At 42.3% G+C, this 71,125-nt stretch overlaps 10 protein-coding genes and 2 pseudogenes across 10 annotated transcripts in view; all 12 read left to right on the plus strand.

Moving 5' to 3' along the window:
• Nucleotides 1-15,279: 15,279 nt before the first annotated feature.
• LOC128455488 (olfactory receptor 6N1-like) lies at nt 15,280-16,242 on the plus strand. Its single transcript, XM_053439160.1, has one exon. The coding sequence runs from the start codon at nt 15,280-15,282 to the stop codon at nt 16,240-16,242; it is 963 nt and encodes a 320-aa protein (XP_053295135.1).
• A 1,469-nt stretch (nt 16,243-17,711) lies between these two features.
• LOC128455489 (olfactory receptor 142-like) lies at nt 17,712-18,632 on the plus strand. The gene has a single exon (XM_053439162.1). The coding sequence runs from the start codon at nt 17,712-17,714 to the stop codon at nt 18,630-18,632; it is 921 nt and encodes a 306-aa protein (XP_053295137.1).
• Nucleotides 18,633-20,061: 1,429 nt separating this feature from the next.
• LOC128455490 (olfactory receptor 52E8-like) lies at nt 20,062-21,273 on the plus strand (annotated as a pseudogene).
• Nucleotides 21,274-21,304: 31 nt separating this feature from the next.
• Nucleotides 21,305-22,266, plus strand: LOC128455491 (olfactory receptor 142-like; annotated as a pseudogene).
• A 1,469-nt stretch (nt 22,267-23,735) lies between these two features.
• LOC128455492 (olfactory receptor 142-like) lies at nt 23,736-24,656 on the plus strand. The gene has a single exon (XM_053439163.1). The coding sequence runs from the start codon at nt 23,736-23,738 to the stop codon at nt 24,654-24,656; it is 921 nt and encodes a 306-aa protein (XP_053295138.1).
• A 1,670-nt stretch (nt 24,657-26,326) lies between these two features.
• On the plus strand, nt 26,327-29,662 carry LOC128455493 (olfactory receptor 142-like). Its single transcript, XM_053439164.1, has 2 exons — nt 26,327-26,691; nt 29,101-29,662. The coding sequence occupies exons 1-2, from the start codon at nt 26,327-26,329 to the stop codon at nt 29,660-29,662; spliced, it is 927 nt and encodes a 308-aa protein (XP_053295139.1).
• A 1,424-nt stretch (nt 29,663-31,086) lies between these two features.
• Nucleotides 31,087-32,007, plus strand: LOC128455494 (olfactory receptor 52E8-like). Its single transcript, XM_053439165.1, has one exon. It carries the CDS (start codon nt 31,087-31,089, stop codon nt 32,005-32,007), a length of 921 nt encoding a protein of 306 aa, XP_053295140.1.
• Nucleotides 32,008-41,206: 9,199 nt separating this feature from the next.
• LOC128455495 (olfactory receptor 52E8-like) lies at nt 41,207-42,127 on the plus strand. The gene has a single exon (XM_053439166.1). The coding sequence runs from the start codon at nt 41,207-41,209 to the stop codon at nt 42,125-42,127; it is 921 nt and encodes a 306-aa protein (XP_053295141.1).
• A 2,190-nt stretch (nt 42,128-44,317) lies between these two features.
• Nucleotides 44,318-45,028, plus strand: LOC128455497 (putative olfactory receptor 13C6). The gene has a single exon (XM_053439167.1). It carries the CDS (start codon nt 44,318-44,320, stop codon nt 45,026-45,028), a length of 711 nt encoding a protein of 236 aa, XP_053295142.1.
• Nucleotides 45,029-56,073: 11,045 nt separating this feature from the next.
• LOC128455498 (olfactory receptor 1030-like) lies at nt 56,074-64,499 on the plus strand. The gene is made up of 2 exons (XM_053439168.1): nt 56,074-56,467; nt 63,958-64,499. The coding sequence occupies exons 1-2, from the start codon at nt 56,080-56,082 to the stop codon at nt 64,497-64,499; spliced, it is 930 nt and encodes a 309-aa protein (XP_053295143.1). The 5' UTR covers nt 56,074-56,079.
• A 2,804-nt stretch (nt 64,500-67,303) lies between these two features.
• On the plus strand, nt 67,304-68,239 carry LOC128456117 (olfactory receptor 8I2-like). The gene has a single exon (XM_053440176.1). It carries the CDS (start codon nt 67,310-67,312, stop codon nt 68,237-68,239), a length of 930 nt encoding a protein of 309 aa, XP_053296151.1. The 5' UTR covers nt 67,304-67,309.
• Nucleotides 68,240-71,043: 2,804 nt separating this feature from the next.
• Nucleotides 71,044-71,125, plus strand: part of LOC128455499 (olfactory receptor 142-like) — a 948-nt gene continuing 866 nt past the window's right edge. Inside the window, exon 1 of the mRNA XM_053439169.1 lies at nt 71,044-71,125. This exon is cut by the window's right edge and continues 866 nt beyond it. Within this exon, the coding sequence (XP_053295144.1) occupies nt 71,050-71,125 (76 nt within the window). The 5' untranslated portion in view covers nt 71,044-71,049.

Here is a 71,125-nt window from a genome sequence, read left to right on the forward strand (position 1 = left end):
TCACCTGCTTCTTGTCTGTCAATACAGCCTGTATATACAGTATCTGTTTATAATGTATATATATTGTACCAGTTTCCATCCCTTTGTCTTTTTTCTAATCATTACAGTTGTGTGTATGATTTCCTTCCTTATTGCAAAGAGTTATAGACTGTGACAGAGTAATGGTCACATTCTTAATGGTCTCAAAATATTGAATGAAATTAATTAAAATGCTCAAATGGACATTATGTGGTGTGGACGTGCTTGGACTGGATTAAACTACGATAACCTGAATGCTGGATTCTTGCTACAATCAGAGAAACACATTTTACAGCAGTTTCCAAGCTCTAACCTCTAGATTACGACATTGTAGTGACAACACAAAGAGTCTGGCCTATTTGTTTTAACTTGGCTCATACCTTTAATTTGAATTAAAGAGTCGACAGAAGCAGAGCTGATATCAGAGCGACAGATGTTCATTCTGACAACTGGCTTTAGATGTTATTTTTGGTTGTCATTCACACATGATAATATCTGAATGATTCTTCTTTCAAACACTGTTTCAATTCCATTCACCTCATTTATATTGAAGTTTCATACAGTGATATGCCAATAGAGCAACTGCACCACTAAGTTACAATTCAATATTATGTGGATTTATTATTAGAGGTTCAATGTGTAAGATTTAGGTGAGAGGGATTTATTGGCAAATATTGAATATAAAATAATCAGAGTGATGTTTTCACTTGTGATCATCTAAATTGTACAAATTATTTTCTTTACCCTTGAATTGGCCCTTTGTATTTAAATACTATATATATACATCTATAGCGGGTCCTCTCTACAGACGCTGTCGGGTTCCAAACTGGACAAACTTAACACCGTTTGAGTTTTTATGACATCAGAAGGCTATTTATCACGATACTTTACATTCAATAATGTCAGAAATGTTTAGTCATATCGTACAGCCCTAGTTTGTGTGTGTGTGTGTGTGTGTGTGTGTGTGTGTGACTCTGATGTTTTCTAATCACTCACAGTTAGAACTGATCTTAATAAAAAACCTTCTGAACTCATATTTATGTTACTGGAAACAATGACGATAAAACACTGATAATCTGCAGGATGAACTTCTCTTCTTTCTGCAGGAGTATATGTGTGTGTGTCTGTTTGTGCTCTTGTACTGCTCACTTTGTGAGGACCAGTTTAAAGGGGACATATTATGAAAAATCCACTTTTGTAGTGCTTCTACACGTAAATGTGGGTATCTGGCATGTCTACCGTCCCCAAAACACTGGAAAAAAACAACTCCCGCGATTTGTTGTGGTTCCTCTATGTAAGAAACTATACGATAGAGTGTCGAATGGGAATACGACCAGAATTGACGTCACATCTGGTGGAGGAGGAGACCGGGTTACGTTACGAGCCACAGCACCCTCCTCAGCTCGAGGCGGCGGGTGTTAGCTGGGAAGCTAGCCGAGGGGGGACACTAACCAGCTGGTGAGCGAGGTGAGAGGCAGAGATCTGGCCGAGAAGCAGAGCCTGCGGTAGGGGTAAGTCACGAGCCCAAGCCCCCTCCTCAGCTCGGGCTCACTGGGTGATGTCGTCGGAATGCTGGCTCCATGTCAGCAGCTCGCTTCTGCTGGACCTGTCGGTGTTTGTTTACGGTTAGCAGCAGGGAGCTAACGCTAGCTTGCTGTTAGTTTGTGTTTAAAGTTGCTTCAAATGGCTGCTTGTGCACGTTTTCACAGCAGTATTGCATGTTGCAGCCCTAGCGGGAAGCAGCAGAGATCTGGCCGAGAAGCAGAGCCTGCGGTCGGGGTAGGTCACATGCCAAAGCCCCCTCCTCAGCTCGGGCTCGTTAGGTGATGTCGGGCTGCTGGACCCATGTCTGCGGCTCGCTTCTGGTGGACCTATCGCTGTTTGTTTACGGTTAGCAGCAGCCGCCTGACTGATCCCCCACGGACAGGGGAGCATTGACAGTGCATGTCTCTTGTCGCAGTGAGTGTCGGCGGCAGTGGCAGCCAGCTGCTCTGTGGTGGGTTGGATCCCGGCTGTACCCGGGCAGCTCACTGCGAGGTTGGCGATGGTCCCGCTGACTTCACACACCTGAGAGCCGGACACGTCTCACCGGTTCAGGGTTCCCCACGTCTGCAGGGAATGTATGTCTCATTTTCATCATTGATCATTATCGATCTGTGACAAATCTACAGCCTGTGTGATCCCTGTGTGTGTCCCGCTACGGTTAGCAGCAGCGGGCTAATGCTAGTTGGCTGTTAGTTTGTGTTTAAAGTTGCATCACTTCCTGGAATGGCTGCTTGTGAACGTATTTACAGCAGTATTGTATGTGGAACCCCGGCCGGGAGGCTAACCCGAGTCGTTGCTTCTGTGTGTGTCGCCCGGTTGAAACAGCAGGTATAACTTAAAAAAGCTGTTTGTGGAGCTTTGTTCGAAAATAGCACCGGAACGTGTTCCAGCCCCCCCGGTCTCCGGCTGCAGCCGACAGCCTCTCCTGTGATGCCGGGGGTGGCGAAGCGGAGGAGGAGGAGGGCTGGGGGAGAGAGCTGCGCCTTATAACCTTTGTGGCCCCTACAGATTTGATCCACGCACCCCGAGCTGCACGAACCGGTGCCGGTCACCAGTTGCTCGTTGCCGCCTGCGTCGCTCGCTTTAAAATAGACTCATATCCGGGGTTTTAAGTGCATTTCGCCGCAAAGTTGCAGCAGTGTTAGCCTCCAAAGCTGTAGCCCCTCCACGATCCCTTTGTCTGTGTGTGTGTGTGTGTGTGTGTGTGTGTGTGTGTGTGTGTGTGTGTGTGTGTGTCTGTGTGTATGTTCATCGATGAAAACTATTTCATGTTCGCTATGTTGCAGGAGGTCGGGATATCCGAGTTACCCTGAACGCAGCACAGCGATGTTGTTAGCAGCCCGGAGCCAGTGTTGTGCATGAATGAACGCAAAAGAACGCGTTCATTGAACACGTTCACTTTTGTGAGAACGATGAACTGAACGCACCTCAATGACAAATAATGTATTGGAACGGTGAACACGTTCATATTGTAGCGTCCTCGCATATAGACGACAGGAAACTTCTCTCTTTATGTGTAACTTTAAGTCCAGCGAACACTTCTTGTTCGTAACTCCGACACTCCTGTCATCCACTACTGTGTTCTTCACTCCCCTTCCTCATTCACCCTTCACATGCCAACTCATCAGCCAATGAGAGCCTGTCATGCCAGGTAACTCTCAAGCCATTGGTCTAGAACTGTCACTTGCCCCACCCCGACTGGTTCACTGACCCTCTGGAAATCCCAATACTTATTGACATGGTGTAGTTAGCTGAACATAAGTCATAACAAACACATAGCAGTCAAACAGAACATAAACCTAACTACCAGTCCGTTACAATATTATCTGAGGTCTAGCTAAAACGTTACGGAATGTTTTCCTTCTCCTGAGGAGAGACGCTGTCTAAATCGAATGCTTGCACCATGTCGTTGCTCAGTGCCCGTGAAATGTCCGTGATGTAGCCTAACCTGAACCAAGTAACTCGACTTCGCACTACGTTACCCATGATTCATCGCACATGCACATGCACACCAAACAAGCAACGTATTCCAAGTGTTTTCTTCTCTGGCCAGGGTCTCGGCTCCGAGCCGTAGTCTGGAGCTCGGCTCACGGGTTATCTTGGCTCGCTGTCCGGACCGCTCTGTGAAGAAGGAGGAGGAGATGTTTCTTAACTTGGAATGCGGCCACTTTATTTCTCGAATATACAGCAGGAGCAACACTCGCATCACGTCTAGGTGTTCTGTCACTTCTCGTTATTCACACACTTTTAGCGTCTTTTCCCACAATACCCAGGTGCACTACGTCACACGCTACAAACTTTCCTTAAAGGGGCAGGCCATACCTGCAACACAACAGCTCTCGGTCTCATATACAGATGGCAAGAGAAAGCAGAGAGGGATTTTTACACACTGTCTGATAAAGATTCCGACAGTAAATGCAAGGGGTAGTGATGGATAAGGTTTTCTTCATTCTCACTTTCCACCTTAAAACTATGAAATGAACTGAACTATGAACTCGTTCAGAATTTAAATGGTGATCTATGAACGTGAACTATTCATCTTACTTGTATGAACTGAACTTTGAACTAGTTCATGAGAGGTGTGAACTTGCACAACACTGCCCGGAGCTAAGCCTCCGCTATTTGCTCGGCTTCATGTCCGCACACGGACCGTCAGTCCACGCGGAGGGGAACCCGGACAGACCCGGGTCTGGGTGAGGGGTTCCGGGAGTGAGGGCGTGACAACAACCGGACTGAGACGTTGAGAACCGTCAAATCGAACTAGCTCTCAGCGGCTAGCTGGTCTCTCATCGGGGCTTGAGAGTACAGCAGCGCATATTTTAAGTGTAGATAATGCATGCATTTAAATAATGTACATCTTTATCAGAAGATGTAGTACTTTGAAAATTGTAGCTTCAATGAAGAAACGCAACAAACGGATACAGAAATATATGTGTAGGACAGTGACTTAAAATGATTTTAACAACCTTAAATATGCTAAGGGAAGATTTAAGATGTGTGTGCGTGTGTGTCTGTGTGTGTGTGTGTGCGTGTCGGGGGCGGGGCGTCGAAAGGGGGGGTGGGTTGTTGGTGAGGGCGGGGGGGGGGGGCGGGGCGGTGAGAGGGCGGGGGGGGGGGCGGGGCACTCAAAACAGGTAAATCTGAGGAAGGCTGTTTTAGACAGGGTAAAAAGGGTGCTGTTTTAAATGATCCTTGTGGTATTTTGACCAAAACATGTTACAGACATTTCATTAAGACCCCAAGGAGCCATATCAACTGTGGTGAAATGGGCATAATATGTCCCCTTTAAGTCTACAACCTACGGAGTGAGGACATTTCGGGCGATCCTCATTTTCTGAACATCCTTTTTAGGACTGTTTGGGGGTTAAGACTTAGTTTAAGGGTTAGAACTAGTATTTAGTTTGGATGGTTAACTTAAGGTTAATTTTGGTTTTGTGTTGCCCAGTAAAAAAATAGGTATGATGCATGTACGACTTTAAACAATACTTGACTTTGATGAATTTGTAGATGAGTGATTGTCTGACGTTAGCATGCTGTCATTAAAAGGGTAATAGTCTTTTTGATCCAAGGGAGAAAATGAATGAATCTGTTCATGAACCAGTATTAACTCCAGGTGCAGTACTTCACACCAAATTAACATTCTGGTCGTTTTCACTTGTCATTATATCCTCAAAGACAAGTAGCCTGCATGCCAGGCCCACTTCTTCTTCTTCTTCTATTGTTTAATGCTGTCTCAATTTCGATTATTGCTCCAAAAGCCCAAACTATCTGACATTTTGGTCCGTTGGTCTGGCTCGTGTTCCAAGGCTCCTTTCACTTCTGCTATTGTGGTCTTGGCCTAACTGGAAAGTCTGATGGTCTGCACTAGAGATGAGCCGGATACTCGGCTGAAACGAGTATCCGGTACGGATAAAGCACTTTTGCCGAGCACGAGTATTATACGAGTAATACGAGTCAATATCTGTGCTCGGACTGAATGAAAATCCTCACACAGCGTCACAGCGCTCCTCCCCTTCACACACCGCTCTGCTCACTCACTCACAGAACAGCTCTCTGTCTCTCAGTCACTCCGGTTCGCGGGTCTTTTCCGTTAACGTTTAGAGTTTCTTCAGCTTGAAGTTTGTTTTTATTTCAGTTTGTACTTACTTATTAACCAGTAGAGTTCTGTTAAACGTGGGTTCGTTCAGACGTGGTGCTGGTAGAAAGCGACTCGCGTTGCGTCTCTGCCTGTCGGAGATTTTTTTTTTTTTAAACAGTTTTTTTTTTTTACTTCACGCATTGAGTGTCTGACTACTCTCTAGCGTCTGGCTACTCTCTCTCTCTCTCTCCCTCTCTCTGCCGGTCGTAGGAGTTTTTTTTTTTTTTTAAACTGTCAGTTGGCTCTAACCAGTTTTATTTTACTTCACGCAGTGTCTGACAATTTCTAGGTAATAGTGGTATAAAAAATATTACAAATTAAGCTACACACACACATTATATATTATATATATTATATTATATTACATTTCACTTCATAATTGCAACAGCATGTGTTGTATTCATTGTTGCAAAACTTTTTCTGTAAATAGTTCGTTTGCTATTGTGATCAAAATCATTGATCTGAAGCTCAATGCTGATGCTGTCCTGTAATAGTTTTCTAATCAGCAATAAATATAACAATTTCTGATCAACCCATATCAATTGCCTGCTTTCAAGACAACCCGGCCTACTTCCGGGTTAAATCACACCCACTTCCGGGTTAGGCCCCGCCCACTCCGAGTACGGATACGGATACAGATAATTCATATGGTTAACAGATACAGATACAGATAATGCTGTACTCGCTCATCCCTAGTCTGCACCAAACAAGGCAGGTGTGAAAACTTTAGGTTACTTTCGTAACCCCGGTTCTCTGAGTAGCATGAGTGAGATGTCTCACTATGGGATACGCCCCTCGCGCGTATTCACAGAAGCACTTATTCCAATTCGCCAGCCCTGATAGGCTGGCAGTCGTGACGTCCGCGTCAAGGTGCCGCACCTTACATACGGTGGACGCGGCGTCACACGTCATTCAAAACAAGCACACCTCTTCTCGCTTCACCCCAGTAGCAAGAAGGGCGGTCTGGTGAGACATCTCACTCATGCTACTCAGAGAACCGGGGTTACGAAAGTAACCTAAAGTTCTCTTTCTTAGCATTCGTTTCGATGTCTCACTATGGGATATGGAGACTCCCGTATTGCCAGACAAGCTTATCTCGGTGACTGACCGCCAGCCCCCCCCTCACTTAAAAAGTGAGATCCACATTGGAGCCCACGCTCAAGACAGCGTGGGTCAGGCCAGGGGATGTAACATCCAACCTGTAGTACCTCGCAAATGTGAGGGGAGAAGACCAGCTAGCTGCAGCGCAGATGTCTTGGATAGAGACTCCCTTGAACAGGGCCCAAGAGGTCGCAAGACCTCTAGTAGAATGTGCCCGTAAACCAGTCGGAACTTGAAGGCCTGAGCTGGAGTAGGCCAATGCAATGGCATCCACTATCCAGTGAGAGAGTCTTTGTTTGGTGACAGGTTTGCCCCAGTGGGGCTTAGCCCAGGACACAAACAACTGATCCCCTTTCCTAAAGCTCCTCGTCCTTTCCACATATGTGTGTAAGGCACGGACAGGGCACAGCATGTGTAACCACTGCTGTTCTGCAGAACCATAGGGAGGTGGCTGAAAAGCTGACAGTTCCACTGGGGAGCATGGTTTAAGCACCTTTGGAACAAATGCAGGATTCGGCCTCAGCGTCACCCCAAGGTTCCCCGGGGTGAACCGCATACATGCTGGATGTACAGATAAAGCGTGAATATCACTTACACGTTTAGCTGTAGCCAAAGCCAATAACAGAGCCACCTTCAAGGATAACGTTTTCATGTCCACGTTATCCAATGGTTCAAAAGGATGACTAGAGAGGGCTCTAAGCACCACTGCTAGATCCCATGATGGTGACATAGTCTTAGAGATGGGCAACAACCTCCGTGCACCCTTCATAAAACGACAAACCAGGGGGTGTTGGCCCACTGGTTTTCCATCAAATCCAACATGGCAAGCCGAAATAGCTGCCAAGTAAACTTTGACAGTAGAAAATGCCCTCTTTTGATCAATCAAGTCCTGCAGGAAGGACAGGATTGTACCAACTGGACATTGAAAAGGGATTTCCTGTGCCTTAGCACACCAATCCTCAAACAATCTCCACTTACAGTCATAAAGAGACCTAGTGGATGATGCTCTGGCATTCTGAATTGTGTTAACAACATTCTGTGATAATCCAGTCAGGCTCAAATTAAACCACTCACGGGCCAAGCCCACAGGGCGAGGCGCTCCGGATGAGGGTGAAATATCTGTCCGCACGCCTGGGAGAGCAGGTCCCTGCGTAGCGGGAGAGGCCATGGGTGACCGTGGAGGAGCTGTCTCACTTCCGCCAGCCAGTGCATGGATGGCCAGTGAGGAGCGATCAAAATTAGTGACAGACGATTCTCCCGCACCCTGAGCAGTGTCGGGGGAATCAGAGCCAGAGGTGGAAAAGCGTAAAGCGGGACGCGCGGCCACTCGTGAGCGAACGCATCCAGCCCCAGCGGTGCGCTCTGGTCGTGCAGGGAGAAGAACAGTGGGCACTGTGTGTTCCCCCTCGACGCAAACAGATCCACTGTTGCGCGGCCGAAATGTGACCAAATCTGAGCTACTACAGCCGGGTGAAGTTTCCACTCCGCATAGAGAGGATTTCCCCTGGACAAAAGGTCCGCACCCACATTCTGAATTCCGGGAACGTGGGTCGCTCTCACTGAGAGGAGACGCTCCTCGCCCCATAATATCAGTCTGCGTGCAAGAGTGTGTAACTGTAGAGAACGTAGACCCCCCTGACGATTGATATACGCCACCGTGGTCGTATTGTCCGTCCTCACTAACACATGATGTCCCCGGAGGAACGGCAGAAATGGTTTCAGCGTCAGAAACACTGCCATCAACTCCAGATAATTTATATGGGCATGTTTGAGATCCGTGCTCCACATCCCATTCGCGGATCTGCCCTCGAACACACCGCCCCAGCCTGACAGGCTGGCGTCCGTTGTGACCACTTTTCTGGCAGATATTGCGCCCATGCGCACCCCCGCTGTCAACATAGACGGACGTTGCCATGGTAGCAGCGCGAGGGCGCAGGACGCGCAAGCCGTTACACTGCGGCGTCTGTGGCGCACAGGATCCAGTCTGAGAGAAGCCACCCAGCGCTGAAAATCTCTCATGTACAGCCTGCCCAGCCTCACCACCAATATTCTTGAGGCCATCAAACCCAATAACCTGAGGCACAGTCCGTACGTGACCCGACGTGTTTTGGCAAAATGAGAGAGAGTGGACCTGAAAGTGTGCACTCTCTCGGCTGACAGGCGAGCCGTGTAGGTCAGTGAATTTAACGTGAGACCCAGAAAGGCAATTTCCTGTCTCGGTGTTAACACGCTCTTTTCCCTGTTCACCACAAAACCGAGATCGGCCAGGTGTGTCAGTACAATGCTCGTGTGCGCCGCAGCCTCTTGCTCTGAGCGCGCCAGCAGCAGCCAGTCGTCCAGATAAGGGGCCACGCGTATACCCCGCTCCCTGAGGGGAGCTATAGCGGCGTCGACACATTTCACAAAGACCCTCGGGCTCAGTGACAGGCCAAATGAGAGTACCAGGTACTCGTACACTGTGCCCTGAAAAGCGAACCTCAGATATTTCCTGTGCAGAGGATAAATGGGAATGTGAAAATACGCGTCTTTCAGATCGATTGATGTGAACCAGTCCCCCGGCCGGATCAAACGTATCAGCGTTGAGTGTGTCAGCATGCGAAACTTGTATCTCCTGAGATACGAGTTCAAAATGCGAAGGTCCAGGATGGGACGTAATGAGGTCCCCCCTTTCTTTGGGACCAGGAAATACCTCGAATAGAAACCCTCCAGTCCCTCCCTGTGTGGCACTATTCGTATGGCTCTTTTGTTTAATAGAGCTGATATTTCTTCCCGTAACACCCGGACCGACTCTCCCTGCGCACGGGAAGCGATGAGGCCGGGAAAACGGGGGGGCATTGTGGCGAATTGAAGCCTGTAGCCTTTGGCCAGTGTTCTCAATACCCATTCTGAAGCTGTGTATGCTTTCCAGCTCTCTAGCCTCAAAGTTAGGGGGGAGTGAAGCTCTGTCTGACACAGACGATCTTTGGGGGCCCGTACCAGCTGCACACTTCCGAGTATCCCTGCGCATGCGCGGTCTGATAGGCGCGGAGCGAGCGGAGCGGGATGTTTCACCACAGGTGGGACGCTGCTTCCCCCTTGTGGTGTTATGGGGAACAACAGTGTGCTCTGCACCCCTGTGTTTTGTTGGTTTTGTTTTTGTGTTTTCGTGATTTTGCAACCCTGCGCCCTCGGCTGTGAGCCTGGATACGTCAGTGGAAAACTTTTTATTAACAAAAACTCTGTGTGCGTGCTTGTGAGACATTGATGTGGCGTTGAACGATCCCACATCTGAAACATGTCTCTTCGCCTCTTTACTGGGACGCACGAACTGAGCTCTGGGCCCACGCGTCGCCGAGAGGGATGGGTGGCACTGGGTAATTTCTCCCCTAACACACGGGATAGCTGGGCTGCCAGTGAACAGGGAACTGGTGGCAGCTCTGCTCGTGGTGGGGTTGACCACTAAGTCGCCTTCTTCTTCCGCCTGGCCTGCTGACTGGGTGACGGGCCCGGTTGAGCAGCCTGGGTTGACGGGGAATAGAAGGGCTTTCTCGGCCAAGCGGGCTTCGTGTCCGGGGGGCCGTTGGTGTTCGCACCCGGTTGAGCCCTGGGGCGCTTCGGGATGCGGAAAGCAGGAGCGGCGCTCCTAGAGGCAACCTGAGCGAAAGTCTGCCGGGGGGCGCAGGCGCCGCGGCAGGTGTTTTCCTCGGAAGGCAGAGCTGTAGCGCCTCATCCTCCTTTTTCTTCGCCTCGCAGCGCTTTTGCATTGAGGCGAGGGCGGAGCCGAAAACACCCTCTGGGACAATAGGCATGTCCAGGATGTCCTCCTTCTCTCTATCAGACAGATTGGTCAGATTCAGCCATCTCGTCCTCTCTTGTAGCACCAACATCGACATGCACTTCCCTGCCGCCTGTACAGCGCATCGCTGGACGCGTAGGCAGATATCCGCAATTGTGGTGATCTCGTCCCACGCAGAACTTTCGGGCACGTCGGCTATGTCGTCAAAAAGCTCCGCTTGGTAAGCTGACAGCATGGAGGTGACGTTGAGAGCCCTCACCGTCAAAGCCGCTGCTTTGTAAGCTCGCTCAGTCATGGCAGATTGGAAGCGATCGGCTTTCGTGGGAAGTGTGGGGGCCCTGGATGAGGCAGCTGACAGCCGTGGATGAAGGTGTGCTGCCACCAGGGGCTCCATTGGAGGCATGCGGGCCATGGCATGCTTATCCATCCCCTCAATATCCAAGGAAGACGCACCTTGAATGGTGGTTTTGCTGGAGTAAGGGTTTTGCTTCCATGAGGCAGTAACCTCCTCCAGGAGTTCCGGGAACACCGGGAGAAGTTGTCTCGCAGCCCTCTTTGCTTGGGGTAATTTCTTCCCCTCGTAGCGGGACCTTGAGGCCTCCGCCACGACCGCGGGCCATGGAATCTTAAGTCTCTCTGCGGCGCGTTTACACACATCGTGCATATCGCCGCTGGGCTGGGGCGTAATTGTCCCAACCGAGCCCTTTGCAGGGCTTGGAGAGCCGAGAGCCTGTGAAGGTGGGACAAAGCAGGATTCATAATCCTCGTCGTCGCCGTCCGACACCAGACAATCTTCGCCGTCGGACTCATCCTCCTCCTCATAATCCAACATGAGGGGTGGCTCCGTTAGCGGGTCCAGCAAATCCAGCGTGGAGCCCCAGTGCCGAATCTCTGGTTCGGGAGCGTCCTCCTCGTCCACACCGGGTTGGGGTTCCTCGGTAGTGGCACTGGAAAGGATCGGGTCCCTCTCAGAGACGCTAGCGTGGCGTGCTAGTCGTCGGCGGAGACTCTTCGCTGTGAAGCGGGCGCAGTCGGCGCACGAGCTCGCGTTGCTGACAGCGGCGCGGGCATGTTCCAGCCCGAGACACGCGGAGCAGACCTGGTGAGTGTCCATTAGGGATGAGCGAGTACAGCATTATCTGTATCTGTATCTGTATCTGTTAACCATATCAATTATCTGTATCCGTATCCGTACTCGGAGTGGGCGGGGCCTAACCCGGAAGTGGGTGTGATTTAACCCGGAAGTGGGCCGGTTTGTCTTGAAATGGGCGGGGCTTTAACCAGTATGTTATTTTAAGCATGCAATTGATATGGGTTGATCAGAAATTGTTATATTTATTGCTGATTAGAAAACTATTACAGGACAGCATCAGCATTGAGCTTCAGATCAATGATTTTGATCACAATAGCAAACAAACTATTTACAGAACAAGTTTTGTAACAATGAATACAACACATGCTGTTGCAATTATGAAGTGAAATGTAATAACAAGTGTTTTCATACTCAACATAACTTTCTTTTTTAACTTTGAATTTTTTTTAATTTATTTCCACACCAGGTGTGTGTGTGTGTGTATGTGTGTGTGTGTGTGTGTGTGTGTGTGTGTGTAAGTGAGTAAGAGAGAGACAGAGAGAGAGAGGGGGAGTGTGTGTGTGTGTGTGTAGCTTAATTTGTAATATTTTTTATACCACTACTACCTAGAACTTGTCAGACACTCAGTGCGTGAAGTAAAATAAAACTGGTTAGAGCCAACTGACGGTTTAAAAAAAGTTTAAACCGTTAAAGTAAAAAAAAAAAAACTGTTTAAAAAAAAAAAAAAAAAAATCTCCGACAGGCAGAGACGCAACGCGAGTCGCTTTCTACCAGCACCACGTCTGAACGAACCCACGTTTAACAGAACTCTACTGGTTAATAAGTAAGTACAAACTGAAATAAAAACAAACTTCAAGCTGAAGAAACCCTAAACGTTAACGGAAAAGACCCGCGAACCTGAGTGACTGAGAGACAGAGAGCTGTTCTTTGAGTGAGTGAGCAGAGCGGTGTGTGAAGGGGAGGAGCGCTGTGACGCTGTGTGAGGATTTTCATTCTGTCCGAGCACAGATATTGACTCGTATTACTGGTATAATACTCGTGCTCGGCAAAAGTGCTTTATCCGTACCGGATACTCGTTTCAGCCGAGTATCCGGCTCATCTCTAGTGTCCATGCTCGATATTTTGTTTCCACAGTTGCACAGGCGATGAGCATCGCCTGGTTGCGAGGTGGAAAGAAGCTTTGCAGCTTGATCCATTTAGCTTGGTGTGCTAAAGGGGAGCGAATTATCTGGTATGATAGTCGCCGTTAGCTAGCTCCGGTGGCAGGCAGTGTGGTGACCGCAGGCTCCCGGTGCCGTTTAGCTATTCAAATAGAAGCAACTACCTATGGTGAAGGCAGTCGGATCGGCGTTTATTCAACTAGCGTCCGGCGACGGAGGTGTTAGCTCCGGTCTGTGGACAGCAGCTAGTTAGCATCAACGCCGATTAGAAAAATGCTTGTTCGTGAAGCGAGAAGAGGTGTTTGAATGACGTGTGACGCCGCGTCCACCGTATTTAAGGTGCGGCACCTTGACGCGGACGCCACGACTGCCAGCCTATCAGGGCTGGCGAATTGGAATTAGTGCTTCTGTGAATACGCGCGAGGGGCGTATCCCATAGTGAGACATCGAAACGAATGCTAAGAAAGAGAACCCTTACATGCTGGTTTAAAGTGAAGGTGAACCAGAATCAGCACAGATTATAGCATCGTTTTGACAAGTGGTGCATTCATGGCCCATAGAAATTTGAAGATGCATTAAGTCGAGTAATACATTTATATATTACAATGATGATCGTCCCGCTTAGTGTCAGCTAGAATTGGCACCAGCCCCCACAACCCTCAAAGGGTTAGCAGTAAAGATAATGGATAGATGGATGGATAACAATCTCACCATCAGAATTCTCTTGAGGAAAAAGCTGTGACGATAGAGTCCCTTAAAATTCTCCTGTCTCGTCCTTATCAGCCACACTCGTGTGTGTCAACAGATCTAGCCCAGTGTTGGGACATGGTTTTTGTGCAAACCACAGGCCTCCCTTCAGTCAAACTTGAAACAAGGGAGCCGCATGTTCTGGAGTGAACTCAGTCTCCCAGAGTGCCACATGTTCCCTTTGTCTTAAGACAGTCAAGGAACTCAGTCTCCCAGAGGATGTAACAGGATGCTGCATGTCCTGGGATTTGGGCAATAGCACACAAAGGTGTCAAGAACCTGGGGGATCACTCCTATTGGTCACTCTGGTCCAAGACCTGTGAGGTCACCGGGGCCAATATAAGGAGAGGTCTGCCTAAAATCTCTCTCTTCTTCCATCACGCCGAGGGCGGAAGGCTGTCTCCCATCCTTCGAAGGCCAGCAGGCTGTCCAGCCTCTCTTCTCCAATCCTTCGAGGGCCTGGCTGATCCAGCTTCCTTCTCTATCCAACCCACAACCGGAGGTCAGAGGTGCAGCTCCCAGCTCACCCCTCTCAAGGAAATCTCCTCGCCCTTCAAGCTCTACAAAACTCCTCGTAGCGACGCGATGTCCTGCAGGAGAACTTCAACCAGCATCTGAGCACACGGCTCGACAGAATCGCGAATGCAGAACTCTACGACCACCAACCCAGGAGACGTCACAGAACTGCAACTGGACTGCAACTTCTTTTCCCCTTTCCCTCGGACTGGTAACATAATCTGGGCTTAATAATTATACTACGCTAAGCAAGACTGTTTATTTGATCGGTGTGTGTTTATAAGTTTGATATGTGTTGTGATATTGTGGCAACAAGTTATTTGAAAGTAATTGTTAGTTAGGCCCTTCATAGGCCTACTTTGTAGGTCTCTCTGACTCTTGCATTATCTGATTAACATCTACACAGACACACGCATAGTCTCCACCTAATTAAACCTACCCCCATAAAGCAACCTCAGAAAAAGGGGGGGGGGGCTCCTATCTTAGGGACCATTTTTAAAGCATGCTAATTTACATTCACACACACACACACACACATCCTTATTAGTTAGTTTGATTGTTTAGTAATTTGTGTTTTTATACTTTATTATGTTCACAAATGTTCTGTCATTAATATTGCATAAGTGAATCTTGCCAACTGTTACACTGTTAAGAACTCCATAAACCTTCATTGTTCTTTATATAATCTTTAATGGTAAATTATTGAGATTTCTAATTGAACTAGATCTAAATGAGACTGATCTTAATCAATAAATTGGCTATCTTTTCCCTTCTATGAAGGGTGGTGCCCCGCGAGAACTTTAACCAATTAAAGTTATGATTTAATATTAATATTTTAAATATTAATGTTTTACATTTTATTTTGATAACCAAATTTATTGAGTGCCTAAAGGCACACCATTCTATGGTAACACTTTTTAAGCACTATTGCACAACACCAGAGTAAAATGTAGAGCAGACCTCCAGGTGATCGAGGTTAGTAAATGACTGAAACTATTGTATGTATGACCACAGCTGTGTGACATTGTGTTTCAATTAGTCTCTTTATGTATTTACCACTTCATCATCACAACTGCTTAAACCCTAACAGATGCTGTCTTTGCTTTCTAGAAGGAGGAACCAGAGTTCGTCAAACAGCGAAGACGAATCTACTGAATTCTTTGTTGCTGATATACTGTGGGTGAAAATGGAAAACTGCACGGATTCCTTTTACTTCAAGTTTACCATGTTTGTGAACATCGGAAGCTACTACTATGTTGCCTTTGTCTTTTCCCTCCTTCTCTACAGCTTCATTGTCTCTGCAAATCTGGTCATAATACTGGTGATCTCACGGGAGAGGTCACTGCACGAGCCCATGTACATGTTCATTGCCTTGTTGTCTGTAAACTCTCTGTACGGCTCCACTGGTTTCTTCCCCAGATTCCTCATGGACCTCGTGTCTGATTCTCACTTGATCTCACGTCCAGCCTGTTTCACTCAGATCTATGTTATTTACACCTACGGTTGCTGTGAGATGACTATTCTGGGCATCATGGCTTATGATAGATACGTTGCTGTGTGTCAGCCTTTGCATTATCACAGACAAATGACTTCTAGAACAGTTTTTAACTTGATGGTAATTGCTTGTTTTTTTCCGAATTTGTTCGTCACAGCGGTCATCTCTCTGTCCGCTAAGCTCCCTCTCTGTGGTAATGAGATACAAAGAGTGCATTGTGCCAACTGGAATGTTGTGAAATTATCATGTGTCCCCACCTCAGTCAACAACACTGTAGGTATGATTTTAACCATAAGCATAGTTTTCCTTCCTCTTTTATTTATGCTCTATACCTATTTACGAATTGTGGTGGTTTGCTGGAATAAATCTGCAGAATTCAAAGGGAAAGTATTACAGAGCTGTCTGCCACACATAGTTTCGATCGTGATTTACTCCATTGTGGGGTTTTGTGACATCGCCTTGAGCCGGTATGATCCCGATGAGCTCAACCCATTCTTGGCTGTGATCCTGTCGCTGGAATTTGTCGTCATTCCTCCAGTTCTGAATCCTCTCGTGTACGGGCTGAAGTTACCAGAGATCAGACGAAACATTGTACGGATGATACCATGGTATAAGCGAAAATCAGTTAAAACCACATCAGGGCTTGTTTCATGACTGTGATTTTATCAACACAGATGACGGGACATATTATTGTACAGAACCTCGGGCTGATGCCATAAAATCTCCTGTCATCTGAATTAACCCTAAAAATGTAACTAAAGGAAAATAGAATACAATTACAACACACTACATGTCACATATCACCTGCTTCTTGTCTGTCAATACAGCCTGTATATACAGTATCTGTTTATAATGTATATATTGTAACAGTTTACTTTCCCCATTTTCTAATCATTACTGTTGTGTGTATGATCTCCTTCCTTATTGCTAAGTGTTACAGACTGTGAGAGAGTAGTGGTCACGTGCTTAATGGTCTCAAAATATTTAAAGAAATTAATTCAAATATTCAAATGGACATTATGTGGCGTAGACATCCTTGGACTGGATTAAATACGATCTCCTGAATGCTTTTTCACGATCTTTTTCAAGCACCACAAAGCTCATACTCACATATAAAATACGCTTCTCCCTACAATGAAAACTACAAGGTTTTAAAACGGACATTAATAAAAAAACGTAACAATGCAATGTTTGTGTTCTGTCTTTTTAGACACAAATTGGTATCTGTAGCATGTATAATGTACAATGCGTGTATGTTAGTATCAATAAATAATTATCTCATCTGACAAACAGACAATGGATTTAAACTTGTGCCTTACCACCCACACTGAATTCAGCACACAGAACTAGTCTATATACAATTAATGGGCTGTTTCTCTCTGGGAGTCAATATGACAAAATGCATTGCACCAACTCTGGTAGACATTCATCCTGCCCAAAGGCATCTGTTGTTGGACCAAATAAAATGTGTACAATGTTTTATTTTAACTTAGTTAAATAGTGTTTTAGGTCAGTTCATCCAATAATGTAAAATAATTTGCTTTGCTCCTGTAAAATTTGTAAAGTGTCTTTGAGCACTATGAAAAGTGCTCTATAAATAAAAAGTTTTCTTATAATTATTATTAAGATAAACTGCTGAGCCAAAACTGTTGGTTGCTGGTAGCGTGCAGTATAATTGTCTTTTTGTGCGTATATGTATAGAAAAAACCTTGGAGGAATGAACTTTTGTATAAAACTCAACATGAGTTTATTCTAAATCAAGTGCAGGTAATTTAAACTAGTGATAATACAGCATGTAACATGGAGTATAAACCATACAACAAAATGCAGAACAACATAAGATTGAATTGGGGTGACGGGGTTCTCACAGGGTTCAACAGTTTTTTTTCTTTATTTTTAAGTATTGCGTAATCTTTACATGTGTGGAAAACTGGGCGTCTCCAGTTTAGTCCAGCTCACTAATTGGACTGTTTGAATTCCCATGTTCACATACAAACTATCTGTTGCCGCCAGTAAATGATATAAACCCATGAAAGGAAGACAGTTCAGGTAAGTCAGCGATGGACACGTGAGATAGTGGATGTCTTTGTTTTCTAATAATGTGAGAGAGAACCTTCATCCTGATGGATAACGTTTCAGTAGTTTCTATGTTAACTCTGTCGGGGTTGAGTGGCACAGCGCACTACAGAGTCACCCTCTTCATCCTCACTTTGTTGTGTTACTGTGTGATCTGGCTGGTAAACGTGACCATCATCGTGACCATCATCGTGGATAGAAACCTTCACGAGCCCATGTACATCTTCCTCTGTAATCTGTGCATCAACGCACTGTATGGGACTGCAGGCTTTTATCCAAAGTTCCTCAGCGACCTCCTGTCTGCCTCTCATGTCATTTCTTACAGTGGATGCCTCCTGCAGGGTTTTGTGTTGCACTCCTCAGTCATTGCAGATATCTCTATTCTCTTATTAATGGCCTATGACAGATATGTGGCTATCTGTCAGCCTCTGATTTACCACTCAGTGATGACGAAGGGAAAAATAGGGATGTATGTGTTTTTTGCTTGGCTTATACCCCACTATCTGATGATAGTGAGCACTATAACAACAGCAATAACAAAAATATGCGGCTCACATATTCCCAAAATCTACTGTATTAATTATTTGGTGAATAGACTTGCTTGTACTCCTCCATTAGCAAGTGTCATTGTTCCAGCTTTTAATTACGCTGTTTCTTTAATCTATGCAGCCTTTATTTTTTGGTCCTATTTGTGTCTGATCAAAAATTGCCTTCACTCCGGTGAGAACAGAAGCAAGTTCATGCAAACCTGTCTGCCGCATTTACTATGTTTGAATACCTTTCTCATTAGTATTCTTTTTGATTTGATGTACGTGAGATTTGGCACGAGTACGATACCACAAAGTCTCAAGAATTTTATGGCAATGGAATTCCTGGTCGTTCCTCCGATCCTCAATCCTCTCATATACGGTCTCAAACTGACGAAAATAAGAAACAGAATCGTGCAGCTTTTTTTAAGGAAGAACTGACATGTGATCTGTAGAAAGAAAGTTGATAAATATTATCATCTGTCTTGTTATTTTTTTTTTTAGGAAAGTGTTACAATCTGAGAAACATATTACAGCGCAGTTACGAGGCTCTAACCTCTGGATTATCAATCTGTAATGACACAAAGAGACTGTGGCTTATTTGTTTTTAACTTGGTTTATACCTTTAATTTTGATGTTAATGTGAACAATAACAGAATCAGGATAATGGTTATGTGCCTCACATATACTGTTTCTGATCCAGTATATTCTGCCTCCATGGAAAAGAAAGCTATTCCAGCTTTTTTAAATTATCCTTCGTGTTTTGACCCCCTTATTAACATTTGCTCTTATATTCTGTATCTTCATTACGATAAAAACATGTCTGACTTCCACAGAAAACAGGAGTAAGCTAATGCAAATGTGTCTGCTTCATTTATTTTGAAATTATTTTGTATGTTTGCTCCCTACTTTTTTCTACACAATAAAAAATGTAACACTGCAATGTTTGTGTCAGTTTTTTTTAAAGAAACAAATTGTGTAGCATGATGTTTAATGCATGTATGTCCGTATCAATAAATAATTATCTCATCTGACAAACCTGTGACATAAATCTAAAACATAAACCAGAGAGCAACATTGATAAGAATCCAGCGTTGTACAGTAAATGAGTGTGTTAAGCATTGAGGCAGGATCACATGCAATTCTGTTGACTTTCACAAATATACTTTATCCCACTATTCATTTCTAAAATAATCAATAGCTTAATTTGCACAAAAGTTGATTTAAACTTGTGCCTCTGTCTTTTAACTCTGACACCCTCACCACGCACACTGAATGAACCACACAGAACTAATCTATATACAATAATGGACTGTTTCTCTCTTGGAGTCAATATGACAAAATGCATTGCACCAACTCCAGTAGACATTCATCCTACACAAAAGCATCTGTTGTTGGACCAAATAAAAAGTGTACGATGTTTTTTTATAACTCAGTTAAAGAGTGTTTTAAGTCAGTTTATCACTAACTCAACTTCAGGTAATTTAAACTAGTAATAATACAGCACTTAACATTGAGTATAAAACCATACAACAAAATGCAGTATAACATAAGATTGAATGGGGGGGGGGGGCTAGAGCCTCTCACAGAGTTCATCAGTTTGTTTTTCTTTACTATATTATAATGAGGCTAGGTTTACTGTGAAAAATATTGCGTAATCTTTTCGTGTGTGGTAAACTGGTCGTCTCAAATTTATTCCAGCTCACTAATTGGACTGTGTCTATTCCCATGTTCACAAACAAACTTTCTGTTGCCGCCAGTAAAAGATATAAACCGATGAAAGAAAGACAGTTCAGGTAAGTCAGCGATGGACACGTGAGATAGTGGATGTCTTTGTTTTCTAATAATGTGAGAGAGAACCTTCATCCTGATGGATAACGTTTCAGTAGTTTCTATGTTCACTCTGCCAGGGTTGAGTGGCACAGCGCACTACAGAGTCACCCTCTTCATCCTCACTTTGTTGTGTTACTGTGTGATCTGGATGTAAACGTGACCATTATCGTGGATAGAAACCTTCACGAGCCCATGTACATCTTCCTCTGTAATCTGTGCATCAACGCACTGTATGGGACTGCAGGCTTTTATCCAAAGTTCCTCAGCGACCTCCTGTCTGCCTCTCATGTCATTTCTTACAAAGGATGCCTCCTGCAGGGTTTTGTGTTGCACGCTTCAGTCTCTGCAGATTTCTCGATTCTCTTATTAATGGCCTATGACAGATATGTGGCTATCTGTCAGCCTCTGATTTACCACTCAGTGATGACGAAGGGAAAAATAGGGATGTATGTGTTTTTTGCTTGGCTTGTACCCCACTATCTGATGATAGTGAGCACTATAACAACAGCAATAACAAAAATATGCGGCTCACATATTCCAAAAATCTACTGTATACATTATTTGGTGAAAAGACTTGCTTGTACTCCTCCATTAGCAAGTGAAATTTTTCCAGCTTTTAATTACACTGTTTGTTTAATCAATGTAGTCTTTATTTTTTGGTCTTATATGTGTCTGATAAAAAATTGCCTTCACTCCGGTGAGAACAGACGCAAGTTCATGCAAACCTGTCTGCCGCATTTACTATGTTTGAATACCTTTCTCATTAGTATGTTTTTTGATTTGATGTACGTGAGATTTGGCACGAGTACGATACCGCAAAGTCTCAAGAATTTTATGGGAATGGAATTCCTGGTTGTTCCTCTGATCCTCAATCCTCTCATATACGGTCTCAAACTGACAAAAATAAGAAACAGAATCGTGCAGCTTTTTTTAAGGAAGAACCAACATGTGATCTGTAGAAAGAAAGTTGATAAATATTATCATCTACCTTGTTATTTGTGGTTTTTAGAAAAGTGTCACAATCTGAGAAACATATTACATCTCAGTTACCAGGCTCTAACCTCTGGATTATCAATCTGTAATGACACAAAGAGACTGTGGCTTATTTGTTTTTAACTTGGCTTATACTTTTAAGATTGATGTTAATGTTCACTTCATCATCACAACTGCTTAAACCCTAACAGATACTGTCTTTGCTTTCTAGAAGGAGGAACCAGAGTTCGTCAAACAGCGAAGACAAATCTACTGAATTCTTTGTTGCTGATATACTGTGGGTGAAAATGGAAAACGGCACGGATTCCTTTTACTTCAAGTTTACCATGTTTGTGAACATCGGAAGCTACTACTATGTTGCCTTTGTCTTTTCCCTCCTTCTCTACAGCTTCATTGTCTCTGCAAATCTGGTCATAATACTGGTGATCTCACGGGAGAGGTCACTGCACGAGCCCATGTACATGTTCATTGCCTTGTTGTCTGTCAACTCTCTGTACGGCTCCACTGGTTTCTTCCCCAGATTCCTAATGGACCTCGTGTCTGATTCTCACTTGATCTCACGTCCAGCCTGTTTCACTCAGATCTATGTTATTTACACCTACGGTTGCTGTGAGATGACTATTCTGGGCATCATGGCTTATGATAGATACGTTGCTGTGTGTGAGCCTTTGCATTATCACAGACAAATGACTTCTAGAACAGTTTTTAACTTGATGGTAATTGCTTGTTTTTTCCGAATTTGTTCGTCACAGCGATCATCTCTCTGTCCGCTAAGCTCCCTCTTTGTGGTAATGAGATACAAAGAGTGCATTGTGCCAACTGGAATGTTGTGAAATTATCATGTGTCCCCACCTCAGTCAACAACACTGTAGGTATGATTTTAACCATAAGCATAGTTTTCCTTCCTCTTTTATTTATGCTCTATACCTATTTACGAATTGTGGTGGTTTGCTGGAATAAATCTGCAGAATTCAAAGGGAAAGTATTACAGAGCTGTCTGCCACACATAGTTTCGATCGTGATTTACTCCATTGTGGGGTTTTGTGACATCGCCTTGAGCCGGTATGATCCCGATGAGCTCAACCCATTCTTGGCTGTGATCCTGTCGCTGGAATTTGTCGTCATTCCTCCAGTTCTGAATCCTCTCGTGTACGGGCTGAAGTTACCAGAGATCAGACGAAACATTGTACGGATGATACCATGGTATAAGCGAAAATCAGTTAAAACCACATCAGGGCTTGTTTCATGACTGTGATTTTATCAACACAGATGACGGGACATATTATTGTACAGAACCTCGGGCTGATGCCATAAAATCTCCTGTCGTCTGAATTAACCCTAAAAATGTAACTAAAGGAAAATAGAATACAATTACAACACACTACATGTCACATATCACCTGCTTCTTGTCTGTCAATACAGCCTGTATATACAGTATCTGTTTATAATGTATATATTGTAACAGTTTACTTTCCCCATTTTCTAATCATTACTGTTGTGTGTATGATCTCCTTCCTTATTGCTAAGTGTTACAGACTGTGAGAGAGTAGTGGTCACGTGCTTAATGGTCTCAAAATATTTAAAGAAATTAATTCAAATATTCAAATGGACATTATGTGGCGTAGACATCCTTGGACTGGATTAAATACGATCTCCTGAATGCTTTTTCACGATCTTTTTCAAGCACCACAAAGCTCATACTCACATATAAAATACGCTTCTCCCTACAATGAAAACTACAAGGTTTTAAAACCGACATTAATAAAAAAACGTAACAATGCAATGTTTGTGTTCTGTCTTTTTAGACACAAATTGGTATCTGTAGCATGTATAATGTATAATGCGTGTATGTTAGTATCAATAAAAAATTATCTCATCTGACAAACAGACAATGGATTTAAACTTGTGCCTTACCACCCACACTGAATTCAGCACACAGAACTAGTCTATATACAATTAATGGGCTGTTTCTCTCTGGGAGTCAATATGACAAAATGCATTGCACCAACTCTGGTAGACATTCATCCTGCCCAAAGGCATCTGTTGTTGGACCAAATAAAATGTGTACAATGTTTTATTTTAACTTAGTTAAATAGTGTTTTAGGTCAGTTCATCCAATAATGTAAAATAATTTGCTTTGCTCCTGTAAAATTTGTAAAGTGTCTTTGAGCACTATGAAAAGTGCTCTATAAATAAAAAGTTTTCTTATAATTATTATTAAGATAAACTGCTGAGCCAAAACTGTTGGTTGCTGGTAGCGTGCAGTATAATTGTCTTTTTGTGCGTATATGTATAGAAAAAACCTTGGAGGAATGAACTTTTGTATAAAACTCAACATGAGTTTATTCTAAATCAAGTGCAGGTAATTTAAACTAGTGATAATACAGCATGTAACATGGAGTATAAACCACACAACAAAATGCAGAACAACATAAGATTGAATTGGGGTGACGGGGTTCTCACAGGGTTCAACAGTTTTTTTTCTTTATTTTTAAGTATTGCGTAATCTTTACATGTGTGGAAAACTGGGCGTCTCCAGTTTAGTCCAGCTCACTAATTGGACTGTTTGAATTCCCATGTTCACATACAAACTATCTGTTGCCGCCAGTAAATGATATAAACCCATGAAAGGAAGACAGTTCAGGTAAGTCAGCGATGGACACGTGAGATAGTGGATGTCTTTGTTTTCTAATAATGTGAGAGAGAACCTTCATCCTGATGGATAACGTTTCAGTAGTTTCTATGTTCACTCTGTCAGGGTTGAGTGGCACAGCGCACTACAGAGTCACCCTCTTCATCCTCACTTTGTTGTGTTACTGTGTGATCTGGCTGGTAAACGTGACCATCATCGTGACCATCATCGTGGATAAAAACCTTCACGAGCCCATGTACATCTTCCTCTGTAATCTGTGCATCAACGCACTGTATGGAACTGCAGGCTTTTATCCAAAGTTCCTCAGCGACCTCCTGTCTGCCTCTCATGTCATTTCTTACAGTGGATGCCTCCTGCAGGGTTTTGTGTTGCACTCCTCAGTCATTGCAGATATCTCTATTCTCTTATTAATGGCCTATGACAGATATGTGGCTATCTGTCAGCCTCTGATTTACCACTCAGTGATGACGAAGGGAAAAATAGGGATGTATGTGTTTTTTGCTTGGCTTGTACCCCACTATCTGATGATAGTGAGCACTATAACAACAGCAATTACCAAAATATGCGGCTCACATATTCCCAAAATCTACTGTATTAATTATTTGGTGAATAGACTTGCTTGTACTCCTCCATTAGCAAGTGTCATTGTTCCAGCTTTTAATTACACTGTTTGGTTAATCTATGCAGCCTTTATTTTTTGGTCTTATATGTGTCTGATCAAAAATTGCCTTCACTCCGGTGAGAACAGAAGCAAGTTCATGCAAACCTGTCTGCCGCATTTGCTATGTTTGAATACCGTTGTCATTAGTATGTTTTTTGATTTGATGTACGTGAGATTTGGCACGAGTACGATACCACAAAGTCTCAAGAATTTTATGGGAATGGAATTCCTGGTCGTTCCTCCGATCCTCAATCCTCTCATATACGGTCTCAAACTGACGAAAATAAGAAACAGAATCGTGCAGTTTTTTTTAAGGAAGAACTGACATGTGATCTGTAGAAAGAAAGCTGATGAATATTATCATCTGCCTTGTTATTTGTTTTGTTTTAGGAAAGTGTTACAATCTGAGAAACATATTACAGCGCAGTTACCAGGGTCTAACCTCAGGATTATCAATCTGTAATGACACAAAGAGACTGTGGCTTATTTGTTTTTAACTTGGCTTATACCTTTAATTTTGATGTTAATGTGAACAATAACAGCATCAGGATCATGGTTATGTGCCTCACATATACTGTTTCTGATACAGTATATTCTGCCTCCATAGAAAACAAAGCTATTCCAGCTTTTTTAAATTATCCTTCGTGTTTTGACCCTTTTATTAACATTTGCTCTTATATTCTGCATTTTCATTACGATAAAAACATGTCTGACTTCCACAGAAAACAGGAGTAAGCTAATGCAAATATGTCTGCTTCATTTATTTTGTTTTGAACTTATTTTGTATGTTTGCTCCCTACTTTTTTCTACACAATAAAACATGTAACACTGCAATGTTTGTGTCAGTTTCTTTTTAAAGACACAAATTGTGTAGCATGATGTATAATCCATGTATGTCCGTATCAATAAATAATGATCTCATCTGACAAACCTGTAACATAAATCTAAAACATAAACCAGAGAGCAACATTGATAAGAATCCAGTGTTGTACAGTAAATTAGTGTGTTAAGCATCGAGGCAGGATCACATGCAATTCTGTTGACTTTCACAAATATACTTTATCCCACTATGCATTTCTGAAATAATCAATAGCTTAATTTGCACGAAAGTTGATTTAAACTTGTGCCTCTGTCTTTTAACTGTGACATCCTCACCACGCACACAGAATTAATCTATATACAATTAATGGGCTGTTTCTCTCTGGGAGTAAATACGACAAAATGAATTGGACCAACTCCAGTAGACATTCATCCTACACAAAGGCATCTGTTGTGGACCAAATGAAATGTGTACAATGTTTTTTTAAATCAGTTTAATAGGGTTTTAAGTCAGTTTATCCAAATAATGTCAAATAATTTGCTTTGCTCCTGTAAACTTTGTAAAGTGTCTTTAAGCACTTTGAAATGTGCTCTATAAATAAAATGTATTCCTATAATTATTATTAAGATATACTGCGGATCCAAAACTGTTTTGCGCTGGTAGCACGCAGTATAATTACATTTTTGTGCTTTATACTTTATGTATAGAAAAGACCTCGGAGGAATGAACTTGTCTATAAAACTCGACATGAGTTTATTCTAACTCAACTTCAGGTGATTTAAACTAGTATTAAGTAAGCACTTAACATGGAGTATAAACCCATTCAACAAAATGCAGTATAACATAGGATTGAATGGGGGGGGGGGGGGGGGGGGGGGGCTAGAGCCTCTCACAGAGTTCATCATATTTTTCTCTTTATTATTTTGTAACGAGGTTAGATTTACTGTGAAAAATATTGCGTAATCTTTTCATGTATTGTAAACTGGTCGTCTCGAGTTTAGTCCAGCTCACTAATTGGACTGTTTCAATTCCCATGTTCACAAACGCAGTATCTGTTGCAGCCAGTAAATGATATAAACCCATGAAAGGAAGACAGTTCAGGTAAGTCAGCGATGGATAGGTGAGATAGTGGATGTCTTTGTTTTCTAATAATGTGAGAGAGAACCTTCATCCTGATGGATAACGTTTCAGTAGTTTCTATGTTCACTCTGTCAGGGTTGAGTGGCACAGTGCACTACAGAGTCACCCTCTTCATCCTCACTTTGTTGTGTTACTGTGTGATCTGGCTGGTAAACGTGACCATCATCGTGACCATCATCGTTGATAGAAACCTTCACGAGCCCATGTACATCTTCCTCTGTAATCTGTGCATCAACGCACTGTATGGGACTGCAGGCTTTTATCCAAAGTTCCTCAGCGACCTCCTGTCTGCCTCTCATGTCATTTCTTACAGTGGATGCCTCCTGCAGGGTTTTGTGTTGCACTCCTCAGTCATTGCAGATATCTCTATTCTCTTATTAATGGCCTATGACCAGGGGCGGTTCTGGCTAATTGGAGGCCCTGGGCAAAGAACAATTTTGAGGCCCCCCCCCCCCCAAAAAACAAAACTATTCTGACTATGTGTGTGTGTATGTGTGTGAGAGAGAGAGAGAAAGAGAAAGAAAGTGATTAAATAAGTGTGTGTGAAATGGAGACTTGTGTGTGTGAGAAAGGGAGACATGTGAGTGAGTGAGTTAGTGTTTGTGTCATACTAACTCAGGGGTAGTCAACCTTTACTATTGAAAGAGCCATTTTGCCCCCTCTTCCCCCAAATTAAATCTGCCTGGAGCCAAACAAATATTTGATAACACAGGTTATAAAGTCATATATATAGTTATACAATATATATAAAAACTATAGTTTGTTGCATTTATTAAATTATAGAACGACAATAAAAAAACTGTTTAACTGATATTTTAACCTGTTACAAAAAAGGAAAACACCAAACTCTTATGAAGAGGAGAACATAATACATGTGTAGGCCTACTTTGAATTAAATGAAACACAGAACTCTGCTTTTTTTGCTCATCTCCAGCTTGGTACTTTTCAGCAGATGCTGTGTGCTCGCTCTGAAAATGTCTTTCAACATGACATTTCTTATTGTTTGCTAATTCCTCGCCACATATCAAGCATACAGGTGTATGACAATGTATGGTGAATTGTCATACACCTGCATCTTTGCATCGTTGGCAGTGAAAGCAAATTAATCTGTCCACGCAGAGTTAAACTCTCTATTTACCTCATCTTCCATCCAGTCTGCATCTGAGAGCTCTGGGCTGTCCTTGCCTTTCTTTTCACAAAACTCTTAAATCTCTGCTCTCAGGTCCCATACTGTTTTAAGCACTTTGTCCAGACTGAGCCATCTGACAGCTGTGTGGTAGCCTATGTCCCCATGTTCAGTCTCATGCTCCTCCAAAAGTGCAACAAACTGTCTGTGAATCAGCTCCTGCCCTGATAAAGTTAACTAATTTAGTTACAACATCAGTAACATGATTCATCTTTAGCCCTGACTTACACAACACCTCCTGATGTATAATACACAGGGTTCATACACATTTTTAACCCATGGATTTCCATGACTTTTCCATGACTTTCAATATCTTTAAACCAACTTTCCATGACCAAACATTTTGTGAGATCTTAGTGTATACATGCAAAAGAGACTAAATTTAGTATTTAAGCTAACAATGACAATTTCAAAGCATACAGTAAACCTTGAATTACACAAATGAGTGAGACAATAGTTTGATTGACGTCTGTTGTGACACATGGCATGTACTTTTCCATTTGTAGCCAAGCATGGTTAAATCTACACTTCCCTGGCGTAGTGCATTATCTCACCTGCTTCCCCACCGAACATTTCAATTAGTATGAGATAGTATGCCTACTTATATTTTGAGCGTATTTCTTTTAAAAGCATTTGAATTAATTATAACTCAGCGTAAATGAACGACATGAAAATATGAATATAATAAATCTCCATGACTTCTCCAAAACATTTGGGATTTTTTTCAAGCACTTTTCCAGGACTGGAAAATAAACATTTAACAATTCCATGACTTTTCCAGGTTTTTCATGACCGATGTCCTCGATCCTTCTCGTTACGTTTCGTCCGTAAAAGTCTCTCCGTGCTTTGTCTCGTAATGGCGGTTCAAATTGCAATCCTTAAAAACAGCGATCTTTTCTCCACAAACTAAGCACACGGCTTTCCCTTTGACTTCAGTAAATAAATACTTAGCACTCCATGTCTCGTTAAAAACTCTATCTTTCTTCTCTTAACGTGGGCTGACATTTTTGCGGACTTTAACAGCTAACTCACATCTCTTCTTAACTCCGTTCGCCAACACATCATCCGCTCGCGGCATTCAGGATGTACGTCAGGTAAATGTTAAAAAAAAGGCACCTTCAAAATAAAAGAAATGTTGTTGTATTCTCTGCATGATGTTCACTTATTTACATGTGATTCCTAATATTCCGTTGACCTCACGCGGGCCGGTCACAGACAGCCAAAGGGCCGGATGCGGCCCGGGGCCGTACAATGCCCAGGTCTGCTGTACAGTGTTGTGCGAGCGAGTGTGTGCGTGTGTGTCCCCAGACATCACACAAACACAGGCCCCGGGGCTCCGCCCTCTCACATTCGCTCAGAGACACAGAGTGAGATCAGAGCTCGTTCCTGTTAAGCAGCCGGTCAGTGACAAACAAGACACAGTGTTCAAAAACCAAGTTGAAAAGAAAGTACGATGAAGCCTGTCTTGCTATTGGGTTCATATTGAATGAAGGAGGACATTAGGAGTGATTTATTTGAAAAATAAAGAAAAAAATCATAAATACGACGAGGCCCCCTGGTGGCCGAGGCCCTGGGCAACTGCCCGACTTGCCCAATGGGACGCGCCGCGCCTGCCTATGACAGATATGTGGCTATCTGTCAGCGTCTGATTTACCACTCAGTGATGACGAAGGGAAAAATAGGGATGTATGTGTTTTTTGCTTGGCTTGTACCCCACTATCTGATGATAGTGAGCACTATAACAACAGCAATAACAAAAATATGCGGCTCACATATTCCCAAAATCTACTGTATTAATTATTTGGTGAATAGACTTGCTTGTACTCCTCCATTAGCAAGTGTCATTGTTCCAGCTTTTAATTACGCTGTTTGTTTAATCTATGCAGCCTTTATTTTTTGGTCCTATTTGTGTCTGATCAAAAATTGCCTTCACTCCGGTGAGAACAGAAGCAAGTTCATGCAAACCTGTCTGCCGCATTTACTATGTTTGAATACCTTTCTCATTAGTATTCTTTTTGATTTGATGTACGTGAGATTTGGCACGAGTACGATACCACAAAGTCTCAAGAATTTTATGGCAATGGAATTCCTGGTCGTTCCTCCGATCCTCAATCCTCTGATATACGGTCTCAAACTGACGAAAATAAGAAACAGAATCGTGCAGTTTTTTTTAAGGAAGAACTGACATGTGATCTGTAGAAAGAAAGTTGATAAATATTATCATCTGCCTTGTTATTTTTTTTTTTAGGAAAGTGTTACAATCTGAGAAACATATTACAGCACAGTTACCAGGCTCTAACCTCTGGATTATCGATCTGTAATGACACAAAGAGACTGTGGCTTATTTGTTTTTAACTTGGTTTATACCTTTAATTTTGATGTTAATGTGAACAATAACAGAATCAGGATAATGGTTATGTGCCTCACATATACTGTTTCTGATCCAGTATATTCTGCCTCCATAGAAAAGAAAGCTATTCCAGCTTTTTTAAATTATCCTTCGTGTTTTGACCCCCTTATTAACATTTGCTCTTATATTCTGTATCTTCATTACGATAAAAACATGTCTGACTTCCACAGAAAACAGGAGTAAGCTAATGCAAATGTGTCTGCTTCATTTATTTTGAACTTATTTTGTATGTTTGCTCCCTACTTTTTTCGACACAATAAAAAATGTAACACTGCAATGTTTGTGTCAGTTTTTTTTAAAGAAACAAATTGTGTAGCATGATGTTTAATGCATGTATGTCCGTATCAATAAATAATTATCTCATCTGACAAACCTGTGACATAAATCTAAAACATAAACCAGAGAGCAACATTGATAAGAATCCAGTGTTGTACAGTAAATGAGTGTGTTAAGCATTGAGGCAGGATCACATGCAATTCTGTTGACTTTCACAAATATACTTTATCCCACTATGCATTTCTGAAATAATCAATAGCTTAATTTGCACGAAAGTTGATTTAAACTTGTGCCTCTGTCTTTTAACTTTGACACCCTCACCACGCACACTGAATGAACCACACAGAACTAATCTATATACAATAATGGACTGTTTCTCTCTTGGAGTCAATATGACAAAATGCATTGCACCAACTCCAGTAGACATTCATCCTACACAAAAGCATCTGTTATTGGACCAAATAAAAAGTGTACGATGTTTTTTTATAACTCAGTTAAAGAGTGTTTTAAGTCAGTTTATCACTAACTCAACTTCAGGTAATTTAAACTAGTAATAATACAGCACTTAACATTGAGTATAAAACCATACAACAAAATGCAGTATAACATAAGATTGAATGGGGGGGGGGGGCTAGAGCCTCTCACAGAGTTCATCAGTTTGTTTTTCTTTACTATAATGAGGCTAGGTTTACTGTGAAAAATATTGCGTAATCTTTTTGTGTGTGGTAAACTGGTCGTCTCAAGTTTATTCCAGCTCACTAATTAGACTGTGTCTATTCCCATGTTCACAAACAAACTTTCTGTTGCCGCCAGTAAAAGATATAAACCGATGAAAGAAAGACAGTTTAGGTAAGTCAGCGATGGACACGTGAGATAGTGGATGTCTTTGTTTTCTAATAATGTGAGAGAGAACCTTCATCCTGATGGATAACGTTTCAGTAGTTTCTATGTTCACTCTGTCAGGGTTGAGTGGCACAGCGCACTACAGAGTCACCCTCTTCATCCTCACTTTGTTGTGTTACTGTGTGATCTGGATGGTAAACGTGACCATCATTGTGACCATCATCGTGGATAGAAACCTTCACGAGCCCATGTACATCTTCCTCTGTAATCTGTGCATCAACGCACTGTATGGGACTGCAGGCTTTTATCCAAAGTTCCTCAGCGACCTCCTGTCTGCCTCTCATGTCATTTCTTACAAAGGATGCCTCCTGCAGGGTTTTGTGTTGCACGCTTCAGTCTCTGCAGATTTCTCGATTCTCTTATTAATGGCCTATGACAGATATGTGGCTATCTGTCAGCCTCTGATTTACCACTCAGTGATGACGAAGGGAAAAATAGGGATGTATGTGTTTTTTGCTTGGCTTGTACCCCACTATATGATGATAGCGGGCACTATAACAACATCAATAACCAAAATATGCGGCTCACATATTCCCAAAATCTACTGTATACATTATTTGGTGAATAGACTTGCTTGTACTCCTCCATTAGCAAGTGAAATTGTTCCAGCTTTGAATTACACTGTTTGTTTAATCAATGTAGTCTTTATTTTTTGGTCTTATATGTGTCTGATAAAAAATTGCCTTCACTCCAGTGAGAACAGACGCAAGTTCATGCAAACCTGTCTGCCGCATTTACTATGTTTGAATACCTTTCTCATTAGTATGTTTTTTGATTTGATGTACGTGAGATTTGGCACGAGTACGATACCGCAAAGTCTCAAGAATTTTATGGGAATGGAATTCCTGGTTGTTCCTCCGATCCTCAATCCTCTCATATACGGTCTCAAACTGACAAAAATAAGAAACAGAATCGTGCAGCTTTTTTTAAGGAAGAACTGACATGTGATCTGTAGAAAGAAAGTTGATAAATATTATCATCTACCTTGTTATTTGTGGTTTTTAGAAAAGTGTCACAATCTGAGAAACATATTACATCTCAGTTACCAGGCTCTAACCTCTGGATTATCAATCTGTAATGACACAAAGAGACTGTGGTTTATTTGTTTTTAACTTGGTTTATACTTTTAAGATTGATGTTAATGTGAGCAATAACAGCATCAGGATAATGGTTATGTGCCTCACATATACTGTTTCTGATCCAGCTTATTCTGCCTCCACAGAAAATAAAGCTATTATATCTTTTTCTAAATTATCCTTTGTGTTTTGACCCTTTCATTAACATTTGCTCTTATATTCAGAATTTTCAGTATGATCATAACATGTCTGACTTCCACAGAAAACAGGAGCAAGCTTATGCAAATGTGCCTGCCTCTTTTATTTGGTTTTGAACATATTTATGTTTGCTTTCTACTTTTTTCTACACAATAAAAGATGTAACACTGAAATGTTTGTGTCTGTTTTTTTTAAAGAAACAAATTGTGTAGCATGATGTATAATGCATGTATGTCCGTATCAATAAATAATTATCTCATCTGACAAACCTGTGACATAAATCTAAATCATAAACCAGAAAGCAACATTGATAAGAATCAAGTGTTGTACAGTAAATGAGTGTGTTGAGCATTGAGGCAGGATCACATGTAATTCTGTTGACCTTCACAAATAAACTTTATCCCACTATGCATTTCTGAAATAATCAATAGCTTAATTTGAACGAAAGTTGATTGAAACTTGTGCCTCCGTCTTTTAACTTTGACACCCTCACCACGCACACTGAATGCACCACACAGAACTAATCTACATACGATTAATGGTCTGTTTCTCTCTGGGAGTCAATACGACAAAATGAATTGGACCAACTCCATTAGACATTCATTCTACACAAAGGCATCTGTTGTGGACCAAATAAAATGTGTACAATGTTTTTTTAAATTAGTTTAATAGGGTTTTAAGTCAGTTTATCCAAATAATGTCAAATAATTTGCTTTGCTCCTGTAAAATTTGTAAAGGGTCTTTGAGCACTTTGAAAAGTTCTCTATAAATAATATGTATTATTATAACTAGGGCTACGTTGTAGCACTGGCAGGCCCGAGCACCACACATTGAAGCCTGTTGCGGTCGGTGGAGAGAGCGATCGATGACCAAGCGCATGTCTCCGCGTTGCATGCGTTTTGCGCACTGCAGCAAGGATAAACACTTCACTTCCTGCGTCCGTCACGCGATTTCGATCCTTGCCTGCTAATTTCTCATTACGGTCCACGCTATCAATTGCACATCACACTGGGACATTTTAGGTAAATCGAATGATAGTTGTAAAACAAAGCTTACTTCCTGTTGCCAGTAGGTGGCGCCATCACTATTATTACATACAGACATATAGCGATGTCCAAATATGTCCGTGATACATAACCTAGTGTTTTGATGGCGTTTAATCAAACTTTGACGCTACACACCAAGGTCACACGGTGTGACGAAAAATCAATCTCTAAATATGGTGACGCCTGCGAGCTAGTTCTGGCAGACAACTCGAGCTGCGCTGCACCAATCATATTACATACATCATGTGACATACCTCAATCTCCACAACCATCTATAATACACACCCACCTTATCAGGTGGTCTATTTAACCAGAGAGACATTTCCCATCAACCCCTCTTGCTCGCACTGCTGCTGCAGTATTGCTACCTGTTGCTTCAGCGTCTCAGCCGTTGACCAAGTGACCGTCGTTCCTCCGTGGGTCGTTGTCTCTCTCAATCCGAGTGATTCCTCCTCCGAGGAAGTTTCGCTTTATTTCCGAAATTTCGGCTCGGTCCTTCGAGATCCACTACGTGTGAATCGGACGTCAAGCGTCTGCGCCACAACTCCCGCGGGCCTCTCGGCGCGCACAACATCCTGGAGGAGCTGCGCACCCGAAGCGTTTAATTCATCGGAACTGAGCCGCGAGTAAGTTTCAACTACTTCTTGACTAAAGGCGGCTCCGCGAGGCCGAACAAACGCTGGTGGCAGAGTCGCTGACGGCAGCGTCGCTGCTTCTTCCCGGGACATCTCTGCTCGACCAACTGCTCCCTCACCTTGGGATGTTGTCCCTCGGAGGCAGAGGAAGCGCGCCTGGATCCGCTGGGGCTTTCATCCTGTCTCCTCTGCTGAATGAAGTCTGCACTGAACGTTATGAATGAAACAATTCAGTCTCGAATAACACGCCATCTTCCCTGCACGTGATGTAAACAAACATCGTGCAAACTCGTGTTATAGTACTTTCTGGTACGTCACTCCAGCAGGATTATTGGAGTTGTAGTCCAGTCTCCAGCCATGGGTTCGAGGCTCCTGTCTCCTGACAACAGTACCTTTCCCAAAGGAATCAAATGCTAGCAGGTAATCTGTTTTGTTATTCCGGAAACATTCAATTATATAATATAATATATATATGTGGGTAGAGTGGTCTTCCTCCAACCAAAGGTTGGTGGTTCAATCTTCAGTCTTCCCATCTGCATGCCAAAGTGTCCTTGGGCAAGATACTGAACCCCTCAAATGGGCCCTCATAGATGTTGAATGCACTACTTGTAAATAACTTGTATGACTTTCTTTTATAACTTCTGGCATGCAAGGGTTTCGCAACGGACGCGCCATGTGCTAAATTTGTCGCATTGCACATGCCCGAGTTTGGGGGATAGGAAGGGAGCAAGATGGCTCACTCCTCAGCTACTTCCATCAGCACCTCCGGTAAAACAAAGTTTATTACAGCTGCACAAATAAACACACGCTATGAGGTAACTAAAGAATGATCGACTATCAAATTCGCGGGCAACTATTTTGTCTTCGCTTTGTCGACTACGATCTGGTCCACTTTGAGGAAATAAATATGTCAGAATCTACTTGTGGTGTGAGAAACTGTTAACAGACACACTGAGCAGAAAATGGTTTAGTCAACTTTGCAATTGGAACTTTTCTAATATTTTAAATGATTAAAGTAACACTATTTTGCAGCATAAATAATACAAATTAGGTCAACATTGTCACCAATATAATGCTACAACTTTCTCAAAAAACCCTTTTTTTTTTACCATCGGCCAGTATCGAACGTGGACATCGGGTTGTTATTCTTTGTGGATTGAGGCTCTCATCCAACAACAGCACAAACTGCCCAGCCTTGTTGACGTCATCAACAAGCTGTAGCTCTATGTATGGTGCTATTCCGAATTTGGTTATGTACCCGGGTTTTCCTTTCAGCAGATGAACGTCTTGGCGATGTCCGATTCGGGAAACCTTCTTTGAAAATTTCTGAACATCCTTCATTGGATGTGAGAGAGTGGTGGTTTAATGTTGTGTCTAGACACCACAACACTTCTGCACGCAGCGTTGGTGTAAGGCCTGCACGATTGTGGCCAAAATCATAATCACGATTATTTAGATCAATATTAAGATCATGATTATTCCTAAATTCTTTTTATTGCATTTTCATGTTTAAATGCACAAGAATACTGCTTTCACTTCCATGTTGTGCTACATTCCAGCTAATGTACACATCTTTGATCAGTTCCTGGGCTATCGACTCTCCTGTGGGTTCTTATGGGAAAAAATGACGTCTGTAAGCATCAACTCTTTATTGCAAATTACAATCGATGCAGTGTATTGTCAGGGACATGTACGGCTCCATTGTTGTGCTTGACCATTGGTCAGTCGTAGTCGCGAAAATACTCGACAGCTGTGACATCCCTTTGTATTTACCCCAACGTTTATTTTTATTTTTAGTGCAGGTAAGGCCTGTTGGGAGAAATAATTGCGCCTTCATTGCTCAAAGTATTTATTGGAAACATGTCTTTGGCCAAATGAAATGCGATCGCATCCGTTATTTCAGTGTATCTTCGGGAGGTGGATGGATACGCTGTCGCGCTATGCATGGTCGTTTATGGTTTTCTCTGTTGACGTTGGACATGGACGGAGATTCAGTGAGGTAACGTTAGCTTTAGCCTTAATGCACTCGTTGTACTATGGTTTGTGGGGATTTTTCAGGTGGTTAAACAAGGTAGTTGTATTGCTATGCGGCCCGGACACAACTCTAAACGCACTATGTGCATGATTTGTTCTTGGTTATCATCACTTGCCCTAAATTCCAAAACTTCCAAACAACGGATGATGATCCTTTTTGAAGGACTAGCTCCTCGCCTTCTGCTCCTGATATTTGATTTACCTTTCACACGATACCGTGACTGTCTACTCTCTGTATCTCTACTCTTCTAATAAATACCGGAATCGGCTGCAGACAGAACTTTTGTTCAGGCTACCACTGAAGGAGCGTGCATGACACCTCCCATCTTGTTCTCCCTCTGGTGGTTAGCGAATGTTAGTTTAGAAAACGCTTGATTTGATATGTATTAAAGCACGCATTTTAAATGTCAATATCGCTGACGATCATGCAATTCGATTAATTGTGCAGCCCTAGTTGGTGTGGCTCCCATTGTCACTCTGAGGTCTGTAGAAGTTGAAGCAGCAGCAAATGAGTTAACGTTAGCAACGCTAGCAGTAACGTTAACGTTACAAGCTACAGGTGTCGCACTCGAACTTGGTGGTGTAACAACGTAGCCGAGGAAGGTGTTACCCAATGCTCGATGGACATCCGCTGTCTGAGTGCCGTAACGGATTTGTGGCTTGTGCCTTGCACATGTGACCGGAGCGCATTGATCCCCATTGAAGCTACACTCATTTTTTTTTACAGACTGAACTGTAAGCCTTCCGGTCATTCCCAGCGACGGGCTTCAACCAGGGCTTGCACTGCTCGTCTTCCAACAATGACTCTGCGAATTTACACTTCCCCATTGCCTATTCCTTTACAGCCATATAAAGAATTAATAGTGCAATATTTGCAGCTAACCGTCCTCTACAAGGAAGATTCGATAACGACAAGCGCTATTCGTGTCGCGGTCTCTTGCTCGGGGACAAACATTGCCTAGCTACGCCGCTCAGGTCCCGTCCCCGCTTGAATGCCAGATATTTTGTTGCGCTGTCGTGAGGACTACAATAAATGTATTCACATAAACTTTAAACAATCTTTGGACAAATATGCTATTCACATTGAAAAAACAAAACAAAAAGGGGGAACGTAACAGTTTCACTATGTAGTATATTCTCGTGCAGGCCAAGGCGCCTATGGAGAATGGCCACACCGCGGCGGTGAATGGCGCACATAACAGGTTCACTAGTTAGCATATTCTCCTGCAGGCAATGCGCCTATGGAGAATGGCCACACAGCGGCGGCGAATGGCTCACATAACAGTTTCACTAGGTAGCATATTCTCCTTCAGGCTAATGCCCCTACGGAGAATGGCCACGCCGCGGCGGCGAATGGCGCACACATAGCAGATTCACTAGGTAGCATATTCTCCTGCAGGCAATGCGCCTATGGAGAATGGCCACACCGCGGCGGTGAATGGCGCACATAACAGTTCCACTAGGTAGTATATTCTCTCGCAGGCCAATGCGCCTACAGAGAATTGCCACGCCGCGGCGGCGAATGGCGCACACATAACAGATCTTGACCACTCTTTGGTCTGTAGAGGTCTAAATGGATTTATCCACTTTTAATACTCTTCAAGACCACGTGGATACCCTGATATAAATAAATTTAATTAATCACAATATAAATAAATTAAATCTCTGCCCATAGAGAGGAAGTTTAGACCACAGCCGTTTTGGGGGACTCTTCATTAATGTCTGTCCAACCAAACCCGAGCATCTTGACCCCATGGTATTCATCCAATTCCTACAGAGCAGTGAATAGATCAATAACCAATAACTTTATCATGCGTCAATGCTAATACAATAGAAAATCTATGAAGCCTCAATGATGACAGTCTTAACTAACATTTACCTTGGCTTTATATTTCCATATTACTGAATTGTTGTCAAGGTGAGTCAGAGTCTACGATAACCGAAGCAGTCTAATAGGAAATTTGCCAAAGACGCTCATTTAATCCTCTACATGACCTTATCCTCTCTAGTCTTAGAAGAACATATGTTCACGACAAGTCTGATAGATCTTGTCAAGACTTCTGAATTATCATTGCTAAGAATAATATTGCTTTCTGTTCTTTCTCCTCTATGATCAAACGCTTGCATCCCTCTTCAACCCATCTGACGACACCCTTGCCTACCAACAATGGTTGAAAATGCATGACGAGATCTCCTCAAAGCTTCGCCATCCCTGCCAGAGCTGAGGCCTAACACCTGGATGCTGTTCTCCGCACTCCCTAAGATGTGGCACCGCTATGACTGCAACACTCCATCATCAATGTTACACATGCTATGTTGGACACCACAAGAAGGGATATTGACTCTCAAACATCATCTGCAGCCTTGATGTTTTAAAATGTAATCTCCGCTGCATAATTCCTTTGTTGCATGTCAGATCTCGGGATCCATCACGTCTCCGCGTCCGGGGTAGTCACAGGCATGTTTTGGCGCGCCTTCATCCCCTCAAATGGTGACAACACAATGCGAACGATGCCAAAGGATTCATTGCACCCTTGTCGTGGCATACATCCGTTCCTGTCCATCCTGGGTGAGGGATCCCTCACATGTGGCTCTCTCTGAGGTTTCTACATTTTCCCACAAAACATGTGAGTGAATAATTTGTATTTGCTTTGCAGACTGATTTCGATATTGCATTTCAGGTGGTTTGCTGGGCTTAAAGTGGGAAATTCCGGTGCATATGTTGCCATGTGCCACGTTCACTATATTCCCGTATAGGGAACCTCACTAGGTAGTATATTCCCCCGCAGACAATGTGCCTACAGCGAATGACCACACCGCGGCGGTGAAAGGCACACATAACAGTTTCACTAGGTAGCATATTCTCCTGCAGGCCAATGCGCCTACGGAGAATGGCCACGCCGCGGCGGCGAATGGCTCACATAACAGTTTCACTAGGTAGCATATTCTCCTGCAGGCCAATGCGCCTATGGAGAATGGCCACGCCGCGGCGGCGAATGGCTCACATAACAGTTTCACTAGGTAGCATATTCTCCTGCAGGCAATGCGCCTATGGAGAATGGCCACACCGCGGCGGTGAATGGCGCACACATAGCAGATACCGATCCGTACGTCAGGCTCCGAATATGTGCAGTTTTGGGGGGTTACAAGTATTTGCTCATCACTCCCATCATTCCTGTGTAATCATATGGGGGAGTGATTAAGTTGGAGCCTAGACGCCAAACACTAAATCTGTTGTAATAAATATATTACATGATCGAACGTGAGTTGTCTGACTGAAATATGGCAACGCCTGCGAGCTAGTTCGGGCAGACAACTCGAGCTGCGCTGCGCCAATCACGTGACATACATCATGTGACATACCTCAATCTCCACAACCATCTATAATACACACCCACCTTATCAGGTGGTCTATTTAACCAGAGAGACATTTCCCATCAACCCCTCTTGCTCGCACTGCTGCTGCAGTATTGCTACCTGTTGCTTCAAACCCTCCACCACCCCAGCATCCACCTGTAGGCTCCAACGGGGGGTTACAAGTATTTGCTCATCACTCCCATCATTCCTGCGTAATCATATGGGGGAGTGATTAAGTTGGAGCCTAGACGCCAAACACTAAATCTGTTGTAATAAATATATTACATGATCGAACGTGAGTTGTCTGACTGAAATCAGTTTTTATCTCCATCTTGTTGTGATGACACTCATATCCATTTGAAGTTGATCTGTTGAAAGCCCTGGGACAAGTACGTCAAAGTAAAAATGGTGAATATGGCCAAAATGACCACTAAAGCCAAAATGGCGGGCTTCCTGTTTGGTCTAGCATATCTATCCAAGCGACTTATTTGTTTGTTATGAAAAGACACATGTCCCAATAGATTTTTTGTACATATCGGCCAATCCTAGGGCCGGGGCTGCCCTTTAAGGGGCTCTAGTCATTTTTTTTGCCACGCCCATTCCTTAAAACCAAATGAATATCTTCGGGGGGGGGGGGGGGGGGGGGGGATGTTAATACACACATGTAGTTTTAGTGAGAAAGAACCATTAACACGGAAGATACAGCAATTTCGTGTTTCACGACGAGTTGATGAACTTTGATGCCACGCCATTAATATGGCATTTAACGAAAAGTCACAGTTATCTTATTCCTACATTATCAATGTCTTTAGACCCATTTGATACAGTTTGACATGGTTGAGGTAAGTGAGGAGGAATACATCCAAGTATAAGACATGCAAAAACAACACATTTCCTGTTGCCACCAGGGGGCGCTGTGATATCAAGTCATAATTTCTGTGTAGATGTCATCAGGCCGGGACTCTTGGTTGGTCTGATGAAAGCCCTGGGACAAGTACGTCAAAGTAAAAATGTGGAATATGGCCAAAATGGCCACTAATGGCGGGCTTTCTGTTGCGTTTTTCAGAAAGCCCCTTGAGACTTTTTTGTTTTTTTCTGGTCATTATACACGTGGGCTACGGTTTTTGTGAAGATTAGTCACAGGGAAATAGAGGGGCTGCGTTCCAGGGGACCCTGTTGAGCAGTTTTGCCACGCCCATTTGAAATAACTCCAGTATGGTAAAATATCCGTAGGTCTTGAATTTCCTGCAAAGTTTCATAACTTTTTGAGCATGTCTAGACCCTGAAAAAGCCCCCCAAAGGGAAATAATAATAAGAATATCCTTACAATTTCAATAGGGCCTCTCACCATTCGGTGCTCAGGCCCTAATTATTATTAAGGTAAAGTGCTGAGCCAAAACTGTTGGTTGCTGGTAGCATGCAGTTTAATTTTCTTTTTGTGCGTATATGTATAGAAAAGACCTCTGAGGAAAGAATTTGTGTATAAAACTCAACATGAGTTTATTCTAACTCAACTTCAGGTGATTTAAACTAGTAATGATACAGCACCTAAATTAGGTCTACTGTGAAAAGTATTGCGTAATCTTTTCGTGTGTGGTAAACTTGTCGTCTTAAGTTTATTCCAGCTCACTGATTGGACTGTTTCAATTCCCATGTTCACAAACAAACTTTCTGTTGCCGCCAGTAAAAGATATAAACCGATGAAAGAAAGACAGTTCAGGTGAGTCAGCTATGGACACGTGAGATAGTGGATGTCTTTGTTTTCTAATAATGTGAGAGAGAACCTTCATCCTGATGGATAACGTTTCAGTAGTTTCTATGTTCACTCTGTCAGGGTTGAGTGGCACAGCGCACTACAGAGTCACCCTCTTCATCCTCACTTTGTTGTGTTACTGTGTGATCTGGCTGGTAAACGTGACCATCATCGTGACCATCATCGTTGATAAAAACCTTCACGAGCCCATGTACATCTTCCTCTGTAATCTGTGCATCAACGCACTGTATGGGACTGCAGGCTTTTATCCAAAGTTCCTCGGCGACCTCCTGTCTGCCTCTCATGTCATCTCTTACAGTGGATGCCTCCTGCAGGGTTTTGTGTTGCACGCTTCAGTCTCTGCAGATTTCTCTATTCTTGTATTAATGGCCTATGACAGATATGTGGCTATCTGTCAGCCTCTGATTTACCACTCAGTGATGACGAAGGGAAAAATAGGCATGTTTGTGTTTTTTGCTTGGCTTGTACCCCACTATCTGATTCTGGTGAGCACTATAACAACAGCAATAACAAAAATATGCGGCTCACATATTCCCAAAATCTACTGTATTAATCATTTGGTGAATAGACTTGCTTGTACTCCTCCATTAGCAACTTCCATTGTTCCAGCTTTTAATTACGCTGTCTGTTTAATCTATGCAGTCTTTGTTTTTTGGTCCTATTTGTGTCTGATCAAAACTTGCCTTCACTCCGGTGAGAACAGAAGCAAGTTCATGCAAACCTGTCTGCCGCATTTACTATGTTTGAATACCTTTCTCATTAGTATTCTTTTTGATTTGTCGTACGTGAGATATGGCACGAGTACGATACCACAAAGTCTCAAGAATTTTATGGCAATAGAATTCCTGGTCGTTCCTCCGATCCTCAATCCTCTGATATACGGCCTCAAACTGACGAAAATAAGAAACAGAATCGTGCAGTTTTTTTTAAGGAAGAACTGACATGTGATCTGTAGAAAGAAAGTTGATGAATATTATCATCTGCCTTGTTATTTGTGGTTTTTAGAAAAGTGTTACAATCTGAGAAACATTTTACATCTCAGTTACCAGGCTCTAACCTCTGAATTATCAATCTGTAATGACACAAAGAGCCTGTGGTCTATTTGTTTGTAACTTGGCTTATACCTTTAATATTGATGTTAATGTGAACAATAACAGGATCATGGTTATGTGCCTCAGAAAACAGGAGCAAGCTAATGCAAATGTGTCTGCCTCATTTATTTTGTTTTGAACTGATTTATATGTTTGCTCTCTACTTTTTTCTACACAAATAAAAAATGTAACACTGCAATGTTTGTTTCTGTTTTTTTTAAATTGATTGTTGTATCAATGAAACCTGTGACATAAATCTAAAACATAAACCAGAGAGCAACACTGATAAGAATCCAGTGTTGTACGGTAAATGAGTGTGTTAAGAATTGAGACAGGTTCACATGTTATTCTTTTGACTTTCACAAATAAACGTTGTCCCACTTTACATTTCTGAAATAATCAATAAGTAAATTTGCACTAAGTTGGTTTTAAACTTGAGTCGACAAAAGCAGAGCTGACATCAGAGCGACAGTTGTTCATTCTGAGAACTGGCTGCAGATGTTATGTTTGTTTGTTGTCATTCACACATGATAATATCTGAATATCTGAATGGTTTAAACACTGCTTCAATTCCATTCACCTCATTTATATCAAAGGTACATACAGTGATCTGTCCAATAGAGCAACTGCACCACTAACTCACACCTCAATCTTATGTGGATTTATTATTAAAGGATCAGTGTGTAAGATTTAGGTGAAGGGATCTATTGAATATAAAATAATATTTTGACTTGTAATCATCTACCTTTTACAAATTATATTCCTTACCCTTTATATTTATATACTATATATTTATATCAAGAGTGGTGACCACATTTTTTTAGTTAATAATCGATGATGTGGGATCAAGACTCTGGATCATTCCGGTCACTTTAACCCTGATGTCCTGACTATCTGGTCACATTACGTCTCGTGTTGGGTTGCAGGGTTTATGTGTGTCCTAATAACTTGTGACCAGTGACCATTGATGGTGTTTAATGTTAAAGTGTAAAGGGATCGCAGGTCACAGGAGTGAGGAGGAAGCTGCGACCTCTAATGAGCGTCTATGCTGAAGCAGGAAATGTTCAATCACTGCATCGATGCAGGGTGGTTCACCTTTATGCAGGAGCCCAAACATTAACACCTGTTCTGCTCCCCCTATACTCTGTGCTGTGTGCTTCAACTTAAGATAATGTGGCTCTAACTCTATTGCAGCTACCTTTTATTGTCATCACTCATAAACCGATAGACATATATTACAGTCAGCTTTAAATAGTAGTTTGCAATTATAAACAAAACAAAAGCCCTCTAAGCATATTCATATTTTAATTTTTTTATAGATTTCAACTTAAAAGCACATGAACACACCGAAATCATAACAGCGTATTCACAACACCGGACCTTCCCGGGAGCAGATGAAATTGTGAATGCTATTATGACAGGTTTGTTTGTGTTAGCACTGAAACATTAAAACACATGAGTAGATTCAAGTAAATACAAAGACATGAGTCAGTAGTTTAACTTCCTCTTTAATAACACTGAACATAACACATGCATGTGGTAATATAACCAATTTGCTGCCATTCTTTCTCAATATTCCTATGATCAGTATTGAAATGCTGCATCTAAAATGTTTTATAAAAAACTTAATCTTAATTAATATACCTCGATGTTACACACAATGTGTTTCATGAGTTAGACTGAATGAAATCTTATTTTACATTAACTTTAAGTCATTATATTATTTTGTTAAATTGCAAATGTCCTCATTGTGGGACTAATAAAGACTTATCTTATCTTATCTTATCTCATGTTGTCAAACTAGCTTTGTGTTTTGTTCACTTCAACACTTGCTCAACAAAAACAACAACTTTTTTTATTCCCCTTAGTTTTGTTGTTGTTGCCGAAGCTGTTATTAATAGAAGGTATGGAGGGAGATGGAGACCTTTTAAGGGATGTGACCACATCACACCTCAACCCTCGTACTCTGTCACCAAGGATGTTAAGACACAGGAACTGTAGAGTCTGAAGAGAGAGGTGTGATGTTTGTTTTATCTGATCATGGAAAATGTTTCTATCGTTAGAAATTTCATTCTGGTCGGTTTCAACGAGTCATTTAGTTACAGAATAACGCTCTTCTCATTCACTTTACTGTATTACTGTATGATTCTGTTTTTCAACATCTCTATCATCGCCATCATTATCTTAGATGAAGACCTGCATGAGCCGATGTACATCTTGTTGTGCAGTTTTTGTGTTAATGGACTTTACGGGACCACAGGTTTCTATCCTAAATTTCTTTTCGATCTGCTGTCGCCTGCTCCTGAAATCTCCTATGCAGGATGTCTCCTCCAGGCTTTTGTCATGTACTCGTTTGCCTGCTGTGAGTTGTCCAATCTGGCAGTTATGGCCTATGACAGGTACCTGGCTATATGTCGACCGCTGCACTATCACTCTGTGATGTCCAAGAGGAGGCTCTCTCAGCTGGTGTGTTTCTCCTGGCTCACACCTTTCTGTGTTTTCTCCATCAATGTCGGGCTAACGTCCAGACTGAAGCTGTGTGGCGCAAACTTACAGAAACTCTTTTGTGTGAACTGGGTCATCGTTAAACTCACCTGCTCTGATGCCGACACGTTTTCAAACCAGGCAGTTTCATATATTATAATTTTATTCTATTTCTTTCATGTGGTTTTCGTCATTTGGACGTACATGCATATTATTAGAACTTGTGTGAGGTCCAAGGACGACAGTAGAAAGTTCTGCTGTGACTGACTGACAACGAAGTTCCACTAACCTCCTTACAACAGCCATTGTTTTGTTTTGTGTGCCTGAACCCAGCCGAATACAGTTGATATAAGCTGTACTGAGGCTGTACTGTATTTGCTTGTTTTCCCTTATTGCGGACAACTACAGTGTAAAAAAATCGAGTTTATAGTCTAGCTAATGAGAGGGAACCGGACCCAAACCCTAACATCATTTCAAAATCTTTGTCGAAACCCGACCCCACTGATCGTAGCCACACTCCAGAGCAAAAAACAAACAAGGATAGGTAATTGCACATTAAAGGGGTGGGGGCAGGTAATCAAGGAGGAACAGGAAGGGACCTGAAACGAGATGAGATGTGAGCATTAAAATAAAACTGGAAACAAAACAACATACATGAGGAATCATTTAAAAAAGTAACTTGGCGAGCGTCACCTAGGAAAATATGTGCAGCCTCTAAAGGAGTAGGGTACAAATGTGAGTAGTTATCTCTGTATGTCGGCCCTGTGGTGGATTACCTGTCGCAGCTGTACCCCACCTCTCTTCCGATGGGATTGAGTGTTTTGTCAACTCCCTGTGAAATCAGACTTGGAGGAAGGTATTATCATATATTCGCTAGAGTAAATCATTTTGGCATGCGTTTAAAACATAATGATAGGCTTAGAGCTATGGTGCCTGTTATCTGGACTCTCGGACATTCTCAGAAATTCCTACAGATGTTTACCTTTAGTTCTCTCCCTTTTTGAAATAATCTGAATCAGGGAATGATCTCTGACCTGCTAATGGATGAAGAGCAGAAGGAATCTTCTTTATCATACGCCTTCATCTTTAGGTACAAAACATGTCCTTATATACAGCTGTTGTCATGAATTCACCTTCTTATTAATATTTTCAGTTTGTCTGATAAGTTTTGTTTACTAATCCCTTTGTCATTTCAGAACTCTGCCACTCCCATCCTGCTCTGCACTTCCTCATTCCTCTGATCCCTTCACCGGCCCCACCCACAGACGCACTTGTCTTCCATCTACTCATTAGTCTCCCCTGTATATCTGCCTGCCTGTTCCCCTTGTCCTCTTCCAGCTTGTTTAGTGTGTTTGTGCATGACCTCCCAGCGTTTTTCCTCCTGCCTTATCTTCTGTCTGATCCCCATCGTGACCTGCCTGTCTGTCCCTGGACTTATCTTCTGCCTGCCCCTTGTCGGATTTGTTTGTTACCTGAATGCCTGCCTGGCTCCTGACCCCTGCTACGTGTTACCCCGGATTTCCCTATTGCCTACTCCTTGTCGGATTTGTTTGCAACTGGGTTGACTGCCTGGCTCCTGACTCCTGCCTCGTTTAAATAAACCCTGAACTTTGCTCATCCCCACTCTGCTTCAGTGTAGTTGCTTTTGGGTTGATGCCTGCCATTCTGCCAGCCCTGACAGCTGTGGCCAAAAGTTTTGAGAATGATTCAAGTATTGGTTTTCACAAAGTGTGTTGCTTCATTGTTTTTAGATCTCTTTGTAAGACGTTGCTATGGTATACTGAAGTATAATTACAAGCATTTCATAATTGTCAAAGGATTTTATTGACAATTACATTAAGTTTATGCAAAGAGTCAATATTTGCAGTGTTGACCCTTCTTTTTCAAGAGCTCTGCAAATCGCCCTGGCATGCTGTCAATTAACGTCTGGGCCACATCCTGACTGATGGCAGCCCATTCTTGCATAATCAATGCAATGTTAGTGAGCCCACTCCCTTGGCTGAGAAGCAACCCCACAGATGAATGGTCTCAGGATGCTTTACTGCTGGCATGACACAGGACTGATGGTAGCGCTCACCTTTTCTTCTCCAGACAAGCTTTTTTTTCTAGATGCCCTAAACAATCGGTAAGGGGATTCATCAGAGAAAATGACTTTACCCCAGTCCACAGCAGTCCAATCCCTGTACCTTTGGCAGAATATCAGTTTGTTCCTGATATTTTTCCTGGAGAGAAGTGGCTTCTTTGCTGCCCTTCTTGACACCAGGCCATCTTCCAAACGTTTTCGCCTCACTGTGCGTGCAGATGGTCTCACACCTGCCTGCTGTCATTCCTGAGCAACCACTGCACTAGTGGTGCCCCGATCCTGCAGCTGAATCAACTTCAGGAGATGGTCCTGGTGCTTGCTGGACTTTGTTTGCCCTGAAGCCTTCTTTACAACAATTGAACCTCTCTCCTTGAAGTTCTTGATAATCAGATAAATGGTAGATTTAGGTGCAATTTTACTAGCAGCAATATCCTGGTCTCTGAAGCCCTTTTTGTGCAAAACAATGATGACTGCACGCTTGCAGGTAACCATGGTTAACAGAGGAAGAACAATGATTTCAAGCATGACCCTCCTTTTAAAGCTTCCAGTCTGCTATTTTGTCTCAATCAGCATGACAGAGTGATCTCCAGCCTTGTCCTCGTCCACACTCTCACCTGTGTTAACAAGAGAAGCACTGACATGATGTCGGTTGGTCCTTCTTTGGCAGGGCTGAAATGCAGTGGAAATGTTTTTTTGGGGATAAGTTCATTTTTGTGACAAAGAGGGACTTTGCAATTAATTGCAATTCATCTGATCGCTCTTCATAACATTCTGGAGTATATGCAAATTTCCATCATAAAAACTGAGGCAGCAGACTTTTTGAAAATGAATATTTGTGCCATTATCAAAACCTTTGGCCACGGCTGTAGTCAGAAGGCCCTGTGTGGGATGTCATTCTACCTCAAGTCATGGGCGGAACCAATCCCTCTATATATAGTGTGTTCTACCCCTCCATGGTAGATTTCCTCTATTGACGTGTGATGTCACCGGGAAAACCATGAGACGTGAAACTTCTGTGTATTAAACATATTATACTAACAAGAACGAGGTCTGCTGAGATCGACATCTCAGCTGCATAGAATATACCATAGTATCAGTTTGGCTGGTGAATTGGATGGTTTAGGAGTGATGGTAAGTGGGAGAATGTCCGGAAAAAGTCACTCTGAGCACATGTGATAATAGAGCAGGCAAATATCTCAGGTTTAAAAGAGGGGTCATACTCGTAGAAGACGCTGACAATGATGTCAACTTGGATGGACAAAGATATTTAAGAGTTTCTACGATGAGGGACAACACAGGTTTGATGCTCTAAACACCGGATATCCACAGCGGACTAGTCTCGTCCTGCCTCCTACATGCTCTACCCTGGCTCCACCCCTCACTGGAATTTTTGGGACATTTTCCTGTTGTTGTGAACACAAGGGAGGTGGGTGGTTGGGGCTCAGTGTTGAGAGTGGTCGTCCTGTAACCAGAAGGTCGGCTGTTCAATCCCAGTCTTCCTGAATGCCGAAGTGTCCTTTGGGGAGAGTATGACCCCCAAATAGGACGTTCTAATAGAGAAGAGTGCAGCACATAGATGCACTGTATGAATGTATGTGTGAATGTAAAACTGTAATGTAAAGAGCTTTGAGTGATCATCTATGTAGCCAAAACTATATATATAAATACATAAATAATTATATAAGAGGATACATAAATAAAGAAACACATAACTATTTCTGTCAGACAACTCACGTTTGATCATGTAATATTTTTATTACAACAGATTTAGTGTTTGGCGTCTAGGCTCCAACTTAATCACTCCCCCATATGATTACACAGTAATGATGGGAGTGATGAGCAAATACTTGTAACCCCCGTTGGAGCCTACAGGTGGATGCTGGGCCTACAGGTGGATGCTGGGGTGGTGGAGGGACTGAAGCAACAGGTAGCAATACTGCAGCAGCAGTGCGAGCAAGAGGGGTTGATGGGAAATGTCTCTCTGGTTAAATAGACCACCTGATAAGGTGGGTGTGTATTAAGATGGTTGTGGAGATTGAGGTATGTCACATGATGTATGTCACATGATGTATGACACCTGATTGGCGCAGCGCCGCTCGAGTTGCCTGCCAGAACTAGCTCGCAGGCGTCGCCATATTTCTGTCAGACAACTCACGTTCGATCATGTAATATATTTATTACAACAGATTTAGTGTTTGGCGTCTAGGCTCCAACTTAATCACTCCCCCATATGATTACACAGTAATGATGGGAGTGATGAGCAAATACTTGTAACCCCCCAACACTGCACATAGTCGGAGCCTGACTTACGGATCGGTATCTGCTATGTGTGCGCCATTCACCGCAGCGGTGTGGCCATTCTCCGTAGGGGCATTAGCCTGTAGGAGAATATGCTAACTAGTGAACCTGTTATGTGAGCCATTCACCGCCGTGGTGTGGTCATTCGATGTAGCCAAATTGTCTGCGGGGGAATATACTACCTGGTGAGGTTCCATATACGGGAATATAGTGAACTTGGCACATGGCAACATATGCATCGGAATTTCACCTTTAAGCCCAGCAAACCACCTGAAATGCAATAAAAGAATCAGTCTGCAAAGCACATAGAAATTATTCACTCACATGTTTTGTTTGTATCGCCAATATTCAAAACATGATTCGTTTCATCGGGCTTAACAAATGCGACATCCTGTCCTTAACCCTCGACAAGAGTAAGGAAAAACTACCAAAAAACCCCCATAAACAGGGGAAAATGTAGAAACCTCAGAGATAGCCACATGTGAGGGATCCCTCTCCCAGGATGGACAGGAACAGATGTATGCCACGGCAAGGGTGCAATGAATCCGTTGGCATCGTTTGCATTGTATCGTCACCATTTGAGGGGATGAAGGCGCGCCGAAACATGCCTGTGACTATACCCGGACGCGGAGACGTGATGGATCCCGAGATCTGACATGCAACAAAGGATTTGTGCAGCGGAGATTACATATTAAAACATCAGACTTGTTGTGAACATGTGTTCTTCTAAGACTAGAGAGGATAAGGTCATGTAGAGGATTAAATGAGCGTCCTTGTCAGATTTCCTATTAGACTGCTTCCGTTATCGTGTACTCTGACTCACCTTGACAACAATTCAGTAATAAGGAAATATAAAGCCAAGGTAAATGACAGTCTTACCTGTCATCATTGAGGATTCATAGATTTTCTATTGTAGCAGCATTGACACATGATAAGGTTATTGGTTCTTGATCTATTCACTGCTCTGTAGGAATTGGATGAATACCATGGGGTCAAGACGCTCGGGTATGGTTGGACAGATGGGATTTCCCTCTGCTTAAATAGACCGCCTAATGCAGTGGATGAGTGCTGTGGCTGGTTGTGGCAAGTGAAGTATGTCACCTGATATGTCACATGATTTATGTTACCTGATGTATGGCACATGACTGAAGCAGCGCAGCTCGATTTTCCTGCCAGAACTAGCTCGCTGGCTTCGCTCCATTTCAGTCAGACTACTCACGTTTGATTATTTATTAAGATATTTATTATTCACAATAGAACATGTTTGTGTTTGGTGTCTAGGCTCCAACTTAATCACTCCCCATATGCTAACACAGGAATGATGGGAGTGATGAGCTAATGCTGTAACCCCCCCAACACTGCACAAATTTGGAGCCTGACGAATGAATCGGTATCTGTTATGTGTGCGCCATTCACCGCCGCGGTGTGGCCATTTCTCCATAAGCGCATGCCTGCTTGAGAATATGCTACCTAGTGAGCCTGTTATGTGTTCCATGCCACTGCGGTGTGGCTATTCTCCATAGGCGCATGCCTGCAGGAGAATATGCTACCTAGTGAGCCTGTTATGTGTTCCACGCCACTGCGGTGTGGCTATTCTCCATAGGCGCATGCCTGCTGGAGAATATGCTACCTAGTGAGCCTGTTTATGTGTTCCATGCCACTGCAGTGTGGCTATTCTCCATAGGCGCATGCCTGCTGGAGAATATGCTACCTAGTGAGCCTGTTATGTGTTCCATGCCACTGCGGTGTGGCTATTCTCCATAGGCGCATGCCTGCTGGCTAGTGAGCCTGTTACCTAGTGAGCCTGTTATGTGTTCCACGCCACTGCGGTGTGGCTATTCTCCATAGGCGCATGCCTGCTGGAGAATATGCTACCTAGTGAGCCTGTTATGTGTTCCACGCCACTGCGGTGTGGCTATTCTCCATAGGCGCATGCCTGCTGGAGAATATGCTATCTAGTGAGCCTGTTATGTGTTCCACGCCACTGCGGTGTGGCTATTCTCCATAGGCGCATGCCTGCTGGAGAATATGCTACCTAGTGAGCCTGTTATGTGTTCCACGCCACTGCGGTGTGGCTATTCTCCATAGGCGCATGCCTGCTGGAGAATATGCTACCTAGTGAGCCTGTTATGTGTTCCACGCCACTGCGGTGTGGCTATTCTCCATAGGCGCATGCCTGCTGGAGAATATGCTACCTAGTGAGCCTGTTTATGTGTTCCATGCCACTGCAGTGTGGCTATTCTCCATAGGCGCATGCCTGCTGGAGAATATGCTACCTAGTGAGCCTGTTATGTGTTCCATGCCACTGCGGTGTGGCTATTCTCCATAGGCGCATGCCTGCTGGCTAGTGAGCCTGTTACCTAGTGAGCCTGTTATGTGTTCCACGCCACTGCGGTGTGGCTATTCTCCATAAGCGCATGCCTGCTGGAGAATATGCTACCTAGTGAGCCTGTTATGTGTTCCACGCCACTGCGGTGTGGCTATTCTCCATAGGCGCATGCCTGCTGGAGAATATGCTACCTAGTGAGCCTGTTATGTGTTCCACGCCACTGCGGTGTGGCTATTCTCCATAGGCGCATGCCTGCTGGAGAATATGCTACCTAGTGAGCCTGTTATGTGTTCCACGCCACTGCGGTGTGGCTATTCTCCATAGGCGCATGCCTGCTGGAGAATATTCTACCTAGTGAGCCTGTTATGTGTGCCATGCCACTGCGGTGTAGCTATTCTCCATAGGCGCATGCCTGCAGGAGAATATGCTACCTTGTGAAACTGATTATGTGCGCCATTCACCGCCGCGGTGGGGCCATTCTCCATGGCGCATGCCTGCAGGAGAATATGCTACCTGTGAAACTGTGATGCGCACCATGCACCCCCGTGGTGTGGTCATTCGCTGTAGGCACATTGTCGCGGGAGAATATATACTGCCTGGTGAGGTTCCCCCCAACTGCCCTGGCTGTAGGAGAATATATTGTGAACTTGGCACATGGCAACCTATACCCCAGAATTTAACACTCTAAGTCCAGCAAACCACCTGAAATGCTGGCAATCATGGACAATCCGTCTCACCCCCTCCACAAAACACTGGACAGGCTAAGGAGCAGCTTCAGCCATAGACTCATTCAACCCCGCTGCTCTAAGGAACGATACAGGTCGTTCCTCCCAACCGCAATAAGACTGTACAACGCATCTACCTCTGTCAGAGCCACCATCACTGAAGTAAACTAAATATACCTGTCTCAATTCATAATTTTATACAATAATATTGTCTTTTGCACACTCTGTCTACATATTCTTACACTCATAGTACATTATATTATCTATTGCATCGCCAAATACTTATATTTATACCCGTACTATATATTATATCATACTCTTTGTATATTCTTTGTATATATAAGTCTATATACACATATTTATACATGTGTACCTGTTATTATTATTATTATTATATTTGACTATTATTATATATACTGTTACTGCTATTATTACTATATACTGCTATTATATTGGTATAATTACTATCATATATAAATATATATTATATATACTATACAATTTTTTATATGCTATCTAACAATAACATTACCATCATCTGCCACTGCACCTTATCTACCTATTTGTCTTGTGTTTCTGTTTTTATTCTTTCTACCTCAATATTTTATTCTATTGTATTTATTTTATTGTAATCAAATGTACCGGCTGCTATGACGACTTAATTTCCCTTCGGGGATGAATAAAGTAATCTATCTATCTATCTATCTATTTACGGACCTCAGAGTGACAAAGGGAGCCACAACAACTAGGGCTGCACAATTAATCGAATTGCATGATCGTCAGCGATATTGACATTTAAAATGCGTGCTTTGCTACATATCAAATCAAGCGCTTTCTCGACTAACATTCGCTAACCACCAGAGGGAGAACAAAATGGGAGTTGTCATGCACGCACCCTGCAGCGGTAGCCAGAACAACGTTTTGTCTGCAGTCAGTTCCGGTATTTCTTAGAGAGTAGAGACAGAGAGTAGCCAATCACGGTGTCGTGTGAAAGGTAAATCAATTATCAGGAGCAGAAGGCGAGGAGCTAGTCCTTCGAAAAGGATCATCAACCGTTGTATGGTAGTTTTGGAATTTAGGGCAAGTGATGATAACCAAGAACAAATCATGCCAGAGTGCGTTTAGAGTTGTGTTTGCGCCGCATAGCAATACAACTACCTTGTTTAACCACCTGAAAAAATGACCCACAAACCATAGTACAACAAGTGCATCAAGGCCAAAACTAACATTACCTCCCTGAATCTCCGTCCATGTCCAACGTCAACAGAGAAAACCATAAACGACCATGCATGGTGCGACAGCGTATCCATCCCCTTCCCGAAGACACACTGGAATAACTGATGCGATCGCATTTCATTTGGCCAAAGACATGTGTCCAATAAATACTGTGAGCAATGATCAAGCACAACAATGGAGCCGTACATGTCCCTGACAATTCACTGCATTGATTGTAATTTGCAATAAAGAGTTGATGCTTACAGACGTCATTTTTTTCCCATAAGAACCGACAGGAGAGTCGATTGCCCAGGACCTAATGAAAGATGTGTACATTAGCTGGAATGTAGCACAACATGGAAGTGAAGCAGTGTTCTTGTGCCTTTAAACATGAAAATGCTATAAAAATATATTGTTCCTAAAATGTATGAATAATCATGATATTAATATTGATCTAAATAATCGTAATTATGATTTTGGCCATAATCATGCAGGCCTTACGACAACGCTGCGCACAGAAGTGTTGTGGTGTCTTGACACAACAGTAAACCACCACTCTCTCACATCCAATGAAGGATGTCCAGAATTTTCTGGTGCACTTCCTCAAAGTGCACCAGATTGTAGTTGACAATCCGAAGACAAAATAGTTGCCCGCGAATTTAATATTCGATCATTCGTTAGTTACCTCATGCGCGTGTTATTCGCGCAGCTGTAACAAAACTTTGTTTTACCGGAGGTGCTGATGGAAGTAGCTGAGGAGTGAGCCATCTCGCTCCCTTCCTATCCCTGAAACTCAGGCATGTGCAATGCGATAAATATAGCACATGGCACGTCCGTTGCGAAATCATCGCATGCCAGAAGTCATAAGAAAGTCATATATACAAGTTATTTACAATTATTGCATTCAACATCTATGAGGGCCCACCTGAGGGCCCAGCACCCTGCACAAGATTGAACCCCAACCCTTGGTTGGAGGAAGACCACTCCACCCACATATATATTATATTATATAATTGAAAGTTTCCGGAATAACAAAACATATTACCTGCTAGCCTTTGATTCCTTTGGGAAAGGTACTGTTGTCAAGAGACAGAAGCTTCAGACCCATGGCTGGAGATTGGACTACAACTCCCATAATCCTGCTGGAGTGACGTACCAGGAAGTACTATAACTTTGTTTATATAATTTATATATATAATTTTGTTTACATCACGTGCCGGGAAGATGGCGTGTGATTCCAGCCTGAATTGTTTCATTCATAACGTTCAGTGCAGACCTCATTCAGCAGAGGAGACAGGATGAAAGCCCCAGCGGATCCAGGCGCGCTTCCTCTGCCTCCGAGGGACAACATCCCGCGGTGAGGAAGAAGTTGGTAGAGCAGAGATGTCCCGGGAAGAATCCGTCAGCGAAGCTGCCGTCAGTGACGCTGCCACCAGCGTTTGTTCGGCCTCGCGGAGCCGCCTTCAGTCAAGAAGTAGTTGAAACTAACTCGTGGCTCAGACCCGATGAATTAAACGCTTCGGGTGCGCAGCTCCTCCAGGATGTGGTGCGCGCTGAGAGGCCCGCGGGAGTCGTGGCGCAGACGCTTGACGTCCGATTCACACGTAGTGAATCTTGAAGGACCGAGCCGAAATTTCGGAAATAAAGCGAACTTCTTCAGAGGAGGAATTACTCGGATTGAGAGAGACAACGACCCACGGAGGAACAACGGTCACTTGGTCAACGGCTGCGACGCTGAAGCAACAGGTAGCAATACTGCAGCAGCAGTGCGAGCAAGAGGGGTTGATGGGAAATTTCTCTCTGGTTAAATAGACCACCTGATAAGGTGGGTGTGTATTAAGATGGTTGTGGAGATTGAGGTATGTCACATGATGTATGTCACATGATGTATGACACCTGATTGGCGCAGCGCCGCTCGAGTTGCCTGCCAGAACTAGCTCGCAGGCGTCGCCATATATAATTAAATGCCTAAATAAATGACTAAATGTGTCGTTATACATTTATATTTATTTAAAATACATGTTCTGGAAAATGTCCAGATCCCATTTTCCGCACATTTTCTAGCAATTATATCTGAAAACAGCAAAAAGGGAAAAGGCCGAAGCTAAGTTTACTGGACATATTAAATCAGGCATTTAAATCAACAGTTTCCCTTTCTATTTCCTTACTGCATTTCAATTGATTTATCTTGTCCGTGAAGCGTATGATCATGAATTGTTTTAGACATTTGAACAAACAACCAATGGGGCTTTTTTTATTGTGAGGAGTCTGTGATACTGATAATCCTTTTCTCGTAATTAGATACATAATAATTCAATTGTTTTATCTCCTAGTTACAAATTAATAAGAAAATCTGGTAATTTAATAGGTTTATTTAACACTAGTGTTTAACTTCTGATAGTTTATCAGTAATTATGGTTCAACTTGAAATATTACTGTTTAAATACTTGTTTTTGAAAGATAAAGTAAATGACGTATCAGATTACTTATTGTGAAACCAGAGTTTGAATTCCCTGATGCATCATTTTCGTCGAAGTTGTTTATAAAAGATGGTGTGGAAGGAGGAGAGAGTCAGACCAGGCAGCCCAGTGTAAAGCCTCTGTCTGTGATCTCTCACTGCTTGATGTAACATTGGAAAGGTAAACTTTGAAGATTTATTTCTCTGATAATGGATAATGTTTCTGTTCTGAGAGTTTTCACCCTCTCTGGGATAAATGAGACGATGAACTACAAACTCGCCATCTTCTCTCTCACTTTACTGTATTACTGTATGATTCTGTTTTTCAACATCTCTATCATCGCCATCATTATCTTAGATGAAGACCTGCATGAGCCGATGTACATCTTGTTGTGCAGTTTTTGTGTTAATGGACTTTACGGGACCACAGGTTTCTATCCTAAATTTCTTCTCGATCTGCTGTCGCCTGCTCCTGAAATCTCCTATGCAGGATGTCTCCTCCAGGCTTTTGTCATGTACTCGTTTGCCTGCTGTGAGTTGTCCAATCTGGCAGTTATGGCCTATGACAGGTACCTGGCTATATGTCGACCGTTTTCCTATAAAAGGCCGCTAAGAGGCTTAAGTGGGCTCCAGGCTGCTACGCGTCGTACAATGAATCCAAGTCCGGTGATGAATATAGTTTGAGAATTTTATTGCTGTAGACCGAATGACAATTGATGAATGAAAACATGGTTGTTTGACGATGACGACGACGACGGTCAACAGAAAATATAATCAGGTGCGCCACTAACCCCCTTTCTCCCCCTCACTCCGCTGATCTGACTGCCCAGGTATATAGATTAAGCCACACCCATGTGTCAATCAAACGGAAGTGACATGATCCAAAACAGTGTGACTAACCTTTCAAAATAAACAATAAACAAACAGACCAAATATGCATTTTGGCCCCTACAATTCCGGCCCCTAATTATTATGTTTCAAATAATAATTACAAATTTGACATAACAATCAACATAGTATGTAAATATATTTTCTTTCTTCATTATTTGTAATCCGATATACGTTGTCCAAGGAAAGAGTGATTAATCAAAGTCAAGTGTTCAGGAACAAAGTCAAGGGGTCAAAAGTCAGTTTGCGTCAGTCAATGATCCGCTGCCTCCAGTAGTAGGCAGACTTTGGTGATGGGCCTGGTCAGAAATCCGGTCTTTGACTTGATCCGAAGCTGACGTACAAGTCCCTTTTTGTCCATAATGGTCTCCACAATCCTTCCAGTCAACCAGGGGTTGCGAGGCGCTGAATCATCCACAATGATGACGATGTCTCCTGGTGTGAAGTTGCGTCTTATGTTGGACCATTTCTGTTGTTCTTGCAGTTGGGGAAGATACTCCTTAATCCACCTTTTCCAAAATAAGTCAGACATATATTGAACTTGCCTCCACCTGCGGCGAGCATATAGGTCTTCCTTCTGAAACTGTCCTGGTGGCAGGGATGGCGTGCTTTTGAGAAGCAGAAGGTGATTTGGTGTGAGTGCTTCAAGGTCGTTGGGATCTGTAGAAGCCTTTGTGATTGGACGACTGTTGAGAATAGCTTCGGCTTCACATAAGACTGTGTGGAGTCCCTCCTCATCCAGACTTTGCACATTTAGTGTTGAGTTGAGAACCTTCCGCACTGATCTGATTAATCTTTCCCACACACCTCCATGGTGTGAGCCAGCAGGGGGATTGAATATCCAGTTTATTCCCTTTTGAAGCAGTATGTCATGGATCTGACCTTGATTCCATCCTTCAATAGCTTCCTTCAACTCGCGCTGTGCTCCCACAAAATTGGTTCCATTGTCTGATCGTATTTCCTTTACTTGGCCTCGTCTGGCTATGAAGCGCCGAAGGGCATGGATGAAAGAGTCTGTGTCAAGCGATGAGGCCATTTCAAGGTGAATTGCTCTTGTAGCCAAACAGGTGAAAATAACACCATATCGCTTCACGACACTTCTGCCACGCTTCACTCCAAAGGGTCCAAAGTAATCGACTCCAACGTTTGTGAATGGTGGTTCATCTGGAGAGACTCTATCCAGGGGTAGATCAGCCATCTGCTGTTGTCCAGGAATAGCATTTATACGCCGACAGACAACACATTTAGACAGGATTTTCCTGATCAATACTGTGGCACCAGGAATCCAATATTTCTGACGCAGTCTGGATAGCATATGGTTGCGACCACCATGTCCCACCTCCCCATGAATATGTCGTAAAAGGAGGTCAGCAATGTGAAAGTCTTTGGCCAGAATGACAGGATGTTTCATTTCTTCTGGCATTGCTGCTCTGCTTAGGCGACCACCAACTCTTAACACATCTTTGTCCAGAATGGGGTTGAGTTTATGAATGTGGCTTGTCCTTTTAACATTCATTCCCTTTTTCAGATTTGAGATTTCATCTCCAAATCTCTTCTTTTGGCAGAAGCGGATTATCTCCATCTCTGCACTCTCCAATTCGCCGATTGTGAGACGGATTTCCTGAGTGTCAAGATTTCCTTGCAAAGAGAGAACACCGCTTGCTGTTTTCCTCTTCCTGATTCGTTGCAGAAGCACTCTTTTGATTCTGAGCATCCATGCTACTGCCCTTTTCAACTGATTCCAGGATGAGAAGTAATGGATGAAGTTGGTTGTTGGATCCACTGCTTCAGGTCTTATTTGAGCAGCATTTACGGTTATGCTCTTGACTTCAGAGTCCTTCAGTGAAATTGCATCCAATCCATCAGGGTTCTGAGGCCACTCTTCCTGAGGACCATGAAGAAACGGAGGTCCGTACACCCACATTTTCTTCTTTAGGAAAGCTTTGACTTTCAGACCTCTGGAAGCCATGTCTGCTGGATTGTCATTTGTGTTGACATACCTCCACTGATGTTCATCTGAGGCTTTGGCAATTTCAGTCACTCTGTTAGCCACGAATGTTCGAAATCGTGTGGTCCTGTTCTTTATGTACTTGAGCACAGAGGTGCTATCAGTCCAAAATGTAGATTCTGCTAGTTCCATCTGCAGCTCTTTCCTCAATATTGTGTCCATTCTGCTCGCCATGGTAGCAGCAGTCAACTCCATGCGAGGGATAGTGACTGGCTTCAAAGGAGCCACTCTGGCCTTTCCCATCACAAATGCACAATGCGTTTGGCCATGGTTGTTATGCATTAACAAATAACTCACAGTTCCATAACCATCCTGACATGCATCAGCAAAATGGTGTAGCTGGGCAGATGTTACCGCTCCGAAGTTTGTAGGTTTGAAGCATCTGTTGACTTTGAAGTCTTCCAGGTTATGGAGTTCCTGAATCCAGCTCATCCATTCTTTCACAATAGAGTCTGGTATCACATCATCCCAACCAGTCTTTTCCCGACACAATTCCTGTAGGATCCTTTTTGCAGTCAGGACTACTGGTGCCAACATTCCAAGGGGATCATATACAGAACTGACAGTCGACAAAATCCCCCGTCTTGTGAGTGGTCTGTCTTTGAGGATGATTTTGAACTTGAAGACGTCAGACTGAACACACCATTGTACACCTAACATCCTCTCAACAGGTAGTTTGTCATGGTCCAAATCCAGATCCTTCATTTCTTTTGCTCTTTCCGTTTCAGGTATGGCAGCCAATACATGACGACTATTGCTTATCCACTTGGTGAGTACAAAGCCTCCCTTGAAGCAAATGGCTCTTAACTCGTGATAAAGAGCTATTGCGTCCTCTTCTGAAGCTGCTGAAGCGAGGCAGTCATCCACATAAAAGTTGTTCAAGATGGTGTTGATAGCTTGTGGGCTGAACTGGCCAGTGTTGTCTTCAGCACATTTTCTCAGGGCAAAATTTGCACAACTTGGAGATGATGTTGCTCCAAATAAATGCACCGTCATTCTGTATTCCACCATGTTCTGACTGTAATCTCCATCAGGCCACCAGACGAACCGTAGCAGGTCCCGATCTTCATTTGGTACTTGTACTTGGAGGAACATTGCTTCGATATCCGCAGCGATGACAACAGGTTCTTTACGGAATCTAGCTATGACTCCAATCAAGGTGCTGGTGAGGTCTGGTCCCTGTAAGAGCTGAGAGTTCAGTGAAACTCCCTGATATGTTGCTCCACAGTCGAACACCACTCTAAGTTTTTTCTTTTGTGGATGCAAAACTCCATGGTGTGGTAGATACCATTTTCTGCCATCACTACGTTCCAAGATTCCTTCTGGTACTTCCTCTGCATAGCCCTTGGATATCATGTCAGACATGAAGTTGGTGTACTCCAAGTGATAGCATGGATCTCTCTGGAAACGCCCTTTTAAGTTTAGTGTCCTCTGTTCAGCGCAGTTCTTATTGTCAGGCAAGCAGATTTCCCTGTCCTTCAATGGTAAACCAAAGCAGTAATGTCCATTAACTAGCTTTGCAGATGTTGATACCAAATCCAAGAACTGCTGATCTTCTTTTGAAGGTTCTTGGTCATCTTTGACACACTCAGGAAAGTCAATCTTGAACTGCTGCTCCCATTGCTCATCAAGTGTAACAACTGATATCCTGTTAACACTGATTTCTGACTGCTCCTGAGCATAATCACCTTTTCCTCCCAGAGGTCCGTTAACTGTCCAGCCGAGCATTGTTTTGACTGCATATGGTCCATCTCCCACACTCCTGATGACTTGAAGTGGTTCCAGAGCCTTTGGTACATCGGAGCCAATCAGCAACTCAATCTCACAGTCCAGTTCAGGTAAGTGAATATTCTTTAAATGATGCCACTGATTGATGTCATTTTGATGTGGGATGTTCCCTTTGTGCACAGGCATAGTCTTCTGAGTGTACACTCATGGGAGATCAAAGAAATCAGTGCCATGAAGTCCTGTAACCTCTAGGCCTGAAACAATGCTGGTTTCAACGACCTTCCTTTGACCCATTGTTCTCAGAAGAATATTTGATTTTCTTCCCTGGAGATTGAGCTTATTCATTAGCCCCAATTTGCAAAATGACGCAGTGCTTCCCGGGTCAAGGAATGCATATGTATGCACTGTTGTATTCCCCTTCTTGGCCTTTACTTTCACAGGCACTATGGAGAGTTTGCAATTGTCTTCACCGGCCCCAGTAAGACCACTTGTCTGTACCGAGGCTATGGCTCTGATGTCAGCTTCTTCCTTTGTTTGAGCTTGATGTTTGTCCATTTCAAATCTTCTTTGGTGGATATGCAGCATCTGAGGATGCTTCAAATTGCATATGTTGCAGCTGAGTCGCTTCCTGCAGTCCTTGCTCATGTGTCCTTTCTGCAGACAACCAAAGCAGGCTCCATTTTCTTTAAGGAAAGTGATTTTCTCATGATGTGCTTTCTTTTCCAATAGGAAACACACCTCCAAAGCATGTCCACCTCCACAGAACAAACACCTTTTTACAGCCGACCAACTCTCCATTTTCCTAGGTCCATTTCCATTTTTCTCATGTGCAACTGTCACAGTGGTTGCAAATGTACTTCCTTTGATTTTTGGATGAGGTGGTTTTGACATAAAACCTCTTCCATCCTTGCTTGGTGTGGGAGTGTCTCTGATGTCTCCAAATACTGGATCAGTTGCAATCCTCACCTGTTTTTCAAGGTAATTTACCAGATCCCTGAAGGTAGCTCTTTGGTTGTACCTTTCCTGAAAATCACATGCCACAGATCTCCATTTATCCCTCAGTCGATATGGCAGCTTCTTAATTATAATTAGCAGGTTAGCAGACATGTTGAGCTCTTGCATGTTGTTGACATCTTCCATGGCATTGCAACATCCTCTTAGAAACAGAGTGTATGCTTGTAGTGTTTTTGTGTCATCTGGTTTAATTGACGACCATGAAAGAGCCTTCTCCATGTAGGCTGTAGCAATTTTATGCTCGTTGCCAAAGTGCTCCTGCAGTAAGGATTTTGCCTTCCTGAATCCTCTATCTGCGGCCATATGAAGGCAGCTCCTCACCATTTCTTTTGGTTGTGCTTCGGTATATTGTTCCAGATAATAAAGACAATCTGTGGGGTTTGGGTTCTTGCTTTCGATGTTGTGTTCAAAGGATTTTATGAATGTTTGAAATTGAAGTGGGTCACCATCAAAACGACGAATCTCCTTCTTGGGCATTAAAGAGAGAGACTGTTGTTGAACCATTAATGCAGTGATGTCATTTTGCTTTTCCATGATGTTAAGCATGTTGCTCTGTTCACCATTGCTTGGAGCAGGCAATGTTGTTGGTATTGTAACATGTGCATCCATAGTTAATGTATTTGACTGAATTGTCACTGGCACTGTGGGGAGAGATTGGGTTTGATTAATGTCTCCGTCAGCAGTGGCAATCATTTGTGTTTTCTTTTCACGTTGTTTTTTCTCCATATACGAGTTCATACCATCTGACACTCTTGATCTGTGGCTACGCACACCAGATCTACTTGAGGCTCCAAGAATCTTCATTTTTGCCATTGTAGCAGCAAGATTCCCATCCAGCTCCAGTTGCTCTTTTTTCCTCCTTAGCTCCTCCTCTTGTGCTTCTATGGCATGTTTATCTTTTAGCATTTGTTGTATTACAATAAGAGCAGCCATTTCAGCCTCAGCCTTGATGCATGCAGATGAGGTGGTGGAAAATCTTGAGCATGAAGAATGTGATTTGTGACTCCTGTTGGTAATATTTGACACACTGTCACTTGGCTTTATTTCATCCTGCATGTCAGATATTGCTTTATTCTGTTGGGAAGGAATGGCAGCTGGAACATTAGAGTGTGGTATATTTTCCTTTAATTCAACAGGTGCAACAGGTGCTCCCTCTTCAGGTGGAATGGGAGAGATGACTGATTGTGCAGCAAACACATCTTCAGTCACCTTTCTTGCTTGTTGAAAGTGTCTTTCAATCTCAGAGAGCCATGTCTTTACATCATCAATGAAGTCTGTGTTGTGTTTTATTATGCGTCCAAACCACTCCTTTTGTGTTACCTTTTCCTCTTTGGGAAGTAAAACAATCACTGACTCATGTGCTGCATTTGCATTTTCATACAGTTGTTTGAGTTCATTCAGTTTGAATTGCACTTTCTTTGCATTTTCATCATTTTTCATGAGCCCTTTAATTTCACGTGAGAGCTCTTTCATTTTTTTCACATTAGATTGACATTGCTTTTGAAGAGTTTCCATTTTGCAAGCCAGCGCTTTGGCTGTAAGCTTGACCGTTCTATTCTCCGTAATTTCCATTTCATTTGAGTCACTCATTATGTGAACTTTCAACGTGCACAATTCACCAAAGCACAGACCAACACACACAATGCAATCCGCAATGACATTGATTCAGTCACAATGCGATTTTCAACACAACAGCACAGCACAGCAAACGGCGGCCACTGCTCATCACGCAGTCCTCCAATCAGCCCAAACAATTGCCGATCGCGACAAACCAAGCACGCGCAACACAAGCCCAAACAAACAGTCCCCAATGGACAAAACGGCAGCCTTTCCAAACTGTGTTCAACTTCAAACAACTACACAGAAGGATCAACAAACATACCGATTCTGATGGCTGTGATGCGCTGCTGTCACTTCCGCGTTACACCGCTGCTGCAGTCAATTATGTGTCTCTGATCCCAGGCGTCCGCAGAAGAGTCCCCTGTTGCATAGTTCGTTCCGTCCAAAACATCGAGATCCAAGCGATAAGAGCAACGTTGAATCCCGTGGTGTTTTTGGATTATTTCTGTTTACTAAATATAGCGTCCGTTTTCCTATAAAAGGCCGCTAAGAGGCTTAAGTGGGCTCCAGGCTGCTACGCGTCGTACAATGAATCCAAGTCCGGTGATGAATATAGTTTGAGAATTTTATTGCTGTAGACCGAATGACAATTGATGAATGAAAACATGGTTGTTTGACGATGACGACGACGACGGTCAACAGAAAATATAATCAGGTGCGCCACTAACCCCCTTTCTCCCCCTCACTCCGCTGATCTGACTGCCCAGGTATATAGATTAAGCCACACCCATGTGTCAATCAAACGGAAGTGACATGATCCAAAACAGTGTGACTAACCTTTCAAAATAAACAATAAACAAACAGACCAAATATGCATTTTGGCCCCTACAATCACTCTGTGATGTCCAAGAGGAGGCTCTCTCAGCTGGTGTGTTTCTCCTGGCTCACACCTTTCTGTGCTTTCTCCATCAATGTCGGGCTAACGTCCAGACTGAAGCTGTGTGGCGCAAACTTACAGAAACTCCTTTGTGTGAACTGGGTCATCGTTAAACTCACCTGCTCTGATGCCGACACGTTTTCAAACCAGGCAGTTTCATATATTATAATTTTATTCTATTTCTTTCATGGGGTTTTTGTCATTTGGAGGTACATGCATATTATTAGAACTTGTGTGAGGTCCAAAGACGACAGTAGAAAGTTCATGCAGACGTGTGTGCCCCATTTTATTTCTATGACAACATTCATTGTTGTGATCTTTTTTGATTTGATGTACATGCGGTTTGGCTCCAGAGATTTGCCTCAGGGCTTTCAAAACTTCATCGCTATAGAATTTCTCCTCATTCCTCCGCTCCTCAATCCTCTAATATACGGATTCAAACTGACCAAAATACGAAATAGAATTCTGTTATTAATTCACGGTGGAAGAAAATGACCTTTTATCTGATTAACCTTTAGGTTTTTTCATGTAAAAGAAACAGAACAGATTAATCCTCATCAGGAGGAAGTAATGCAGCAGACGTAATTCTGTAATGTTTATTCAGAGTCTAACTGAGGTTCATTCAAGGCTCATGTTTGCTTTTAGATGATGTTTGGTTCACGTCCGGATGGTTCGGTTTGATCCACATGAGGACTGCATACCTCAGTATAAACTGAATATTGTAAAATCTTGACCTTACTATGTAAAGTGGCAAGATATAATTTATGTTGTGATTTGGCCCAATAAAAATCAAATTCAATTCAAATATGTGTTTGATACAAAAGCGTTATGTAGCAAATCAATGCATTAACTTCTCTTTATTGGCTTTCAGTAAATCGTAGAATTGATTTTAAGAGTTTACTGCTGACTTTTAAGGCCCTTTCTGGACTTGCACCTAATTACATTTCTGATATTATCACTCTATGTGTGCCTGGTTGTAAACTGAGGTCCTCAGCGGAGGCTCACCATTCCACATTCCCGGCTGAGGACCAGAGGGGACCGGACCTTTTCTGTCAGGGCTCCTTGAGCAGATCTGATAAACTCCTCGACCTCTTTGAAATCTCTCTTAAAGACAACTTTTAAAGTTCGCTTTCTCCTAGTGCTCATCGTACAGTCTATTTGATAATTTAATAATGTTTTATTTTGTCTTGTTTTTACTCTTGTCTCATATGTAAAAAAAAAAAATGCTTTGCTTTACCGATGTGATATCTTCAAATTCTGTCTTCAATTTTTCATTGAAAATGTTTAAAACCCATTATAACTGTGTTTTGTAAGTGCTGTATAAATAATGTCTATTTTTAATGTTTACTATGATTATTGTTATTACTATAATAATAATAATAATATATTATTATTATTATTATAACAGTTTTTATCCTTTAGTTGGTAATGTTACATGTAGTGGACTAGTTACAGTTTCTACATCATGGAATCTGATACTGTATCCTCAAACATTGACATCACATCACAGATTATCTGTCAAATATTTTTATGAAAAGAAATTTGCTTCAACATTATATTCTTATATATGTTTGTGCATTAATATGAATATAAACAGTTTCATATTTGAGTTTTTGGTACGCGTGGTTTGAGCTGCGACCTTGATTAACACTTTCTTCTTCTTTTGTTGAATGGGTCAGAATTAATCCTAAGTTGAACAAACATAAAAGTTTTCGGAGACGGGAGGAAACATTTAAAGTCACCGCCTTTAAATCAAATTTGTTCCACTTTTGTTTTCATTTCAAAAATATTCTCAGTCTTCCGCAGCATACAACAACTCAATGGGAGAGTCTCAAGTGGATAGGAACCAGTGACTTGTTTACATGGATACGAAACTGCCCCCTAATGACCTGTGATGATGGATGCATAAAGACTTCATCCCCAAGAAGGACTTATCTAGCTGTTTACAAAAGGACGTGTTCTCAATCAGAATTTGAGGAATAAGAAATCAAAGGAGTTTCTCTTGGAAGAGCAGGTGTCAGGTGTTTTGGCCTTTTAGCCGCATAAACATTAAAAGCCATACCCGAGGGGACGCTGACGATAAATATGACTGTTCAACTCTCTGGACCTTCCCGGGAGCAGATTAATTGTGAATGCACAGTTATTATGACAGGTTTGTTTGTGTTAGCACTGAAACATTAAAACACATGAGTAGATTCAAGTAAACACAAAGACACATGAGTCAGTAGTTACCTTCCTGTGTGTCATGTTTAAACACTACTGAAATGTGTGTTCCTCAGTTCAGATCCAATGTGCAGGACGAGGCCACTCAGCATTTCCTGGTTTTATGGTATGATGTCATAGCTGAGGTCACCTGACCGAACCAAGTGGAAGGGGATTTTGTTCCAGGAAGAACGGGGTCATGTTCAATCTCAAAACATTTGATACCATATTGCTACGGTTTACAGGTGTAATGAAATGTTTGTTCACAAAAATGTGCAACAGGATTCATTTGAAAGTCCTGCTGACAAACTGAGCTGTCAATCATAACATTTCATCCTGTTTTATTAGATCAAATAACTAATAAAAACTAAACTTACTATAAAAAGTAACACTTAAACTAAATTCAGTGGTTGCAGCCACCAGGGGGCGATCAAAATTCTTTAGGCTTCACTTTTAAAGGGGCAGTCATGTCGTCCATTTTTACTTACAGTCTTTGGTCATAACAATAAACATAATCAGGAACTCTAGGCATGTATGAAAGTGTCTACAGTAGCTAATATGAGTTGTGTGTTGATGTAAATCAAAAAACAAATTTGAATTTAAAGTTCAGCTCTTTAATAACACTGAATATCACACATGCATGTGGTAATATAACAAATTTGCTGGCATGGTTTCACACTATTCCACTGATAAGTATTGAAATGCTGCATCTAAAATGTTATATAATTTGTATTTATTAGTAACATTCAATTGTTTTATCTCTTAGTTACAAATTAATAAGAAAATCTGGTAATTTAATAGGTTTATTTAACACTGCTGTTTAAATTCTGTAAGTTTATCAGGAATTATGGTTTAACTTGCAATATATTAGTGTTTAAACACTTGTTTTGGAAAAATAAAGTAAATGACGGATCAGGTTACTGATTGCTACACCAGAGTTTGAATTCCCTGATGCATCATTTTCATCGAAGTTGTTTATAAAAGATGGTGTGGAAGGAGGAGAGAGTCAGACCAGGCAGCCCAGTGTAAAGCCTCTGTCTGTGATCTCTCACTGTTTGATGTAACATTGGAAAGGTAAACTTTGAAGATTTATTTCTCTGATAATGGATAATGTTTCTGTTGTGAGGGTTTTCACCCTCTCTGGGATGAATGAGACGACGAACTACAAACTCGCCATCTTCTCCATTACTTTACTGTATTACTGTATGATTCTGTTTTTCAACATCTCTGTCATCGCCATCATTATCTTAGATGAAGACCTGCATGAGCCGATGTACATCTTGTTGTGCAGTTTTTGTGTTAATGGACTTTACGGGACCACAGGTTTCTATCCTAAATTTCTTCTCGATCTGCTGTCGCCTGCTCCTGAAATCTCCTATGCAGGATGTCTCCTCCAGGCTTTTGTCATGTACTCGTTTGCCTGCTGTGAGTTGTCCAATCTGGCAGTTATGGCCTATGACAGGTACCTGGCTATATGTCGACCGCTGCACTATCACTCTGTGATGTCCAAGAGGAGGCTCTCTCAGCTGGTGTGTTTCTCCTGGCTCACACCTTTCTGTGCTTTCTCCATCAATGTCGGGCTAACGTCCAGACTGAAGCTGTGTGGCGCAAACTTACAGAAACTCCTTTGTGTGAACTGGGTCATCGTTAAACTCACCTGCTCTGATGCCGACACGTTTTCAAACCAGGCAGTTTCATATATTATAATTTTATTCTATTTCTTTCATGGGGTTTTTGTCATTTGGACGTACATGCATATTATTAGAACTTGTGTGAGGTCCAAAGACGACAGTAGAAAGTTCATGCAGACATGTGTGCCCCATTTTATTTCTATGACAACATTCATTGTTGTGATCTTTTTTGATTTGATGTACATGCGGTTTGGCTCCAGAGATTTGCCTCAGGGCTTTCAAAACTTCATCGCTATAGAATTTCTCCTCATTCCTCCGCTCCTCAATCCTCTAATATACGGATTCAAACTGACCAAAATACGAAATAGAATTCTGTTATTAATTCACGGTGGAAGAAAATGACCTTTTATCTGATTAACCTTTAGGTTTTTTCATGTAAAAGAAACAGAACAGATTAATCCTCATCAGGAGGAAGTAATGCAGCAGACGTAATTCTGTAATGTTTATTCAGAGTCTAACTGAGGTTCATTCAAGGCTCATGTTTGCTTTTAGATGATGTTTGGTTCACGTCCGGATGGTTCGGTTTGATCCACATGAGGACTGCATACCTCAGTATAAACTGAATATTGTAAAATCTTGACCTTACTATGTAAAGTGGCAAGATATAATTTATGTTGTGATTTGGCCCAATAAAAATCAAATTCAATTCAAATATGTGTTTGATACAAAAGTGTTATGTAGCAAATCAATGCATTAACTTCTCTTTATTGGCTTTCAGTAAATCGTAGAATTGATTTTAAGAGTTTACTGCTGACTTTTAAGGCCCTTTCTGGACTTGCACCTAATTACATTTCTAATATTATCACTCTATGTGTGCCTGGTTGTAAACTGAGGTCCTCAGCGGAGGCTCACCATTCCACATTCCCGGCTGAGGACCAGAGGGGACCGGACCTTTTTCTGTCAGGGCTCCTTGAGCAGATCTGATAAACTCCTCGACCTCTTTGAAATCTCTCTTAAAGACAACTTTTAAAGTTCGCTTTCTCCTAGTGCTCATCGTACAGTCTATTTGATAATTTAATAATGTTTTATTTTGTCTTGTTTTTACTCTTGTCTCATATGTAAAAAAAAAAAATGCTTTGCTTTACCGATGTGATATCTTCAAATTCTGTCTTCAATTTTTCATTGAAAATGTTTAAAACCCATTATAACTGTGTTTTGTAAGTGCTGTATAAATAATGTCTATTTTTAATGTTTACTATGATTATTGTTATTACTATAATAATAATAATAATATATTATTATTATTATTATAACAGTTTTTATCCTTTAGTTGGTAATGTTACATGTAGTGGACTAGTTACAGTTTCTACATCATGGAATCTGATACTGTATCCTCAAACATTGACATCACATCACAGATTATCTGTCAAATATTTTTATGAAAAGAAATTTGTTTCAACATTATATTCTTATATATGTTTGTGCATTAATATGAATATAAACAGTTTCATATTTGAGTTTTTGGTACGCGTGGTTTGAGCTGCGACCTTGATTAACACTTTCTTCTTCTTTTGTTGAATGGGTCAGAATTAATCCTCAGTTGAACAAACATAAAAGTTTTCGGAGACGGGAGGAAACATTTAAAGTCACCGCCTTTAAATCAAATTTGTTCCACTTTTGTTTTCATTTCAAAAATATTCTCAGTCTTCCGCAGCATACAACAACTCAATGGGAGAGTCTCAAGTGGATAGGAACCAGTGACTTGTTTACATGGATACGAAACTGCCCCCTAATGAGCTGTGATGATGGATGCATAAAGACTTCATCCCCAAGAAGGACTTATCTAGCTGTTTACAAAAGGACGTGTTCTCAATCAGAATTTGAGGAATAAGAAATCAAAGGAGTTTCTCTTGGAAGAGCAGGTGTCAGGTGTTTTGGCCTTTTAGCCGCATAAACATTAAAAGCCATACCCGAGGGGACGCTGACGATAAATATGACTGTTCAACTCTCTGGACCTTCCCGGGAGCAGATTAATTGTGAATGCACAGTTATTATGACAGGTTTGTTTGTGTTAGCACCTAAACATTAAAACACATGAGTAGATTCAAGTAAACACAAAGACACATGAGTCAGTAGTTACCTTCCTGTGTGTCATGTTTAAACACTACTGAAATGTGTGTTCCTCAGTTCAGATCCAATGTGCAGGACGAGGCCACTCAGCATTTCCTGGTTTTATGGTATGATGTCATAGCTGAGGTCACCTGACCGAACCAAGTGGAAGGGGATTTTGTTCCAGGAAGAACGGGGTCATGTTCAATCTCAAAACATTTGATACCATATTGCTACGGTTTACAGGTGTAATGAAATGTTTGTTCACAAAAATGTGCAACAGGATTCATTTGAAAGTCCTGCTGACAAACTGAGCTGTCAATCATAACATTTCATCCTGTTTTATTAGATCAAATAACTAATAAAAACTAAACTTACTATAAAAAGTAACACTTAAACTAAATTCAGTGGTTGCAGCCACCAGGGGGCGATCAAAATTCTTTAGGCTTCACTTTTAAAGGGGCAGTCATGTCGTCCATCTTTACTTACAGTCTTTGGTCATAACAATAAACATAATCAGGAACTCTAGGCATGTATGAAAGTGTCTACAGTAGCTAATATGAGTTGTGTGTTGATGTAAATCAAAAACAAATTTGAATTTAAAGTTCAGCTCTTTAATAACACTGAATATAACACATGCATGTGGTAATATAACAAATTTGCTGGCATGGTTTCACACTATTCCACTGATAAGTATTGAAATGCTGCATCTAAAATGTTATATAATTTGTATTTATTAGTAACATTCAATTGTTTTATCTCTTAGTTACAAATTAATAAGAAAATCTGGTAATTTAATAGGTTTATTTAACACTGCTGTTTAAATTCTGTAAGTTTATCAGGAATTATGGTTTAACTTGCAATATATTAGTGTTTAAACACTTGTTTTGGAAAAATAAAGTAAATGACGGATCAGGTTACTGATTGCTACACCAGAGTTTGAATTCCCTGATGCATCATTTTCATCGAAGTTGTTTATAAAAGATGGTGTGGAAGGAGGAGAGAGTCAGACCAGGCAGCCCAGTGTAAAGCCTCTGTCTGTGATCTCTCACTGTTTGATGTAACATTGGAAAGGTAAACTTTGAAGATTTATTTCTCTGATAATGGATAATGTTTCTGTTGTGAGGGTTTTCACCCTCTCTGGGATGAATGAGACGACGAACTACAAACTCGCCATCT

This window comes from Pleuronectes platessa, chromosome 14 (genome assembly GCF_947347685.1).
Source record: "Pleuronectes platessa chromosome 14, fPlePla1.1, whole genome shotgun sequence".
Lineage (NCBI taxonomy): Eukaryota > Metazoa > Chordata > Actinopteri > Pleuronectiformes > Pleuronectidae > Pleuronectes > Pleuronectes platessa.

Excerpts from the sequence above, each read along its gene's own strand:
- LOC128455488 (XM_053439160.1), top strand. The coding sequence starts at position 15,280 with ATGGAAAACTGCACGGATTCCTTTTACTTCAAGTTTACCATGTTTGTG.
- LOC128455489 (XM_053439162.1), top strand. The coding sequence starts at position 17,712 with ATGGATAACGTTTCAGTAGTTTCTATGTTAACTCTGTCGGGGTTGAGT.
- LOC128455492 (XM_053439163.1), top strand. The coding sequence starts at position 23,736 with ATGGATAACGTTTCAGTAGTTTCTATGTTCACTCTGTCAGGGTTGAGT.
- LOC128455493 (XM_053439164.1), top strand. The coding sequence starts at position 26,327 with ATGGATAACGTTTCAGTAGTTTCTATGTTCACTCTGTCAGGGTTGAGT. Across the intron at positions 26,692-29,100 it reads ATGGCCTATGACCAGGGGCG|ATATGTGGCTATCTGTCAGC; the intron begins GTTCTGGCTAAT and ends TGCCTATGACAG.
- LOC128455494 (XM_053439165.1), top strand. The coding sequence starts at position 31,087 with ATGGATAACGTTTCAGTAGTTTCTATGTTCACTCTGTCAGGGTTGAGT.
- LOC128455495 (XM_053439166.1), top strand. The coding sequence starts at position 41,207 with ATGGATAACGTTTCAGTAGTTTCTATGTTCACTCTGTCAGGGTTGAGT.
- LOC128455497 (XM_053439167.1), top strand. The coding sequence starts at position 44,318 with ATGGAAAATGTTTCTATCGTTAGAAATTTCATTCTGGTCGGTTTCAAC.
- LOC128455498 (XM_053439168.1), top strand. The coding sequence starts at position 56,080 with ATGGATAATGTTTCTGTTCTGAGAGTTTTCACCCTCTCTGGGATAAAT. Across the intron at positions 56,468-63,957 it reads TATATGTCGACCGTTTTCCT|ATCACTCTGTGATGTCCAAG; the intron begins ATAAAAGGCCGC and ends TTGGCCCCTACA.
- LOC128456117 (XM_053440176.1), top strand. The coding sequence starts at position 67,310 with ATGGATAATGTTTCTGTTGTGAGGGTTTTCACCCTCTCTGGGATGAAT.